Here is a 72,089-nt window from a genome sequence, read left to right on the forward strand (position 1 = left end):
AACTCTGATTCTTTAAGAGGTATATCAAAAGCAAAACCTGGCAAGGAAAGTAGAAAATATCACCTTTACAACGATGTAAAGTAGGTTGTCGTAGGTGGTAAAATAGCAGAGATATGGCAATAGCCGATAATGCATCGCATTTTCCGATTTTTTTGTAATCACGCCACAGGTCGCAATTTTGATCGGATCGTCACGAAGTTTTGGGGGTTAATGGGGGTCCCACAGAGGAAGAAGCCTACTGATTTTAATGATGGTCGGATAATATTAAGGGGTCGGAATGGGCAAAAACTTATTTGGAGAATGGTCAACGTTTTATTTCAAAGCCAATATCTCTGTTTATTTAAGAGGTGTATTAAAAGCAAAACCATTTTCCGATATTTTGTAACCACGCTACAGGTCGCAATTTTGATCGGATCGTCACGAAGTTTTTGGAATTTTATGCGGGTCCCACGGAGGAAGAAGCCTATTTATTTTGGTGATGGTCGGATAATAGTCAGGAGTCGGAATAAGCGAAAAGCTTATGTGGAGAAAAGTCAACGTTTTTTTTTCTTATGAGACTATTTCCGCTTCTAGTAGGAGTATTCCAAAAGGACAGCCCGCCAATGGAAGAAGAAAATATGTTCTTTACATTGACGCAAATTATGTTGGAGTAAGTGGGCAAACAACCGAGATATCGCAAAATATATTATAAAATATAATATATATTTGGGGGGTTGATGGGGGCCCCACAGAGGAAGATGCCTATTGATTTTGGTGATAGTCGGATAATATTTAAGGATCGGAATGGGGAAAAACTCATGTGCAGACAAATTCTAAATTGTATTCTTTGTGAATATATCGATTTCTAGTAGGGTTATTTCAACGGCAAAGCCTGTCAATGGAAGAAGAAAATATTACCTGTACATTGGTGTAAAGTAGGTTGGCGAAGGTGGCCAAACAAGGGATATACCACAATAGTCGGTAATGCATCCAATTGTTCCATTCTACAGGTCGAAATTTTGATCGGATGGTCACAAAATTTTGGTTGCTTATGTGGGTCCCAGAGAGAAAGAGGCATATTTTTTTGATTAAAAACCAAAATATGTTTGGTGGTAGTCGGATTATGTTCCCTAAAATAAATGTTTACCAGTGAAAAGCTTATGCACAGGGGTAGTGGTGTAGGGTATCACATGGTCGGCCCCGTCCCGACTATAGCCTTTGCTCACTTGTCATTTTTGCGATTTTAATTATAATGACGAACATCACAGCTTTGGCTGGGGACTTTCCAAAAGCAGAGCCTGACTATAAAAGTAGAAGATCCCATCTTTACAATGATGCAAACTAGGTTGGCGTAGGTGGTCAAATAATAAAGATATCGCAACAGTCGGTAATACATCAATTTTTTCCACTTTTTCTGCAATCACACTACAGGTCGGAATTTTGATCGGATCATCACGAAATTTTCTCATAGAGATAGAAACATATTGATGTTGGTGATGTCGATAGTAGTCAAATATAAAATTAAATATTAATTATTTTGGTTCAGTTCGCCTGAAGTCATTTGGTATAAAAGCCAGATAGGTGAAAACTTTCATATCTCCCTAAGAGAAATGTTTTCGAGTGAAAAGATTATGCACAGAGGTAGTGGTGTAGGGTATCACATAGTCGGCCCCGTACCGACTATAGCCTTTTCTCACTTGTTTATTTTTAACTTTTTAGTAAATACATTTTTTTGAAATTGGGTGGTACCGTTATATGGAGGCCGTATTAAACCTTGACCTACGTCCACAATTTTTAGTGGGGAAGTTCCTGGACCATTGAGAACTCCAAATGCAAAGTTACAGCAAATTCGGGCTAAAAATGAAGACAAAATCGTCAAATACCAGAAATCGGGTGGTGCCGTTATATGGGGGCTATAGGAAACAATGGACCCATATTGGTTTTGGTTTCATATTCATGTATTGTCATCTAAATCTGAAAAGTGTGCAAAGTTTTAGTTCGATTGGTCAACTGCAACCGTGTTAAAAATCAGTTACCAGATTTGAAAAGGAGGTCAAGTTAGACACCGTAAAAACACTGTAAGAATGGACCCATATTGGTTTTGGTTTCATATTCATGTATTGTCATCTAAATCTGAAAAGTGTGCAAAGTTTAAGTACGATTGGTCAACTGCAACTGCGTGAAAAATGAGTTACCAGATTTGAAAAGGAGGTCAAGTTAGACACCGTAAAAACACTGTAAGAATGGCCCGATATTAGTTTTAGTTTCATATTCATGTATTGTCATCCAAATGTAAAAAGTGTGCAAATTTTATGTTCGATTGGTCAACTGCAACTGTGTGAAAAAATAGTTACCAGATTTGAAAAGCAAATTAGATAAAACACTGTGTAAAAATGGACCAATATTGCTTTTGATTTCACACTCATGTATTGTCATCCAAATCTGAAAAGTGTGCAAAGTTTTAGTTCGATTGGTAAAGTGCAACTGTGTTAAAAATGAGTTACCAGATTTGAACTAAACACACACCAAAGCAAGTTAAATAAAACACTGTAATAATAATAATAATAATAATAATAATAATAATAATAATAATAACAATAATAATAATAATAATGATAATAATAATAATAATAATAATAATAATAATAATAATAATAATAATAAAATAAAAAAAAATAATAATTCCCGAAACAAAAAAAAAAAAAATAAACACACGCTTGGACTGCTTGCCCCAAAAAATTAGAATCCACGCTTGGTCTACTTGTCCAAAAAAAATTAAATAAAATCCACGATTGGTCTAGTTGTCCCAAAAAATTCTTAAAAATGCAAGCATGGTCTGCTCGTCTCAAAAAAAAATCTTAAAAATCCAGTCACAAAAATATAGATCCCAAAAATAATAAAAATCAACACACACGTCTGCTGATAAAAAAAAATCAAACCAAAGCTTGATGCCAGGTGCGATTGGGAAACCCGCTTGATACCTCTTTTCAATATAAAACTCCCAGCATACATTTTTTGGTTTTTCATTCTTTATTTCAATTTCAGTCTTTTATTTCCTTTCTTGTCTTCCACAAATATAGCATATATTCCTCCTCTGACACAAATATTAACATTCCTTTAAAAAGTTTGCATTTCATAACGCCGATTCATTTCTAATTCATCCATTTCCTGTAGAGGTGTAATATTTTGGCGACGATTTTTCAACATCTTATACGCAGCTTTTGTGCGCTTGACAGGCCTTAAGACTTTGATGCCATATAATACTGCCGTGACTAGAGTGACACCCAGCAAAATCATAATAATGCCAAAAACTAAATGTTGTGGATTGGCTGAGGAGCGGATGTAAACAACAATTTTATGTGGTTCATCTTCGTCATTGTTCTTGTTAATGGTGTCTGCAGCAGGAATACAATAGCTTTGTTCTGGTGCCAATGTTGGAGTAAAATCATCCGTATCATCCCATTTGGGGTTTAGATGGTAATTTTGTAGGCAAATACATTTTAAGTCACTGGTTTCTGTTGAATTGTCTTTTGGATTGATGCGTGTACAAAGCGAATTTGGCGGACAATCGAGTTGTGGCGTAGTATCAAGGGAGCAGCTTTTCACTGGGCGGAAGAAGAAGAATAAAAACAACAAAGAACATTTAGTAAATTAATTCAATTCACGATTTCTTGTTATTTTTTTTAGTTGACAATATCACTTACAAAGATCATCGTCGTCATCATCATCAGTGTCTGCCGCCTCTGCTGCCTCGATTACCACCACCCTCAACATTAGCACATAGCATAACACTATCAACACAAGCTTTTGTTTAACCATAGCTCTTTATTTGTTTATACTTTTTTAATTAGCACTTTTTGTTTGTTATTTTGTTATTATAATTTTTATAGAAAAGGGCATTACTGCCATGTTGTTCGGTCTCACTTACGTTACTAATATTTGAATAGCTGCGACCGTTTAGCTGTGGCATTCTACTGCCTTACATAATTTTTTTTCGCCCCTACACATAGTGGAGAGAGTGTGATTAGTTGGTTATTCTCTTTGTTGCGAAACGATTATGGGTATATGTTATTAAAGAATCTTTAAAAAAATCCACGTTTGATGTTGTGTTGGTCCCCACAAAAAATCTTTAAAAAATCCAGGCTTGATGTTGAGCTGGTCCCTACAAACATTTTTTTAAAAATTCGTCGCTTGATGTTGTGCTGGTCCCCACAAAAAATTCTTTAAAAAAATAGACGCCTGATGTTGTGTTGGTCCCACAAAAAATTCTTTAAAAAAATCCACTCATGATGTTGTGATGGTCCCCACAAAAAATTCTATATAAAATCCACGCATGATGTTGTGTTGGTCCCCACAAAAAAATCTTTAAAAAATCCACGCATGATGTGTTGGTCCCCACAAAAAATTCGTTAAAAAATCCACGCACGATGTGTTGGTCCCACAAAAAATTCTTTAAAAAAATCCACTCATGATGTTGTGAAGGTCCCCACAAAAAGTTCTTTAAAAAATCCACGCACGATGTGTTGGTCCCCACAAAAAAATCTTTAAAAAATCCACGCATGATGTTGTGTTGGTCCCCACAAAAAATTCTTTAAAAAAATCCACGCATGATGTGTTGGTCCCCACAAAAAAAAATCTTTAAAAAATCCACGCATGATGTTGTGATGGTCCCCACAAAAAATTTCTTTAAAAAATCGCCGCACGATGTGTTGGTCCCCACAAAAAAATCTTTAAAAAATCCACGCATGATGTTGTGTTGGTCCCCACAAAAAATTCTTTAAAAAAATCCACGCATGATGTGTTGGTCCCCACAAAAAAAATCTTTAAAAAATCCACGCATGATGTTGTGTTGGTCCCCACAAAAAATTCTTTAAAAAATCCACGCTTGATGTTGTGTTGGTCCCCACAAAAAATTCTTTAAAAAATCCACGCTTGATGTTGTGTTGGCCCCCACAAAAAATTCTTTAAAAAATCCACGCTTGATGTTGTGTTGGTCCCCACAAACAATTCTTTAAAAAATCCACGGTTGATGTTGTGTTGGTCCCCACAAAAAATTCTTTAAAAAATCCACGCTTACTGTTGTGTTGGTCCCCACAACAAATTCTTTAAAAACTCCACGCTTAATGGTCTGTTGGTCCCCACAAAAATTCCACGCAATTGTTCGTTGGTCCCCACAAAAAATTCTTTAAAAATCCAAGCTTAATGGTCTGTTGGTCCCCACATTTTTTTTTTAAATTCACGCTTAATGGTCTGTTGGTCCCCACAAAAAATTCTTTAAAAAATCCAAGCTTGATGGTCTATTGGTTCCCACAAAAAAAAAACTTTAAAAAAATCTGTGGACCCCAGAAAAATTCTTTAAAAAATCCACAAAATCCACGCTTCTATAGATCTTCAATATATATATATATATATATATTTTTTTTTTTTCAAATCATTGTAGGGGTTTTGAATAGTCGACTATATTTTGAAATTATAAATGTGCCTTTTGTTTGATTTTGCAAAAGCAACACAATTTAGTATTTTATTGCTTCTGTTGTATTTTTTTTCACGTATTTAGTACGCCTTCATTTGGGGTTTTATAATTTCACATTTTATCTTATCTTCTGCCGCGCAGAATTAAAAAGCCTTTACATACATATCTTTGATATTTGAAATTAACTTAAGGTATCTACTTGTCATTTTTAATATATTTTTCATTGATAGTGGGATAGGGAATTGAACTCTTCTTGTCTGTCATTGCTTCGCACTTTCCCACCTTTGATAAATACGAAAATGTATTGACTTGTGCTAAAAGCTATATGCATTCTTTTTTACCAACACATGTCATTATATTGTGTATGTGAGTAAATTTAAGTACTAATTTTGTGTGTTTTGGAATAATAACGATCACTTGTTGTGGAATTATGTTTTCATTCTCAATCACAATTAGGCCTTAAGTAAACATTCAGAGAAACTAGTATGTACATTTGTAGATAACAATGAACAAACACTGATAAGCTGCGAAGAATAATTGCTCTCTTATGTCTATTTATGGGTATTTCCCATTTAATTTAAATTTCAAAATTTTAAGTTTTTATACCCCCACACTATAGGTAATTTGCCCTGTTTTTGAGACAAAAATTAATAACAGCGGAATTAATGGATTTTTTAACTTTTTAAATTATTTATGTGTGAAAGTGAGATAAAAGAAAGATTTTTACAGATAAATTCGGATATAACGAACAACGGTTATAAGCAACTACGTATATAACGAACAAAGCTATTTTTTCCAATGCAATTTTCATAAGTTTTCTTATACATAACAAACTGTTGAAAACGATCACGGTAGTAAGTAACAAAAATTTTGTCCCCGCGAGTAGATTTTCCAATAAATTGTTACTACAGTTTTGTATATTTTTTGAATATACGCTAATAAAGACGAGTTTTAGTACTCCCTTAAACCGTATCAATGATTAATATGTAATAGAGAGATAAAATAAAGCTTACTACTGCCACACCGTTTATAGAAAACCACGGATATACTGAACAATTTGTCGCCATTACTTATTTTACTTGCAATGAAATTTTAAACAACAATATTTTTTAAATTTATTGTTTATTTCCTCAAACCAAACTTCCACAATTTTAAGACTTTTTATTGAGAAGTACCCTTATAAAATCTCATAAATATCAGAAAACGGGCAAAATCGGGTTTTGAAACCTAGTAATACCAATGCAGAAGACTTTCAGTAATGTGTTCTTGGTGGCAAAATCACGGCCAAACACGGCCAATTTAGTATAATATGCTGTTTATATTAGAGCTTTTTGCAGGGTTAACCTTCTTTGAGAAGATTTGTTTGAAATATAAGCAAAGGAATTGACATTTAAAACCCTGTCGGTTTGTTAAATCCGGTTATATATAAACGGGGTATAATATGCTGTTTATATTAGAGCTTTTTGCAGGGTTAACCTTCTTTATGAGGATTTGTTTGAAATATAAGTAATGGAATTGACATTTAAAACCCAGTTGGTTTGTTAAATCCGGTTATATATAAACGGGGTATAAGTCTATATGAAGTGAGTTTAAGAAAAATAAAATATTTATTTCTGACTTTTTGTCTTTTTTGGTCCCTATCCAAAATGTTTAAGCTTTATTATATATTAAATAAATTCCTCTCACAATTGCCAATCTATTCTATTTTACATATATTTATATTTAGTTTATTTTTCCGCGGTTTTAAATACATTGAAATATGCCTTACAATATATATTTTTTAGTTTTTCTTCGAAATTCTCTCTTTGGCTGCAATTTAAACCGCGATAATGACGCTATTTTGAAAAATATCATTCATATTAATAAATTTTGACATGTTCTTTTTTCAATGCCAACTAAAAAATTATTATTATTAAAAGTTGCAAAATCGACTTTTTGCCTCAAAAACTGGGCAAATTACCTATAGTGCAACAGTCGTTTTTGACTCGTCTTGAGCTCGAAATCGATTTTCATCACATACCTGGGGCCTAATTATCAGGTATGTGATGAAAATCGATTTCGATTTCAAAACGAGTCGAAAACGATTGTAGGTGTGATACATATACATTTTTCGATCTCGAATTGTTTTCGATATCGGTTTCATATTCCATTGTGTTCTATGGAAATTTGATCAAAAAAGGGTGTGATGCAATCCGATAATCGTTTGTTTTTCTCGTTTTGAAAACGGTCATATTTTTGTGGTCGATTTATAAACGATGTAATGAATTTTGAGAGATTTTTAGGAGAAAAGGAATGAAATGTAAGCTCGTTTAGAGAATAGATAAATTTCGATTTATTTTGTCTACTTTTGGCATATTTTGTTGAGAAAATTTTTGATATTTTGATAAAAAAGCATAGAACAAAAAATGTACTTTTAACATCTGTGTTTTCTCCAAATTGGTGAAGGCACCCGCTTAATATGTTATTGTAGTTCTCATCATGTATTAGCACAATAATTCCCTCACCAAGCTTCCATATAGGCCCATTTAAATAGGAACACACATTTATCTTATTCTTCAGTAAATTTATTTCGGTTTTTGCTTTCGCCACAACAAAACAATTGTATGCCGCTTTCAACTGAGGATTTGGGGTCACTAGTCTGTTTTTTGTTTGGGGGAATTTAATGAAATTGAAACAACGTGGAATTGAAATTCGATGCGGTTTCGTCACATCTAAATACTATTCACTCGTTTTGGGCAAATCGTTTTTATCCCAAATCGATTCGGAATTCATCACATACCTGTATGTGAGTCGATTCGATCGTGAATTTACTCGTGAATAAGTTTTCGACACGAGAAAAAAACGGCATGATAAGACTCGATCGAAATCGTTGATCGAATGTTTCGAGAGTAACCGGTAATCGAACTATGTCTTCTTCATGGAATGTTATGAAGGTAGATGTCAAAAAAATGTGTTTATTTCAAAGCAAAAACTAAAAAACAAAATTATGGATGAAAAATGTAAATATTTGTGGAATTTTTTGAACAATACATTGAATAATAATTTCGGAATGAAGTTGTGCTAAGAAAATATGAAAATTAGTAATGTTTGCAAAATTGTTTTGACATTCTTGTTACAGTTTGCTAATACATCTACCTTAATAATTCTCTCTCAAAATAAATGAGAGAATTTGGTGGGTGTTTTGACTTAGCCTCTCTGAGAGAGTATTTCCTTTGGTAAACAACGGGGGATGAACTGTTTAAAATGCACTTTATTAAAAGTTGTTCACCTATAAAGTGAAGGCTATTAATATTAAATAATTTTTTGTTTTGCAGAAATTCATATTTTTTCAACATGTATTTTAACGACTGCAAACACTAATTTTTGGTTAATGATAGCATGCATATGTATTTATTTTAATTCTAATTTTATCACAATTTCTCAAAACGACTGAAAAGGACATTTCCCAATTTCTCTTGTTATTTTGTGTAAAGAATGCTCACAATTATTTACTAATATCATTTTTCCTCTATAAACCGTCAATAAACAACAATTTTTTACATTTTAAACAAAAATACAATAAGAAATCTTCCATTTCGTTTGTTTACGATAGGCCATTTGGCTACGAGAAATTACTCGCAAATTTATGCTCAATTTCTCGATAATTTTACTCGATAACGAATGTTGTCATCCCAACTTTGAGTACTCGGGTCGAAACAACTCGATATCGAATCACGTAATTAGGCCCCTGATTGTTTCCAAATATGCTTAGAGCCCAAAATCATTACTTAGGGGTAGTTTACACTATATGTAAATGTCATATGACATGAAATTTTCCATCGTTATATATTCGCTAATATGTGCAATATTGGAGATTTTCCTTACGCCATTTACTCTGTGGGCCCACACTAGCAAAAATGTGAAAAAAAACTACGTCTCCACATTGCCTCCGTGGGTAGATATGGAATGTTTTTATTTCGTGTCATATGACATTTACATATAGTGTAAACTACCCCTTAGACACACTTCTCATCCTCATTAGGGTAAGGGCTGGGGATATACAAATCCGCATCATTGGCCTCGAGTTCGTTGTAAAATACTCTTCGTTCGTTGAAAAATATAGGGAAGATTTCGCTGCAACAACATTCTCCACAATTACTTACCTGCATTTCGCGGATCCAATATTTTTAAACATTTTTTGTTGAGCCGCTCAGCTAAAATGTTTTTCTTTAAATTGTACATTTTTTTAAATAGCCGGACTTCGGCCGGGGATTTAAAAAAGCAAATCTAGGGCACGGGAACAACATTTTTTTAATTTTTTTCTTAGTAGCTGGACTTTAATCAAGGGAATTTTTGAACTTCAAAGGACCATATCTCGGGAAGTATGGATTTCCCAAAAAGAAATTATGATCAGGAAGGTGAGATCTACATAAAAAAATGTTCATCACGATCGGAGCTGAGCGGCTCAACTCATCTTATGCCAAGAAATCCACAAGTATTTATAAGTCGGTAACAGTTTTAGTAAATTGCCGATTAAACCAAAATCCAAAACAAACATTTGGTCTGTTCCTTTACTTTTGAAAGTGGTAGAACCGGCAAAAGTAGCAAAAGTTGTAATCTGCTTCCATATGAATTGTATGGTGTCTGAAGTAAAGGAACGCTTTTCTAGTAAAAAGTTGTAAAACTTGAAGATTCTTGCACGTAAAGGAACAGAGCTATTATTTTCGCGCCGTTTTCAAACGGTAATAATGTAAATGCAACCCTGAGAGGGCATTGTTATGGCGAAAGAAAATTGTACATTCCCCTCCATCCACGCTCATTCGTAAAGAAAAAACTTTCATATTCCTCCATCCACGCCATTCGCATCGACCTAACAGCTGATTAAAAATGAAAAAGACCGGCCCTACCCCCGCCCTTCTAACTATTCATCATTGAAAACAGCAAATTCCAGATCGTGGTTTTGTTTTTGTTTTAATATTTGCCCCGTACTTGGGTTACGGGGTTAGCGAGCGATTATCAAAGAGGCCACTCAAGTCATAATACAAATTCAAGTGAAGAAGAAAGAAAAAAATTAGTATTTTTGCCAATTATAGCACAGAAAATGTCCAACAACTTATAAAGTGTAAACAATAAGAACAAGCCCTCAAAGTAATCCAATAATCCTCCATTAACAAAAGTGCAAAATGTTAAAAAGTGTAAAGATTTTCCAAAGAAAATATCATCTTGCTGAACTGTTGGCCAAAGTTACCTGCTGTATATTGTTAGTATATTCCATATTACCACATCGATTTGCTTCCCATTATGATTATTTGAGTCCTGAAGAAATACCCGAAGCTCTAGTGGCACAAGTGACCACCAACATATCGCAACAACACATGGAAGAGTGCCATTATGAAGATATTATTAATGAGAATCGTTTTATGTACACTCCCCAGTACAGTGATGAAGTACTGAAACCCGAAGAAATATTGGCAGGGGGCGAATATTTTCCAGAAGACTGTCGCGCCAAGTATAGCTCCGCAATTATAGTGCCTTATAGACAGCGAGAGCAACAATTGCACAAATTCCTCTCTTACATGCACAATTATTTACGGTTGCAAAAGGTACATTATCGTATCTTTTTGGTGGAGCAGTACGACCAGAAACCTTTTAATCGGGCGAAACTCTTTAATATTGGTTCTATGATTGCAGCGGAATTCGAATTTCCCTGCCTGATATTGCATGATGTTGATTTGATGCCATTAAATTTGGGAAGTTTGTATGCTTGTACGGAGCTCCCACGTCACATGTGTGCGGCCTTAGATATGTGGCGTTTTCATTTACCTTATCGTGGTTTATTCGGTGGAGTTGTGGCCATACGCACCCAACAGTTTCGCACCATCAACGGTATGTCCAATATGTACGAAGGATGGGGCGGTGAGGATGATGATCTCTTTGAACGTTTAAAATCACGAAATATTGATATATGCCGCTTTGCACCACATCTCAATGAGTATACAATGCTACGCCATAAACCTGAGAAGAAAAATGAAAATCGTGTAACCCTACTGCGATCGGGAGCGCTGCGTTTCAACACGGATGGTTTAAATTCATTGGTATATACCGAGAAGGATAGACGTATTCATAGTTTATTTACACATATTTTGGTGCAGACATAATGCAGAGAATGGAGTAAGTCGTAAGAAGAAGAAGTAGAAGAAAGGTAGGGCAATTAAGGATGGTTGATGACATGGGAGGAGGAGAAGCCTGTTTCGTAAGTGAGTAAACTTGGTTTTGTTGCAATTGAAGATTTTCGAGTCTAAAAGTTACTTTTTTAGTAACAACTTGTAAGTCTAACAGCAGTCCTTAATATAAGTATCCGAGTCACAATTAGATTATAGGAATTAATATTGGTATTAGGGGTTATTCTAAACGTAAAATCACCGTGAATTTTCTCTCTTCTTTAAGTTTAAACGGTGGAAAAACAAAACTCTTTAGGAATTTTTCATTCAGAATAACCACCACTAACTTTATATTGAAATTATTTTCGAAGTCTCTTTCTTTTTGATGATTAAAATTGTGCATCTATCCCCTAAAGTCCAAACATAAACTCTTTTAAAATTATCGGGTCGGAGTATAAATTAAGGGGACTCTACTGTACTAATCGACAAGATAACCTTCCAAACGTAATTACAGATAATCACTCATGTTTTTAAAAAATCACGTGAGTTGATCATCGCATACTTTGCGTTGGTTCTTCGTGTAGTTGCCTTCCAAACATGTACCAAAACTTCTGTACGTATGTATGTATGTATGTACATTAGGCCGGGGCGATTTGTATGGAAGGAAAAAAACCTTAATGGGCCCATCGCTTTTCTGATTCCTGGGATTGAACTGAGCAAAAAGTCCACTAGAGCATAGGTCTACGGTGAAAATCGAGCCTCCCGATTTTGACTTTAAGTTTTTTATCCACGTTTTTCAGACATTTTGGCATATAACAGCCAAACCATTGAGATTTTCGATCCAACACAAGGACAAAAATTGTAGCCAAGGCAGTAATTAATACATAGCAAAAGCATTGGAGCGCACCTTCATGCAGTTTTGGCCTTGAGAAGGTGCAAAATATCGATAAATGGCACTGTGGTACAAAAGTAGACCAGCAAAATATTCAAGCGTTTTGATGCAAAATTATTTATCGACATTTTTCGAAAAGTTTGCACCTTCTCAACTGCTGAAGGAGCGTTCCAATGCTTTCGCAATGTATAAGAGAGTTCTTAATTACTGTCTTGGCAACAATTTTTGTCCTTGTGTTGGATCGAAAATCTCAATAGTTTGGCTGTTATATGCCAAAATGTCTACAAAACGTGGATAAAAAAACTTAAAGTCAAAATCGGGAGGCTCGATTTTCACCGTAGACCTATGCTCTTTTTTGCTCAGTTCAATCCCAGGAATCAGAAACACGAAGGGCCCATTAAGGTTTTCAAATCGCCCTGGCCTAATGTACATACTTACATACATATACAGTGGTAATTGGCTAGGTAAGGTGGCCTAATATTCGCTTCAATAATTTTTATATGAAATAAATTTCGTAAACAACAGCCGAGAAACACTCAGCCTAGGTTGATGAGGGTATTTTCTCGTTCATACGATGATAATGTGCCTCATCGAAATAATGACTTTGGGCGCAAAGTATCTTTGGATGAAACCCACTTCAGACAATTTGAGTCGATTAAGCCCTGTCCGTGGTCTGTCTGGTTCGCATGATAACTCCAATCGGATCAACATATTTGGTATAAACTTTGCACCTCGTAATATTTCTTGAAAACTCAAATCAGGTTTTGCCACACAAAATTTTAACTTTGTAAAAGTGCAGTTCGAATTTCGGGTCGTTTTGTTTTGCGGTCTCAATTACTACGTTTGTTACGGGACCTTGTGTGCACTGAAGGACGCATCGCCGATGGTCCATAGCTAGCTCTGTCACCACTCAGGGAGGGTCCCAACCCTTTTTCCCAGCGCCAAGGCCCGTTCAATAATTTTCAAAAGTCATCATCAAAACACTACTACTCTACCAAATGCTTATCCAACAGAGTGGGAGGACTGTCCTAATGTCCTCCGAGCCGCCCTCCCAACCGTAGTCACCCGTTCATTTCACCGCCAGTGACCCCTTAAACCCGCCCTTACCACATCACCACCACATCTTACCTTCCCTTCCGTTTACTCTCTCCGATTATTCCATATCAATTAAAAACCTACTTTTCAAATCATAATAGTTTATTATCTAGTAAAAACAATGTCGAACAACGTATCTTATATTAACATAACCTAGGCATGCAATAAAATTAAACAAAGAAAAAAATAATAATACTAAACTTTTATGTCTTTCACTTATGGCCTACAGATTCCAGCTGCACACAAACTGGTATATTGAATTCCTTTTAAGGATAAAAAAAATCGAACGGTCTGGTGACCTTATGTTTCTGAACCTCTAATCGCGGGTAATAAGCTGTATTCAAAATACAAATTAAAAAAAATGATTATTCTGAAGGTTTATGTCGTTAAATTATCTTCACAAATAAACGATTTACATACATGTATATTAAAGCCTTTCCAACTTTGATTATTTTCGCATAAACTTAATTATCATCAATACTTCATTAACCTAATTACATCATAACCTAACTTCCCAAGAGGCAATCAAATATGCAAAATTGTCAATATGCGTTGGCCTGCGTCACAATGCGTTGGTATACGTTACTGATGTTCTGCTTCATAACCTATATGACTCCACGACTTCTGATGATTATCAAATTTCTCACAAATACTCTTACACAGTCCTGAAGGAGCTCCCTAAAGACACAAGTACATGCACATAAATTTCTGAATAATCACCGGGCTTAGAATATCATATAAGAATGGTCAAATCCTGCGCAGTCTAGATCAAATTATCGCCGTTAATTTTGATACCTCTAAGGATCACAAACAATTACAAAAAAAATATCCAATAAAATAAATACAAAAAAAAAAAACATACACTAACATATACTTAAAACAAAATCCTCAGCATGTACACTGGTAATAGTTAAAGGTAAGTCAATTTTTAAATTGTAATAGGATGATTGTCTTGTTCAACAAGTTTTTTTTTTTGTTGTCTTTTAAGCAAAGATTTCTCATCAAGGTACTCCAATATATGAGGCTGCCGGTTACGTTTTATTTGGCTACCATGGAATCACTTAAACTACTTGACTGACCTTTTTAAATCCTTTAGACTGTTCGGGCTTACTTTTACATCAAAAGGAATTAATAACAGGAATGGCTTGGTCCCCGTTCTGAAACGTCACGGCCACGCAGATTACGTAATCGATGGCCAGGGAATTACGCAACCTGCCCCACTGCACTTCAGTCTCTTTCTCGGTATAAAATTTGGTAGTAATATCTGACCTTTTTACTTTCGGAGCCAATCTAATTTCATTAAAAAAAATTAAAACAAACTATCACCATCAATTCACTTGGGCTTAATAGTGCTTAACTTGCCTTTTATCCTCATCTGCAGAATATATTTAATATACAACAGCCAGCCGTAGTTGATTCACTATTTCTATTGCCAATAATGAAACCGCCACCTTTAATTATAATCAACGCGTTTTATTATAGCACTTAATAAACCTTTACTAATTCTTCCACTCACTTGTTAAGGTATGTTAATTTTACTTGTGTTAAAAAAAATAACTTTGAAAAAAATTTTCTTTACATTAAGTGTTTGGAGTAACCACAAATGTCTTTGTATATTAATCTGGACTTTAACACCGAACATTAAGTTTCCAAATGACTTTATACAAGTCACGTATGCATCGATGAGCCCTAGAAAATTCTTTCTTATTTATTACATACATTCCGTAATTTATAACTTGAGCAATTTCTCATCAAAATTTAAAAAATAAGATCCTACTCTTACTTCATAATGAAGTTCATACGCATTTCCGTTTTTTCTTCTAAGAGAATTCTGGGCACTTATATGCCAAATTCCCTCTTTTAAATTTTGAGGTGATTTCTACACTAACAAACAGTGAGGCCCAACAACAACGTAGTGGCAACTACTTTTAGTACACATTTGACAACAACAGCTGACCATCTGTCAACAATAGTTTTGCCGGCTCTCGTGTATAGAGCAAAAACATTATTTATACTTTTATTTACTTTTAATTATTCTATGCTAATCAATTTTCTTTCTTTTTTCAGATCCCTCATCACTATGGTCAGCATGGACAATGGCAACCGGGGAATATACTGTGGAAACTTTCTCCAATAAATGTTTTCCACCCCACAGCACAAGGTTGTCATTGTATATGTCCACAGACGTCGAAAATTTACCAAGCTTTTCTGGGTTTGGGGAGAGTTACTGGCCACAAATATCATTAAAACTCTCCTCACCCATGGCTGTAACCACATAACACCACCCCAACGACTTGTTTGTGCCACCAACCGCACAAAATACTCTACGCCAACAGAAAAATCAAGAAAAAACATCTTTTTATTTACATGTGGATACGGCTGTTGCACCTTAGCACGTGAACAGCCGCTTCGGTGTATCCACAAGCTCCCCTAGCTTCCCCATCATGGCATTAAATTGGAAGCTAGGGTATTAAGGTGGGCTGGAGGCCGCCACGTAGGCGTTTAGGCCTCATTTCATGTTGGGGCTACGCGTAATTTTTTTTCGGCCGCAGGGGCGGACTCTGGTTTGCAAGGGCCCGCAACAAAACTCCAGCGCTGTCGAAGAATGACGACAGAGATGGTGTGCGCGGTCCTTTAGATTGCTGTAAGGGATTGTGTCCCAACGTGGGGAACTCCCACACCCTGAGATGTAGCCGGGCCTTTGCATGTCTTTAGGGAAGTAGTTGTTATCATGAATGTCGTATACTTTTGTAACAGTTTGTTTCGTTTCAGGTCGTTTGATGTAGATATGCCATTGTTCGGTTATTTACCCTTTTGGTTTGTGAGAGGATTTCCCAAACAGAGTTATAATTGGACACAGGGATATTAGTAATCCTGTACGAGAGATGTGAGTAGCAGTATAAAGGGTGTATAATTACTAATTGGTGTATAAATATGAGTAAAAAATGAGGACGTATACGAAACCGGAAAATCAGGTACATTTTATCACAGATATAATTTAGTTATATTGCACTATAAAGTTTCTTATGATCTATTAGGACAACACACACACATATGCTTAATCCTAATATATCACAGACCTTATTGCACTTAAACTTTTATATCTTTTACGTGATACGTACCTATAGGTTTTCCTTGTAAGTTTTCCAACTCATACATATTTTCACCTACTGGTTTTAATATGCGGCATTTCAAAAACTTTTTACAGAACTTTGCATTTATGTTCTTAGCAAAGTCTGATTGTACTATATTGCGTCGATATACTTCTTGGCCTGGTTTGAACTTAACCAATCGTGCTCTCTTGTTGTATCTCTCGGAACTTCTTTCATATGCTTTATGAAGGTTTTCCCTGATTTGGTTACGTAATATCTCTAGTTGCTCGGGTCTTTGTAACGATTTTATTTCGTGGTCGGACATGGACCTTAGTTTCCGCGCCAGGTTATAGTCTTGCCCGCTAGAAAACATATGGAAACCAAATAAGGCAAAGAAAGGCGTAACCCCTACAGCCGAGTGCACCGAATTTCTCAATGCACATTCAATTTCAGAGAGGTACATGTCCCAGTCTCTGTGGTCCTCTTCGAGGTAAGTCCTTATGGCTGTTATCACAGATTGATTCACCCGCTCTGAAGCATTTGATTGAGGTGAATAATATGCGGTTTTTATGTGTTTGATGTGATAAGTGTTTATCATATCTTCAAAGCTCTTAGAGGTGAATTGAGCCCCATTGTCGCTATGAATTAGTTCTGGCACCCCGAACTTATGGAATATCTCATCAGTTAGGAATTTGATCACGTTTCCCGCAGTGGCTTCACGCATAGCTTTGAGAAATGTGAATTTTGAAAAGTGATCCACAACTATGAATATATAACAATTACCTTTCCTTGATCGAGGGTACTTTCCTAGGAAGTCTACATACAACTTCTGGAAAGGCCTCTCCGTTATAACTTCATTGCCTATCGTTGGCAACATGTTTTGGTTACACGACTTTGTTTCATGGCATAATGTGCAGTTTTTGATGTATTGTTTGACTTGGCTAACCATACGTGGCCAGTAAAAGAATCTTTTTATTCTTTCTAGTGTCTTGCTGATTCCTCCATGAGATGATGTAGGGCTTTTGTGGGCTTTTTCAATGATCTCATGGGTTATGCCACTAGGTACCCAGAGTTTCCAAATGATATCATCTAGGTCATTACTGGGTAATGTCTTTTTAAATATATAACCGTCTTCAATTTTTAGGTCGGGCAAATTGTTCTGGTTCGAAGTTATGGTTTTTATTAAGTCCAAATATTCTTCACTTTCAAACTCCACTGTTTCAAAATCTAGCAGTTCATCCCTAGATATCTCTTCCACGCTTATTGGTGACCGTGATAACATGTCAGCTACGATATTTTCGGACCCTTTACGATGCTCTATGTCAAAGTCGTATGATTGGAGTTGCAACGACCAGCGTGCTAACCTCCCACTTAAATCCTTTAGGTTCATCAACCACTTCAAGGAAGCATGGTCGGTTATTACAGTAAATGGCATCATCTCCACATAGGGCCTGAATTTCTTGATTGCCATTACTGCCGCCAAACACTCCTTCTCCGTTACGCTATAATTCCTTTGACAGGCGTTAAGCTTTTGGGAGAAAAATGCTATTGGGTGTTCTTCTTTGTTATTTAGTTGATACAGAACTGCCCCAATGCCATAGTCGGATGCATCGCATTGTATGTAGAACCGTCTTGAAAAGTCCGCGTGCCGAAGCACGGGAGCCGACGTAAGGGCCTTTTTTAAATTTTCAAAGGATTCAACCGCTGAATCGTTCATTTCAAATTTCTTTGATTTCTTTAAGGTATCCGTTAATGGGGCTGATATCGACGCAAAGTCCTTTATGAACCGTCGATACCAGCCAGCGGTTCCCAAAAAGCTCCTTACTTCCCTAGGACTTTTAGGAATCTTTATGTTTTTTATGGCCATTACTTTATCGGGATCAGTTTTCAATTTTCCGTCTCCAATAATAAATCCCAAATATTTAAGTTCACGGAAACAAAACTGGGATTTCTTTAGCCCTATAGTTAGATTTGCATTCTTTAAGCAACTTGCAACTTCGGTCAGTAATCGTAAATGGTCGTCGAAGTCACTAGAGATGATCAAGAGATCATCTAAGTACACAAATACATTTTCTTTCAACCTCTGGGGAATGACGCGGTCCATCAACCTACATAAGCGCTGCGCCGCATTACAGAGCCCGAACGGCATTACCCTGAATTGGTATAGGGGCCTGCCGGGCACTGTAAATGCGGTGTAGGCTTTGCTCTGCTCATCCAGCTCGATTTGCCAGAAGGCATACTTTAAATCGACGCTGCTAATGTAATATGTTTCATCGATTCTGCTCAAGATCCCGTCAATGTTTTGAAGTGGATATGCATCCTTTATTGTAAGTTTATTTAATTTACGGGCATCTAGGCAGAATCGATTCTTTCCCGGTTTCTTCACTATTGTTGTCCGGTTACTCCACGGACTCTCGCTTTCCTCTATTACATTGAGCCTTAACATATTGTCGATTTCTGCATATACTATGGCTTGGACAGCTGGGGAGATTGGATAATAACGGTCCTTGACGGGTACTGCGCCCTCAACTAGGGTGATCGTATGTTTTTCGAGGCTAGTTCGGCCGAGACCTTTGTCTTCAAATGTGTCAAACCTTTTGATCACTATATCTAGTTGTTGCTGTTGTGTAGGTGACAATTCATGTGGCCTTAATTTACAGGGTTCCTTTTCATTTACAAGATCATTTTGAGCCTTTTCTATGTCCACTTCGTCTACCTTTATTATATCAGGAGCAAGTTTAAATAACCTCCAAAAATCTATACCGAGGTATAGCTCCTGTTCCAAGTCAGGACATAAAAAGAATTCCATCTCCTGCTGTGTATCATTGTAAAGTACCATAAGCTGTATTTTCCCTAAAATTCGGTGTTGTTGGCCTCCTGCTGTTGTTACTTTAGAAAACATCGGTTTTATCTCTACATCCAATGCCTCTATGAACTCCCTGCAATTCTTCCCCAATACACTCACAGTTGCCCCGGTATCTAGCAATCCCCGCATTCGAACCCCATTAATTTCCACATTGGCAAATACTCTTGGATCTTTACGGGCGCTTAGTCTACCGATGACCTCTATTAAGAGTTTTACCAATTTTTTCTTTTCATTAAACTTTCTCCTGACCTTCGGAATTGGCCTCTGGGGTTCGTTGGGTTGTACGCTATCATGCTCAAAAATCTCAGATCTAATCTTCTCATAATGGTCTTTCCTAACTTCTAGGGGTAAATAATGTCTATAGCTAGAATAATTGACTAAGTTATTTGCTTGAGTAAATGTTCCAATTATCGTCTTCTTTTCTTTCAGATTGTATTCTGGGGGTTTTCCGCCGGACGTGGTCCCCCCGCAGTTTCCACGCCCTTGTTCCGGTTTCCCTGTTTGCAACTCTGACAACTCGGGGTAGGTGTACCTGGATTCCCACAGCGGTAACAAAACAGTGACCTCACCGTGGATTCACAATTCCAGAACGTATGTCCAAGTTTGTGACAGTTCCAGCAGCTTGAATTAGTTTTTGGATTTCGGTCATACTGAATGGCCGCAATCTCCTCACTACTATTTTCTCCTGGTAAGTACTCTGAAGGATCTGCAAATATCTCATTTACTTGTCGATATTGTCGCGGTGGTTGAGTTAACCCATTGGCCACCCTCCGAGGAAAATTTTTTTCAGCCTCATTACATTCCACCCTTAATTGCTCTACAGAGGACACCTGAATGGGATAAACAATCTTTGCGATATGTTCCTTTACATTTTTCTTCATGATCTTGATCATATCGAATTCCATGATTGGTTGTACTAATTTTGCTCTGAGTTGCCCCATTAAATGAAAGTAAGTGTCAACCGATTCATTTTGTTGTTGTTTCCTCTGAACTAGGTCAGTTAAAATTTCAAAATTTGACCTAGATGATTTATACTGACCTAATAGACCATGTTTTAGCTCCTCCCAGTCATGGTATTTATGGGTTTTTTGGAAGAGCCAATACCAAGACTCGGCAGGGCCAGTAACTAACAATGGAAAATCTCGTATGACTTCAGACCACGGTATTTTATACTGCCACTGAAAGTATTCTAGGCGGTATACAAATTCCTCGACTCCTAAACCACGACTCCCATCAAAAACAAGACCCAATTTATTAATCCTAGTTATGTTCTGATCTCTTCTCTGTCCATCCGGGATACCCGGAAATGGATTTTGTGGTACTTGTTGTCCACCACTTGCTCCCTCTTGCCGCATTGGCACACCATTTCCGGTTGTTTCCTGACGAATATTGTTTCCATTTACAGGGACGGTCGCTGACACCTGAGGGCCTTTATTCATGGCTAAATTTTGTATTGCTTTTGTTAAGTCATTCAGAGTATTTTTAATTTGCATCACTTCATTTTCTACTGTCTCCAACTTATTTTTCAGCTTCGACTGGTTGCTCTCAGCTATAGGCGGTCGAACCGCGGTAGAACCTACATGTGCACTTTGTGGCTGCTGTGTATTTGGTACCCCCGTTGCCCCCTGCATGAAATCGGTTATTATCGTTTGAGACAAGTCTCGGAACTGGGCATCGTTAAGGACACTGTTTGTTGGCTCAGTCATGTTCACAGTGATCTTGTCCTTCTTCTTTTTTTCTTCTATGTAAGTGGATCTATTTAAGTCAAAAATTTCCGGTCTAATTCTTTTTCTATTTCCAGATTTGGACCTCGTAATCATCCCCTTTTGAATTTCTGATTGTCAACAAAGCCTTTTTGGAGTGTCAACTATTCCTAATAATCCGTCTGCAAGTTAGGTTATCTTTTTAAATTCAAATTTTATACATCTATTTGGAAGGTGTAGTAACATGGGTGGTGATGTTTGCGGTTTATGTTTTATTTTTTTTTTTTATTTTATTTTTTTGGCCTTAATATTCACTCTGCCTGAAACATAAATCAGTTCTACATATCAAGTGTATATGTCTGAATGGTGGATGGTGTAAATCGCCTCTTTACTAACACGATTTTTATTACGTTCGTCACTATAGATACTACAGTCCTCTAAACGATATTTAGAGCGGTTATCCCTTGGGAACTGAACCAGTCCCAACCACCATTCTACGCTGAAACTACTTATCTCAACTAATACCCTATATTTTAGTGCAAATACTTCAAGTTTCTCTTCTTTGAGTATGTCACCATATACAGTGTATTTTGAATTGGTCATATCTTTTGCTGATCTACGGTATCCTATACAAGACTCTCGCACAACAATTCTGCAATACAGCTAGAATGGCTACGAGCGTATTGGCATATTCACTTTCGATCATAGAGGATATGTTGGGCTATTGAGTCTCCTACTGGGCTATTTTCTCGTGTTTCGGTCTTCTACACTAATCAAACCGGGTTTAAACCCGGTTATCATTCGATTGGGCGCCATATTGTTACGGGACCTTGTGTGCACTGAAGGACGCATCGCCGATGGTCCATAGCTAGCTCTGTCACCACTCAGGGAGGGTCCCAACCCTTTTTCCCAGCGCCAAGGCCCGTTCAATAATTTTCAAAAGTCATCATCAAAACACTACTACTCTACCAAATGCTTATCCAACAGAGTGGGAGGACTGTCCTAATGTCCTCCGAGCCGCCCTCCCAACCGTAGTCACCCGTTCATTTCACCGCCAGTGACCCCTTAAACCCGCCCTTACCACATCACCACCACATCTTACCTTCCCTTCCGTTTACTCTCTCCGATTATTCCATATCAATTAAAAACCTACTTTTCAAATCATAATAGTTTATTATCTAGTAAAAACAATGTCGAACAACGTATCTTATATTAACATAACCTAGGCATGCAATAAAATTAAACAAAGAAAAAAATAATAATACTAAACTTTTATGTCTTTCACTTATGGCCTACAGATTCCAGCTGCACACAAACTGGTATATTGAATTCCTTTTAAGGATAAAAAAAATCGAACGGTCTGGTGACCTTATGTTTCTGAACCTCTAATCGCGGGTAATAAGCTGTATTCAAAATACAAATTAAAAAAAATGATTATTCTGAAGGTTTATGTCGTTAAATTATCTTCACAAATAAACGATTTACATACATGTATATTAAAGCCTTTCCAACTTTGATTATTTTCGCATAAACTTAATTATCATCAATACTTCATTAACCTAATTACATCATAACCTAACTTCCCAAGAGGCAATCAAATATGCAAAATTGTCAATATGCGTTGGCCTGCGTCACAATGCGTTGGTATACGTTACTGATGTTCTGCTTCATAACCTATATGACTCCACGACTTCTGATGATTATCAAATTTCTCACAAATACTCTTACACAGTCCTGAAGGAGCTCCCTAAAGACACAAGTACATGCACATAAATTTCTGAATAATCACCGGGCTTAGAATATCATATAAGAATGGTCAAATCCTGCGCAGTCTAGATCAAATTATCGCCGTTAATTTTGATACCTCTAAGGATCACAAACAATTACAAAAAAAATATCCAATAAAATAAATACAAAAAAAAAAAACATACACTAACATATACTTAAAACAAAATCCTCAGCATGTACACTGGTAATAGTTAAAGGTAAGTCAATTTTTAAATTGTAATAGGATGATTGTCTTGTTCAACAAGTTTTTTTTTTTGTTGTCTTTTAAGCAAAGATTTCTCATCAAGGTACTCCAATATATGAGGCTGCCGGTTACGTTTTATTTGGCTACCATGGAATCACTTAAACTACTTGACTGACCTTTTTAAATCCTTTAGACTGTTCGGGCTTACTTTTACATCAAAAGGAATTAATAACAGGAATGGCTTGGTCCCCGTTCTGAAACGTCACGGCCACGCAGATTACGTAATCGATGGCCAGGGAATTACGCAACCTGCCCCACTGCACTTCAGTCTCTTTCTCGGTATAAAATTTGGTAGTAATATCTGACCTTTTTACTTTCGGAGCCAATCTAATTTCATTAAAAAAAATTAAAACAAACTATCACCATCAATTCACTTGGGCTTAATAGTGCTTAACTTGCCTTTTATCCTCATCTGCAGAATATATTTAATATACAACAGCCAGCCGTAGTTGATTCACTATTTCTATTGCCAATAATGAAACCGCCACCTTTAATTATAATCAACGCGTTTTATTATAGCACTTAATAAACCTTTACTAATTCTTCCACTCACTTGTTAAGGTATGTTAATTTTACTTGTGTTAAAAAAAATAACTTTGAAAAAAATTTTCTTTACATTAAGTGTTTGGAGTAACCACAAATGTCTTTGTATATTAATCTGGACTTTAACACCGAACATTAAGTTTCCAAATGACTTTATACAAGTCACGTATGCATCGATGAGCCCTAGAAAATTCTTTCTTATTTATTACATACATTCCGTAATTTATAACTTGAGCAATTTCTCATCAAAATTTAAAAAATAAGATCCTACTCTTACTTCATAATGAAGTTCATACGCATTTCCGTTTTTTCTTCTAAGAGAATTCTGGGCACTTATATGCCAAATTCCCTCTTTTAAATTTTGAGGTGATTTCTACACTAACAAACAGTGAGGCCCAACAACAACGTAGTGGCAACTACTTTTAGTACACATTTGACAACAACAGCTGACCATCTGTCAACAATAGTTTTGCCGGCTCTCGTGTATAGAGCAAAAACATTATTTATACTTTTATTTACTTTTAATTATTCTATGCTAATCAATTTTCTTTCTTTTTTCAGATCCCTCATCACTATGGTCAGCATGGACAATGGCAACCGGGGAATATACTGTGGAAACTTTCTCCAATAAATGTTTTCCACCCCACAGCACAAGGTTGTCATTGTATATGTCCACAGACGTCGAAAATTTACCAAGCTTTTCTGGGTTTGGGGAGAGTTACTGGCCACAAATATCATTAAAACTCTCCTCACCCATGGCTGTAACCACATAACACCACCCCAACGACTTGTTTGTGCCACCAACCGCACAAAATACTCTACGCCAACAGAAAAATCAAGAAAAAACATCTTTTTATTTACATGTGGATACGGCTGTTGCACCTTAGCACGTGAACAGCCGCTTCGGTGTATCCACAAGCTCCCCTAGCTTCCCCATCATGGCATTAAATTGGAAGCTAGGGTATTAAGGTGGGCTGGAGGCCGCCACGTAGGCGTTTAGGCCTCATTTCATGTTGGGGCTACGCGTAATTTTTTTTCGGCCGCAGGGGCGGACTCTGGTTTGCAAGGGCCCGCAACACGTTGCAGGTTTTTCTTTTTTTTTTTGTGGGTGGAAAGTCGATACTTCCAGAGATACAAATGAACATTATTGATGAGCACCTGAATTGATTATCCGAAAATTTGCACTTCGTAAAATTTCTTCCAAATGTGCATAAAGTTTCACGAATGTCTACGTGAGATAACACGTTCGATTATATCCCCCACAAAAGTACAAAATTTTCGCATAAGTGGAGTTTAAGGACTGTCCACGATTGAGCAAGTCCATGATTCCTGACATAGTGGTTAGGTTAAAGGACGTGTAGCTCTCAAAATTGACAACAACTTCACTCGAAGACCTTATGATTTTCTGTATTTTGGTCGTTTGAAAACTGGCTACCCGATAGCTTTGTTCTAAAAGCAGCATGAAGTGGCCAAGGTTGTCTTCATCGAGTTGTCGATTGCAACATCGAAGATCCGCGATGCACCAAAAAAAATGTACCGGGGTTATCGGAACCGCTACGCAACATGTTGCCAAAAGTTAAAAAATGATCCCAGACGAGTTCTTAAACTGCACTCTTTCCAAACTTTGTGTGGGAGGTACCCGAAAGAGTGGTCCAATGTAGATAATATTTGGACATAATTCGAGTCTGTCAGAAGTAATACCATGTACACCGTTTGGACCAAATCGGTTTCTCCCTTCGGAGGATATCTTACATACTACCCAGTTTAGTTGGGGCCGGTAGGCTTTGGGCCATAATCCCAGGAAGGACTTACCCCCCAAAAATTTGCGACGCCGTAGCAGAGTCCTCAAGAAGAATTTTTTGCAGATTGCAAAACGATACGAGAAAAGCTGTTAAACTGTACTTCTTTCCAAATTTTGTGTGGGAGGTAGAGTTTGGGAATTCCTGACTTTTTTTCATTCCCGGGAAATCGGGAATACAAATTTCTCATTCCCGGGAACCCGGGAATTCCCGGGACTATGAGAAATCGAGTTTGTGGGGCATAGGCGTGACAGAGAGCAAACATAAAGGAAATAACTGCTCCTTATATGTATAGTTGTATGATTAGTTATCTCTTTGGAACAATATGGAACAATATTAACGACGATGCGCCAAAATCTTGAAAGTACCAATACATCATATATGGCTGTTGTTCAAGCCAACCAATTCTTCCTGAATAATTTGCGGAGATTATATAACTTGCTGTTTCCCACGACCATCCTCGCAAAGGCTTCGTTCATATCAAAGATTGCTGTGCGACTCTATTTTTTAGGTCAATGATATGGGGAGTTCTGTTTATGGTTCACAGAGCGTGTCGATCATAGAATAAATCCGTTGATAAAGGATTTTTACAAGGTTGACCTTTTGTGTACAAAGCTTCACAATTGCACCACAGTGACACCAAAGATATAGAGGCGAACTTATATGAAAATACATACTATAGTTATTACTGACTTCCATTCCTAATATACACGATTTGCCACTTAAGGCCTCGACACATAAGAGGCACGGCATTCTTGCTGAAGTCATATCTTATAAAAGACGAAAGACCAAGTTCGACCTAATAAACAGATTTCAGAATCACATTTGAATTAGGTCGAACTTGGTCTTTAGTCATTTACCAGATATGACTTAAACAAGAATTCCATGCTTCTTATGTGTCGAGGCCTTTACACATTATACAGTAATTTTGGAGAAAACAACAATTCGAATCGGTCACAGAGTTTATATCTTAGCAAATTAATATATATACTTCAAGAATGCCATTAATAACAAGTGAGCAAAGGTTATAGTCGGGACGGGGCCGACCATGTGATACCCTACACCACTACCCCTGTGCATAAGCTTTTCACTGGGAAACATTTCTTTTAGGGAATATAAACCGACTACCAACCAAATAATATGCCTCTTTGGGACCCCCATAAGCAACCAAAATTTCGTGACCATCCAATCAAAATTACGACCTGTAGCTTGATTGCAAAAAATGGAAGAATTGGATGCATTACCGACTATTGCGGTATCTCCCTTGTTTGACCACCTTCGCCAACCTGCTTTACACCAATGTAAAGGTAATATTTTCTTCTTCCATTGACAGGCTTTGCCGTTGGAATACCCCTACTAGAAGCCAATATATTCACAAAGAATAAAACTTTGAATTTGTCTCCAAATGAGTTTTTCCCATTCCGACCCCTAAATATTATCCGACTATCACCAAAATCAATAGGCTTCTTCCTATGTGGGACCCGCATCAACTCCCAAAAAATTCGTGACGATCCGATCAAAATTGCGACCTCTAGCGTGATTACAAACAAATCGGGAAATGGGATGCAGTGCCGACTATTGCGATATCTCTGTTGTTTGAGCAGCTAAGACAACCTCCTTTACATCGTTGTAAAGGTGATATTTTCTACTTTCCTTGCCAGGTTTCGCTTTTGGTATACCTCTTAAAAAACAGAGATATTGGCTTTGAAATAATACGTAGACCTTTTCTACAAATAAGTTTTTGCCCATTCCGACCCCTGAAATTATCCGACCATCATTAAAATCAGTATGCTTCTTCCTCTGTGGGACCCCCATTACTTACTTACTTAGCTGGCCCATTACAGAACATTTGTTCTATAGGCCGAACTAAGAAGAGATCTCCATTCCTCTCTATTTGTTGCTTTGCTCTCTGGAATACCGCGCCTTGTCATCTCATCATCCACTTGTTTGCGCCATCTATTCCTTGGCCTGCCAATTCTGCGTGCACCGCCATGTGGCATGTATTCATACGCCTTTTTAGTGGGTTCATCATCGCTCATTCTTTTGATATGGCCTAGCCAACGCAATCGCTGCATCTCGATACGTTTAACAATATTGATGTCGTTGTATAGCAGATACAGCTCGTGGTTCATGCGACGTCGATATTCACCGTCAACGCAGATTGGTCCGTAGATCTTTCGAAGAATTTTTCTCTCAAACACACCAAGCACTGCCATGTCTGCTTGCGCAAGTACCCAGGCTTCGGAGCCATACACATCACCCCCATTAACCCCCAAAATTTCGTGACCATCCGATCAAAATTGCGACCTGTAGCGTGATTACAAAAAAATCGGAAAATGGGATGCATTATCGACTATTGCGATATCTCCGTTATTTGGTTATCTACGTCGACCTAGTTTGCATCGTTGTAAAGACGGGATCTTCTACTTTCATAGTCAGGCTTTGCTTTTGGAAAATTTTCAACCAAAGCTGTGATATTTGTCAATATATTTAAAATCGCAAAAATGAAAATTGGGGTTTTATTTGCTACTACTGCGATATCTTCGTTGGTTGATCACCTACGAGCACCTACTTTACATCATTAGAAAGGTGATATTTTCTACTTTCATTGTCAGGTTTTGCTTTTGGTATACCCCATATAGAAGCTGAGATATTGGCTTTGAAAAAAAACGTTGTCTTTTTATCCACCTATGTTTTTTGCCCTTTCCGACCCCTAAATATTATCCGACCACCACCAAAATCAATAGGCTTCTTCCCCTCCGGGACCCCCATCAACATCCAAAATTTCGTGACGATCCGATCAAATTTGCGACCTGTAGCGTGATTACAAGGTTTAGATGGACAGACGGACAGACGGACGGACGGACGGACTGACGGACGGACACACATTGCCAGATCGACTCAGCTCGTCGAGACATTCATTTTGGTATATATAAGTATGGGTCTACGACCATTATTTCGATGCGTTACAAACTTTTTGGCCAAAACCAACTTATAATACCCTCCCCACATAGTGGTGTAGGGTATAAAAATATGGACAACAAGGAAATGACTCCAAAAAGTTCAGAATTATGTGAGGTTATACAGACTTCGAATTCCAGAAAAAGCAATAATTATTGAGAGGCCACATGTATGTACTTTACACGAATTATCGCGATTGTTACTATGGACCCTAAGTTTGTTACAAATGATCGGGAATTACGAATTATCGGGACATGAATAATCGCTATTCTACTATATTTTCAACATTAAATAACTATAAGACAAATAATATAAGACTTATATATGAAAAAATACAAATACCCGTATTCCCGGGAATTTCAAAAAAATTTCCTGGAAAATCCCGTCCGAAAAATAATCGAGAATCCCCGGAAATCCCGGGTCGGGAATTCCCGACCAGAAACTCTAGTGGGAGGTATACGAAGGCGTACACCGCTTTAATCCATATCGTCCATTTCGTCAAACATAATTGGGGTCTAAAACCATTATTTCGATGAGGCACAATTTTGGTGGTATCAAAGTGTTATAATAACATTTCCTCAAAATACACATCAAGTCCGAAGATTGACTTTATCGATCAAATCCATCGGGTACCTTCTCCAAAAAAGTTCAGTTTAAGAGCTGTTTAAGGTCGGAGTACCACGTTGTTGCAATGGTTAGTATGTGTCATCACAAATTTTAAACAGGGGCAAAAACCTCTACGTCTAATTTTGCCTTATATTTCCTGAGTATTTTTCATGTGGTATCGTTGTATATTTTGTCCATACTCCTTGAGATATTGACCAGATAAAACCCTACGGCCGTAAACTAAAATGCCTGGTAACCACAAAATAAAAATTGCCTGAAAGGCCCAAATTTTACGATGTTATATTTATTTTCAACATAAATTAACTTCGAAGATGGACTTGACCGGGCTACTCCACGGCTAATCCCCCTTTAAAAGTTCAAATTTTTGAGTTTAAAGGCCTGTTTATGTACACATGTCGATAAAAAAAATGAATGCGTAAGAAAAATTACCAAATTTGAGTGTGTTTTTCAAATTTGTTTTTTGTTTTGAAGCAAAAGTAAAGGAAATAATATTTCCAAAACTAAAGTTTGGATGTATTTCTTGCGCACACATTTTCGTTTCAAAATACATAAACAGGGGGTAAATGCAGTTTAAGGCCACTTTGCGAATACCTATATGTTATTTTTTACAGCAGACAGTGCTTGTGGTTCTGATTTCAATGTTATAATATAAGGAAAGACCATACTTCCCGGAAAAATGAACCTGAAAAAGTTCAATACCTTTCATCCATCACTAAAAAAGTGCTTCTCGCAACCCTCTGGAACCTCCCCTTTAAATTTGATAACAATAGTTTGTTAAGCCACTATTTCCCGAGACAGGGCTCCAAAACCTCGCAGCCAACAATTAAAATGTGTTTCTTCCAAAAATATAGGGAAATAGTTTCTAATCAAGTGGCCGGAGTTGGATTTTTTATTGAAACATATAGGACCACGCCACCTCCCCGAAACAATGTTTAGGGCACTTCTCGAAGAATTTTGAATTTTTACAGAGGGTAATCTTTGTGGTTCTGATTACAAGAATTCAATTACTTTTTGGCTGATACTTTCTTACTTGTTAAGAAAAATAAGTTTTCTCATGACTCCTAAGCAAACGCCTCAAACTTATTGTTTATGTTGAATGTTCTTCCGTTGCTTTATCTTAAAACCTTATAGTGATGACAGCAAACCCAAGTTTACCACAAGATCTCCCCCCCCCCCCCCCCCCCCCTCCTTACCACACTGTTAACTTTCAAGAAAGTATTCTATTATTAAAAAACTATACTCACATAATAATTTTTTCTACCAACTTCTTTTTTTTAAGCTAAAACCTTGCTAAGTAAAAAATGCCACAAACAAAGAAATCTTCTAGTCTGCTCTAAATACCACACGCCTACTATTGTAAATAGACTATTATATACAAAACAACATGCATATATACTCAGGGCAATCATAAATATTTCCCCCGGAATTTTCCGTACGGAAAATAATTTTAAAAAGTGATATTCCCTTAAAATCACCGAATCGATAAAAATATTCCCTTTTTGGACATAAATATGGAAATTAAAAATTATAAAATTGGGGAAAGGGAAAAAATTCCGCACGCAATTTTTATTCATGATTGCCCTGACTATGTATTTATATATGTTTTAACTTTAGATAAACTACTTAAAAGTATTTTTTTTTTCTTAAGAATCTTATTTATGAAACTCAAGCGAACACATTAAACGAATTTTTATAATAAAAAACTAATTATAAATAATATTTTGTATAAGAAAAAAAGTAAAACAACAAAAATTATAAACAAGTTTTTGTTTTTTTTTTCATTTATTGTTTTTTGCTGTTGATGTATGGATGGATCAAATACGGGTCCTCTATAAAATCCTAGTAATCTATAGAATAAATTGATAGAAAGAGCGGGAGAGTGGTAGAGAGTAGTAAATGTCGTCGTCTAGTGGAACCAATTTAGTGCTACAAAACAACAACGCTTTAATATTAAAGAATAAATAATTTATATTTAACAACAACAATATAGGCTAGTTAATTATTTTTAGATAAAGAAAATTAAATTAAAAGAGAATAAACAAACAACATCAAACACAAATATAAAACAATTTGTAGCAATGCTAAGCATGCATGCTGAAGGCTTTTTAAATTGTTTTAAATTTAGAAAGCCAACATCATTTTTAATGATAACGCAAAACATAAAGCAAATAAACAAAGAAACGTATTTTTAATAGCATACAAAAAACAATTATTAGTAATACATTTTTTTAGCCTACAGTTTTTTTCTTTTTCAATTATTTAAATACAAAGAAGACATTTTTTAAATGCAACATAAACACTCTTTAATACAACATAAACAAAAACAAAACAAAATTTGCAATAAAACACAAATACACCAAACCAAAAGAACAACAGCGCTCCAAAAAGCAAACGAAGGCAATAAATAGTAAAGAAAATTACTAAATAAATGTGTTTTACTGAATCAAGGATCGCAGGTGCCCATTGAAATGGTAGTATGACATTTGGAACAAGTTCACGCCTTTAAAAAAATCCAAGCCTTTAAATATTAATTTAAAAAACAACATTACTCTCAAAGGTAATGATGAAGTTAAGCCAATGGGGGAATACTCCAGACTTAAGCAATAATAATCCACACCTTTGGAAAAAAATTTTAAAAGAATCCACGCCTTTGAAACTGTTTTTAAAATCCCCGCCTTTGAGAAATATTTTTAAAATAATCCACGCCTTTGAAAATTATTTTTAAAAGAAAATCCAAGCCTGTAGAAATTAATTTAAAAAAACCCAAGCCTTTGCAAAAAATTATTTTTTAAATAATCCACGCCTTTGAAAAATATTTTTATAATAATCAACGCCTTTGAAAAATATTTTTAAAATAATCCATGCCTTTAAGAAATATTTTTAAAATAATACACGCCTTTGAGAAATATTTTCAAAATAATCCACGTCTTTGAGAAATATTTTTAAAATAATCCACGCCTTTGAGAAATATTTTTGAAATAATCCACGCCTTTTGAATTTTTTTTTTTTTAGATTATCCAAGTCTTTGGAATTTTTTTTTTTTAAATAATTTACTCCTTTGAGGAATATTTTTAAAATAATCCACGCCTCTGAAAAATACTTTTAAAATAATCTACGCCTTTGAAACATATTTTTTAAAATAATCCACACCTTTGGAAAATATTTCTAAAATAATCCAAGGCCTTGACAAGTATTTTTTAAATAATCCGCGCTTTTGAAAAATATTTTTAAAATAATCCAAGGTCTTGAAAAATATTATTAAAATAATCCACGCCTTTGAAAAATATTTTTAAAATACAGTAGAATCGCGATAATTCGTACCTCGATAATGCGTAATCTTCGATAATTCGTATGAGCCGTCGGTCCCTTGAAGCCATTTCCTTTGCATTTTAACCTCGCTAATTCGAAATCCTCGATAATTCGTATAAAATTGCTGGTCCCTTGAATTACGAATTATCGAGGTTCTACTGTAGTCATCGCCTTTGAAAAATATTTTTAAAATAATCCTCGCCTTTGAAAAATATTTTTAAAATAATCCTCGCCTTTGAAAAATATTTTAAAATAATCCAAGCTTTTGATATATATTTTTAAAAATAATCCAGGCCCTGGAAAATATTAAAAAAATCCACGCATTTGAAAAATATTTTTAAAATAATCCACGTCTTTGAAAAATATTTTTGAAATAATCCACGACTTACAAAATATTTTGAAAATAATCAGCGCCTTGAAAAATATTTTTAAAATTATCCACGCCTTTGAAAAACGTTTTTAAAATAATCCATGCCTTTGAAAAACGTTTTTAAAATAGTCATCGCCTTTGAAAAATATTTTTAAAATAACCCCCGTCTTTGAAAAACATGTTTAAAATAACCCACGCCTTTGAAAAATAAATTTGTTTTAAATAAGCCACGCCTTTTAAAAATATTTTTAAAATAATCCACGTCTTCGAAATATATTTTTAAAATAATCAACGTCTTTGAAAACTATTTTCAAAATAATCCACGCCTTGGAATAAAAAAATAGTTTTAAAATGATCCACGCCCATATTTTGCTTTTCAAAATAGTCAGGCTTATGTTTTAATATTTTATTAAAACAACTTTAATTTATTAGTGGGGAAAATTGGCGATGTCTACCATGGGGTAAGTCAGTTGGAAAAATATTTTTATAATAACAAAATGTTAAATAATCTACGAATTGGGAAAATAATTTTAAAAATAATCCAAACCTTTTTTTTTCGATTGTTTGAGTGGAGTATTCCCCCATTGGCTCAACTTCATTTATTACCCTCTATTACAGAGAGTAATGTTTTTCAAAACGAACTGACAGTGTTGCAAAATTTTACTGATCGCTACCAATATCATGATTTCATCCCGGCGAAGGGAATTATCAATTGGCTTCTCAGTTTTTGAAATGATGCCTTTTTAGCGAAAAAAAACCGAACTCTTTAAGTGTCTAGTATTCTCATATGAATGAGAATCACACTCACTTTTCGGCTTTTCCAAAGAAACACCAAAATCAAAATATTTTGCAACATGTCAGCACGTATCAACTAAGAATTCTTCGAATTCTGTGAGTTGAAAAGAACACCAACACAGTTGCCTGTGAGGTTGTTATTGGAATTTTGTTTTTTTTTTTTTTTTTTTTTTTTTTTTTTGTTTTTTAACAAAGCTCCATTCATTCGCCCGTGCCTCGGCTGTTTTTTGTTTGTTTTGTTTATTGTTGAAGTTCAATCTCATTTTCGATTGTTTGAGTGGAGTATTCCCCCATTGGCTCAACTTCATTTATTACCCTCTATTACAGAGAGTAATGTTTTTCAAAACGAACTGACAGTGTTGCAAAATTTTACTGATCGCTACCAATATCATGATTTCATCCCGGCGAAGGGAATTATCAATTGGCTTCTCAGTTTTTGAAATGATGCCTTTTTAGCGAAAAAAAACCGAACTCTTTAAGTGTCTAGTATTCTCATATGAATGAGAATCACACTCACTTTTCGGCTTTTCCAAAGAAACACCAAAATCAAAATATTTTGCAACATGTCAGCACGTATCAACTAAGAATTCTTCGAATTCTGTGAGTTGAAAAGAACACCAACACAGTTGCCTGTGAGGTTGTTATTGGAATTTTGTTTTTTGTTTTTTAACAAAGCTCCATTCATTCGCCCGTGCCTCGGCTGTTTTTTGTTTGTTTTGTTTATTGTTGAAGTTCAATCTCATTTTCGATTGTTTGAGTGGAGTATTCCCCCATTGGCTCAACTTCATTTATTACCCTCTATTACAGAGAGTAATGTTTTTCAAAACGAACTGACAGTGTTGCAAAATTTTACTGATCGCAAAATTTTACTGATCAGTAAAATTTTGCAACACTGTCAGTTCGTTTTGAAAAACATTACTCTCTGTAATAGAGGGTAATAAATGAAGTTGAGCCAATGGGGGAATACTCCACTCAAACAATCGAAAATGAGATTGAACTTCAACAATAAACAAAACAAACAATAATCCAAACCTTTGAAATATATTTAAAAAAATACACGCATTTAACAAATATTTTTCAAAAAAAATACATGCATTCGAAAAGCATTTAAAAAATCCACGCATTTTAAAAATAATTCTGAAAAAAATCCACCACTTTGAAAATATTTTTGAAAAAAAACCTTTTAAAAATATTTTGAAAAAGAATCGAAAAACATTTCTGAAATAATCCACGCCTTTGAAAAATATTTTTAAAATAATCCACACCTTTGAAAAATATTTCTAAAAAAATCCACGACTTTGAAAAATATTTTTAATTTGTAATTTTTAATTTGTCAAAGAGATGCGCGAGAGGAGTTCTTAAAAAGGACATTAAATAAATCTTCAACCATGTTATATGTTCCGAAAACATATATTTCCTTTATTTATTATTTATTAATTATTAAATACATGTACAGTTTTATATTAATGTATGATTAAAATATAATACATTTGTTTTTGTAATTTGTTAATTATTTTAGCTACACTACTATAAAACGCATAAAACGGTATTCTAAGTTTGTCTCCTTTTTTCATCGATAATGCATAAAGTTTTATTTGTCAATAATGATAGAGAATGTAAATGTTTTTTTTTTATTTAATTAAATAATTTTACTTTCGATCATACCGATTTTTTTTTTTGGCTGAGATCTTTTGATATATTCGAAAATAATACAATTTGATATCAAAACTGAGTAAATCGAAATCACTTTTGCTGGTCGACGAATTTCAACAACTCAAGACTTCTAAAAAAATTGTACGATGGGAAAAAAATATAGTAAGACCAAGTAAAAAAACATCGGCAAAACGACAGCAAAATACCCTCAGCCTATAACTGTTCAAAAACAAATATGAGTGGTGGACATTCCCCAATTTATAAAATATATAACATTTTCGTAGATGATAGTGAAGTTTTGGAAGTTCTAGCGAAAATTTGTAGTCGTCTAACAGACAAAGTCACCACAGCCTACAAAAAAAAAAAAAAAAAAACAATACTTATATTCCAAAAGAAATTAGAATATTGTGTATCGCTTGGATTGACCATGGGCCAAAAAAGGATTTTGGTAGTTCTTCTAAAACAAATCTAATAAAAGGAGAAAAGTTTCGGTACATGAGCCAAATAATCCACCTTGACACCTATAGCTGGAAGTGCGTTATAAAATAGTGATATAATAGTTGAAGATTTATACTCATGTGCTTCAACGAGAGCTGCAAGTGGATTAGATCTTACCACAATAACCTGCAACGACTCAAACAAAGTGAAGTGAGTTGCTTTTAAGCCCTGAAAGGGTAAAGCTGAAGGACACTGTGTCGTAACCACGTTCACAGACTAAGGAAGCTAAGGTGGCTGGACTGACAGAGAAATAATCATCTTTTGAGAAGACATACCAACGATTCAACCTATCAAATTTCCAGGCAGCCAGGCCGTCCCCAATGATGCCCGATGGCGAACTTCGTGTGAGAATCATTGTAAGGATAATGGAGGTACGGACATTAAGGTCGCTTTGAACACAGCATGGGAAGAACATGAGGAAACTCGAGGAAAAACTGAATTACGGGTTAGGAGGGATTCGTTTCCGTCTGAACCCGCCTCACACGTTTCAGCAAGAGGATGGACGCGGCAAGTGCTGCACATAGTGCAGATTAATCTGCTCCGAACTTCTGTTGTCTCTCAGACAGACATTGCTATAGTAAAGGAGACAGGTATCCAAAATAAAATGATCAACTACATCTCATCTATAATCATCACCTCATCCATATCCATAATCACCACATTTATAGTCGCTTTTCCAAACACATCTCATCTACAACCATCACAATTCATACACCTACAACCACATCTCACTTACAATCATCACCATTTACACATCACCATATAGCCGCATCTACAACCACATCTCACTTACAATCATCACCATTTACACATCACCATATAGCCGCATCTACAACCACATCTCATCTACAATCATCACCTTATCCATTACCATCATCATTACATCTACATCTCCTTCATTCCATCACCGCATCCATAGCCGCATCTACAACCATCTAACCCACAACTACATCTCATTTATAATCATCACTTCATCTATAGCCGCATCTCCAAACACATCTCATCTACAACCATCACAATTTACCCATCTACAACCACATCTCACATAACCGTGTCCATCTGACAACACCTCCAATACATAATCACCATATCTACAACCAACTGCATCGTCTATCGAAACATTTTCATCAGTGTCAATGGGAACACCTCTTCCCATAGCTCAACAACACACCACCTCCTACATCTAAAAATCAATAATCTGGATTACATACAACCCATCACAACAACAATCATCATCTATACTACTCATGCAACTTAAATATTCAGGATGATCACAATGGACCTCAAGGTCTCCGAATGGAGTGGCTGCCAACACGGCGGCTGCGGATCCTAAACTTATGGGTCTATCTTGTATTGCCACTAAACTTGAGTTGCGTTGTCAGTTGTCTGCGCGACTGAGACGAAATGTTGTACCATTAATGTCAACTCAACTGGGTGGTCGATAAACATGTTATCGATCGGTGTTTTTTCAAACTTGTGACCTCTATTCGCAAAAAAAAAAAAAAAACATTTTAAAAATAATTGCGCTTTGGAAAACTCTTTTGTGTATTCTGGACAATATTTTAATATTTTGGCTGAGTTTTCGAGCAAATTTGGAAAACAACCCAAGATTGGAATATAACCTGCCCAAAGTTTTATTTGGTCCCAAAAAATGATAAGTTAGGTGGAATTATTTTTTGATGATGAAGAAAATGTACAGGACATTGCATCTATTAGAAGAAATTTGAGGGACAAGTCGAATCCATTGGAATTGCCATCTGCACTGTAAGCTGATGATCATGTGGAAAGATCTGTATAATCAGTAAATTATTTCAGGTTTAAGGCGTATTTTCGATTGCCAAAGGATGCCGTAGTTTACGTTGTGGAAACGTTAAAGGATGACTTCAAAGTAAGTTACAGATCAACAGCAATACCCCCACTTTTAAGAGTGTGCGCAGTGTTGCGATTCTTGGAGGACGGAAGTTTCCAAAAGTCCCATGGCAATGATTTCAACAAATGCATGGCTCAATCTACATTGTCAAGAGTATTGAAGGAAGTTGTCCACTTGATAAAGGACAAATTGTGCCAAAATTGAATAGTTTCGAAGTTGACAGAGGAGGAAAAAAATCCAAAATAAAAACCATTTTTATTCAAAAACGAAATTCCCTGGTGTAGTTGGCTATATAGATGGAGGATGTTCGTCATTTGTACTTAAACTGAACTTACTGTATTTGTCACCAAATTCATTTGCAAAAGATTTGCTGCTGTCCGCTCCAAAGGCGATAAATTCACTTATTGTGATGGACCACCACCAGTGTCGTTGAAGTTTATTTTATTTTGAGGCATTTTCTTTTTCAACTTTGCTTTAAAGTGAATCCAGACTCTGCCACTCTTCGGTGTTAGTGTTGGAGGTTCATGGCTGTTTAAACTGTCCGAAATGGACCTCCACGCTTCATCCGCTGTGGCTTTGGTTTCACCAAAACTCCCGAACTCCTCGGGCTAAGTTTGAATTTTCATTCAGTTTATCAATTAATATTTCGATCTGCTGCTTTGTCGTTATTTTCACCATATTGATACACAAAATTAATTAATGATGCAAAGAATCAATAATTGTTAACAAAATGTTTATTTTTCCTTCTATTTTACTTCTTGTTTCTTCGAAAATGTTCACTGCAACTGAAAATTGGTGGTTGCTGAAAAACAGCCGCTTCGTCAACTGAGATTCGCAACTTCAGTTGAGAGTTGCCATACGTGCATCAATTTTGACAACTGGCAACGCCACTCAACGATAATTGTTATCGATGATCGACCCCTTAACCTAACCTCCTCTTGCCGGTCTGAATTTTTACAAAAGACGGTTCCAAGATGAAGGAAGGTATCGGCGCTGGCGTATGCTGTAAAAAGCTAGGTCTTGAACACTCATATACGAGATTATTCTGAACGAATATTCCCCGCAAGTTTTTTCTTTCCGCCGATTCAACTTAAGGGAGAAAGTGAAAAAACTCACGGGCAATTTTCGTTCAGAATAACCTTAATAAGCTTGGAGATCTTCGCAATCACTACTCCTACTTTTTCTTCAATGTGTTTTCTATGGTCTCTTTACAGTTACACTGTTTCATTCAAAAGTCAACCTTACTTATAATCCAAGAATACCACTTGGCCGGGATCATTTCCCTTAAGTTCATCAGTTTATACACCGATTCTAGCAGTTCTTGAGCTGAAGTGAGCCTTTTTAGACGAGCTGAAGTGAGCCTTTTTAGACGAGCTGAAGTGAGCCTTTTTAGACGGCTGAAGTGAGTCTTTATAGACTATCCCCAGTCTTACTTCTGAAAACATATATTTTGAAATCTTTCTACAATATATATTGAATTTGAAGAACTCAGCAGCACATATTGATCGAAAGTAAAAAAAAAAAAACAAATCGTGCGCCTAATTGTTTCTTTAAATATTTGTCAAGCATATCGTGATGCTTGTGGTTTCGTATATATTTTGTTGTTGCTGACAATTTCTTAATAATACATATTTAAAGTTTTAGGTTTAAATCCAAAATAAACGTAATACACATAATACATAATTTCACTCTGCATTTCAGATAACTTCTCTGCTGCTGGCACACATTATCCAAACTAACATGGATTTAATATGTGCCCAAAAATAAAACCTTATAAAGATCCAGTCATATGTTGAGATAATCTTATACAAAAAGAACAAAATAAATAATAAATATGTATACATTTTAAACAAATACAAAAACAAAATAACAAATTGGTTAAGGATTAGAGAGAAATAAATATATGTATGTATATGTTTGTTAGGAAGGAGGAGCAAGTTGTTACACAAATACAGTGGGAGGAGTAGGAATGTTTTGATTTGACACAAGATTTCTTTCATTTGAGAATTCACCTATGTTGTTTTTCATAGAGATCCATGTGCTCTACAGGTTTTGCCTTTTCTTAATTCAAAAAAACTTAAAATATCCTGCTGACTTAAGGTATTCAAATTACGACTATCTTGCGACTGATTTGTTGTATTCATTGTAGATTGTGGCATCAGGGGTGTCGTAGACATCGATGCTGATGATGCATTTATGGTCATGCTGTTCATATTCATGCCATTGTTAAGACCCATTAGTGGGGTACTGGAATTTGTTTTCATTGCATTATAACCCGGTGGGTATATATAATCCACTGTGGGTTTTTGTAAGGTAAATGAATTGGCTGTGGTTGAATTTGAAATGGCTTGTTTCTGTTGTGTTTGTTTATTACCACCAAATGGATCTAAATCATCCAATGAAGAAAAGTTGTTATTGGGTGTGGTCGATGCTGCTGTAGTAATATTCGAACTGGATGGTGGTGGTAATTGATGATTCATTACCAATGGATTGGCACTATGCCAAGAATTTTGTTGCCAATCATTGCCGCTGTTGCCATTACCAGTTGGACTATAAGGATTCGAGGAAACCATGGAATTTGTTTGGTGGTTTAACCATTGCGTTGTTGCCAATACTGCTAAGATTGGAATTCATAAGTGAGGATAATATATCCGGTTTGTTGGCTGATGTGTTGTGAGAAATTCTGAAAAAGATAAAATAGTAATTTGAAAATCGAAATACTCAAGTACGGAACACTTACTTCAATTGCTCTCTGGGTTTATTGTTTTGTTGTTGATTGTTTGTTATTGTCGACGATGTCGTATTTGTTGTTCTATTTGTCGGCTGACTAATTGAAAATCCAGAAAACATGTCATCGTCATTGGAGGGCGAAGTCACTTTGCCGGATGAGGTTTTCTCCAATTCTGTGGCCAATATTTCAGCGGCATCTTTGGGTCTGTAAAAAAAGGAATATTATAAGTTTAAAAGAACCGCAGAAGATATTCGTGGAGACGACAAAAGGCCTATATTGAAGATTATAGAAGCATCTTCCTGCACTAGCAAATGGGACGTCTTCAAGACGAGTCTGAAAAAGAGTCTTTATAAAATAGCAAAAGGGAGTCCCCATATACGAAGATTCTTTATGGGCGAACTGAAGGAAGTCTTTATAGATGAGCTGAAGGGAGACTTTATAGGCCAGCTGAAGAGGGTCTTTAAGACAGGCAGAAGGGAATTTTTATAGATGAGCAAAAGGAAGTCTTTAAAGATAAGCAAAAGGTAGTCCTTAAAGATAAGCAGAAGAGAGTCTTTATAGACGAGCTGATGGGAGTGTTTATAGACGAGCTGAAGGGAGTCTTTATAGACAAGCTGAAGGAAGTCTTTATAGACGAGCTAAAGGGAGTCTTTATAGGCGAGCTGAAGGGAGTCTTTATAGACCACCTGAAGGGAGTCTTTATAGACGATCTGAAGGGAATCTTTATAGACCATCTGAAGGGAGTCTTTATAGACCATCTGAAGGGAGTCTTTATAGACGATCTGAAGGGAATCTTTATAGACGATCTGAAGGGAATCTTTATGGACGAGCTGAAGGGAGTTTTTATAGACGAGCTGAAGGGAGTCTTTATAGACGAGCTGAAGGGAGTCTTTATAGACGAGCTGAAGGGAGTCTTTATAGACGAGCTTAAGGGTGTCCTTATTGACGAACTGAAGGAAGTCTTTATAGACGAGCTGAAGGGAGTCTTTATAGACGAGCTGAAGGGAGTTTTTATAGACGAGCTGAAGGGAGTCTTTATAGACGAGCTGAAGGGAGTCTTTATAGACTAGCTGAAGGGAGTCTTTATAGAAGAGCTGAAGGGAGTCTTTATAGAAGAGCTGAAGGGAGTCTTTATAGACGAGCTGAAGGGAGTCTTTATAGACGATCTGAAGGGAATCTTTATAGACGAGCTGAAGGGAATCTTTATGTACGAGCTGAAGAGAGTCTTTATAGACAAACTGAAGGGAGTCTTAATAGGCGAACTGAAGGGAGTCTATAGAGACGAGCTGAAGGGAGTCTTTATAGACGAGCTGAAGGTAGTCTTTATAGACGAGCTGAAGGTAGTCTTTATAGACGAGCTGAAGGTAGTCTTTACAGACGAGCTGAAGGGAGTCTTTATAGACGAGCTGAAGGGAGTCTTTACAGACGAGCTGAAGGGAGTCTTTATAGACGAGCTGAAGGGAGTCTTTATAGACGAGCTGAAGGGAGTCTTTATAGACGAGCTGAAGGGAGTCTTTATAGACGAGCTGAAGGGAGTCTTTATAGATGAACATTGAACTCATCAAATAAATCAATCCTATTTTGAATGAAGGAGCTGGTGACCATTGCGTCATCCGTAAGATTTATTCACTCCATGTTAAGAATGATGGAAGTTCAGACGGTATGGCTAAATATCTGCCACATTCATCTTGTCACAGCTTGTTAAATGAATGTGCCTCTTTTTCTATTTTGACACAATTGAACATTAAAATTTTGTTAGTCATGATCGCACACTGCTGTAATTTACTCCTTCTTATAGGATTGCCATCGATAACAAAATCATTTGAAAATATGTCGATTGTTTTAAGTGATTTAAAAGATGAGGACAGTTTCATAGGATGATTTTTTTCAAAGAAAAAACATTCTTCCGGGACCACGCAGCTTTCTATGAAAGTTCACATTACTGCCTCCTTGTTCACAAACTTTGACCCATTTCATCAACAGCAAGAACATTTTCGCCATTTGATATTCCATAACGTAGAAAATATTTCCAGTTGCAGCTGCAACTTTTCAGAATAAAAAAAACTAATGGTTTTATAGCAGTTTGCCTATGTCTGATACCAGCAACAAAATCTTTATTGCACTCCTTTTTTAATTTCCATTCGGTAAAAAGCAATGATTTTCCTAAAGTGTGGTATCAATTCCTATTTGAATACATTTTATGGTACGCCAATAGAGTAATGTGGAAGATTAAATGTAACTCGTTTCTCATAAACTCATCTCATTAGATTAGCTTGAATTGAAAGTCGTCTATTATAGAAGAGCTTTTGAAGGACTTCTTTTATACACGAGCTTTTGAAAGTCATCTTTTATATACGAGTTTGATGGTCATTATAGACGAGCTCCAAAGGCCGTATTAAGAGACGGTGTAAAGGTCGTCTTAGGAGACGATCTAACGGCCAACTTTCTGCTGAATTCTATCTCTTTAGCATCTAACAATGACCCACGCTGAATTATCAATAATCCAGCCTGGCTTCTCAAAACTGAACAAACACACATGAACCTGCAAATATTGACTTACTTGTTATCTCGTTGTATTGTTGATAATTGTTCCAATTTTTCTCTTTGTTCTTTTTCGACACGAGCAAACATTTCCTTAATCAACGCAACAATTGTATTGAATTGAGCAATAGTTAAACCATTTTCTACACTCAAGGGTATTAAGAATGGTATGCACTTGTGGGCCATGACATCTTTGGTAATACCCAGTTTGGTGTTGGTCATGGCAATTTTATATATACCTGCAAAAAGATCGGAAACCAAGCAACAAAATAGTATCTCCAATATCTACCATTAATTTTCAAATTACTTCTCCTACTCACCTATTATGGCCATAATAATAGCAGGTTCACGACTTTGTATTTGTTGTAAAAATGGCAATATCTCATCCAATACCAACCATTTATCTAAATTTTCCAATAGTTTACCAATCGATATTAGACAATTCACCTTCACCGATACATTTGTTGAGATTAAACATAGCTTTTTAATCCGAGGTATTACGGAATTTTTCATTGCATTATAATCGATGAGAGTTGAAAATGTTGGCAACACATTCAGGCATAACTCTTGTATCTGGGGCATATCACATTCCAACGAACGATAGAGTAACGGTAATACATGTAATTTCACCTCTTCTGCTGGTGTCAATTTTAAAAGTAAATCCATTTTTTGCATAAATATCAAAAGAATTTGTATGGGATCGGTGAGTTTAAATATCGGTTTCAGGTGGGGTAGGATATGGTCACAGTATTCTTTTTGGCTACTCATTTCGGCAATGAGTAAAACATTGGGTAATACAAATGGAATCATGGGTGAATTGACAAATTCTTTAACCAAATATGGTAGGATCGAATAGAGATTGACACGATGCGGTAGTGTGGGTATTATTTGGGGCAAACCTTTGTAGAATTTTGATTTTTGTAAATTATCCCATTGATAGAGGGAATCTAAATAGCTGAGGGTTTTAACGCCAACATCATGGAAATAGGTTACCTGAAAAATAAATAGGAAAAAGTGGCTTTAGAGAGAAGGTGGAAAGAATCTATATATATATATATATATATATATATATATATAAATAAAATAAATATATATATACTCCAGTATTATAAGGAAAAAACAGTCCAAAAAAAAGATAATTTGAGTCAAATAAAGTATAACAAGTCAAATTGGTCTCTTTCGGAACAGGATAGCTATGACCTGTAAAAACCTTTTTCGATATTGTTTGAAATTTTTAAAATAAAACAAAATACATATTCTTCCACTTACCTCTTTCAAATCATGCAATTTTGGCCTTAAATGAGGACTGGGATGTAGTAGAGCCTTTAAACTTTCCGTCAATTCACTTGGTACAGCATTCATGGGTGGATATTTACGTTGATTCAAATCATTGGCATGCCTTCGAAAGGCGCTATAATCGGAGCCGAACAACTTTAGAGGTTTCCCAGCATAAATGGTAAATATTAGAATACCCAAGGAAAAGAGATCACTATCTGTTGAATTGATATTATTTAAGGCAATTTCTGGGGCCGTATATTCCAAACTGGGTTGTGCCAACATATGCATCGATGTCGAATATTCCTTGCAAGGCCAATATGGCTTACCATCTGGTTGGGGTTGATTGCCAACACAAAAATCAAAGCCAAACAATTTCCAACTACGATTCTTGTTGATTACAATTGTCTCAGCACTAATATTGCGATGCACTATTTTTGCATCATTGTGCAAGAATTGCAAACCATCAAAGAGTTGTAGCAAACCATGACGTATTTCCACATCATAGAGTTTTTTCTCGGCCCTTACTTGATCCCCCACAACATTAGCCAGTGAGGCAAAAACAGGTTCCGTGGCGAAGGCCAAAGAGTCACGACTCTCCTCCAAAGGATGCTGAACGGTAAGTACATGAGGATGTCGTATCTTTGTCAATTGTTGTACACCTCTACGCAAAGTTTCCAAAATTGCCTCCCGATCTTCTTTAGACCATCTATCTAATGCTTTCTTTTCAAATACAAACACCGACACTTCCTGTTTTGTTGATTTCTTATATCCGTTGTACACTTTCCACAATAACCCCACCCCAGCAGTGCAAACTTGATCCAGCACTTCATATTCTCGGGTCACATTATTTCCTGGCAGATAATTGGTGACACCAGATAATTGTGAAACTGCAGTCGAATAGAATTTATTAATAACATCCATCCTTGTTTTTTTTTTCTTTTTCACTTCCAGCTGTTCAACTAACTTATTATTGCGTATTGTTTTTTATTTGTTGTTACTCTTTTAGATTATTGCACTTTAGTTACAGTTTTGTTACTCTTTTTTTATAAGGATATTGGCGACGAAATTTGTTATAATCCTTGCTTATTTTCCTAATTTTTCTAGTACTTTTTTCCTTTTCTTGTGTTTTTCTCTGTTCTATTTCTCTGTTGACTGCGTTCAGTGTGCTCTGAAATATGAGTTGTCAATTGTTTACTCGCCTGAGGTATGTTCAGTGAATGTTTGTCAAATTAGAATGCTAGTTGCCACTGTGATAGAGCTGGGTAATCTAGTTCCTAGTTCACTGTACTACTTTTAAAACGTCGAAACTAGGATGCACTCTATTTTGCTTCCACAGCACACAGCTAGGATGCACTCCGTTTTCGATCCAAATCACAGCTTTTGATGTAGTCGTTTGGATTGAATTTAAAGGCACTCTTAATCAGTCTAAAGATGCAATTAAAATGCAAGCTATTGCGAAATATCCCAAAATAAATTAAATACATTTATTATTTGTGTAAAACAAGAACACAAAGAACTTTATTATATAAACACAAATTTAAAAAGTTTCCATTAAATTCAATCACATTTGAGCTTACTTCCTCCGTTCTCGATTTAATCCAAGCCCATCTGATATTCTTTCATCATCCTAAAGTTGTTTTATGTTGTCTTCCCATCACTAGTTCAGCTTTCGACATGGATTCCAACTCCACTCCATTAAAAATTTTCGTCATGTGAATTACCGCAAAAATGTTCGCAACTTAAGTTGTTATTTCTTTATTTTATGACAAATTCTTCGAAATGTATACACTCTTGTTTATCTTTTGAAGAAATGTGTAGCGATCAACCAATAGTTTTTTTCTGTAGAGATCTCTACAGCAACTGCTTATAAAATGTATCGAACGGAGTGCATTTTTCATAACTCTGTTGGAGTACATCGAAAGATGTTGTGAAATCATAATTCCAATTGCACAACTTCCAAAATTTTTTGCTGGGGTATTATAACTTCATAAAATCTAAGCTTTGTTCCTTTACTTTTTTAATGGTAAAAGACCAATTATGGTATGGCGTACAGCAAATACGGCCTTTGGCCCTAAACACACAATTCCAACCGTAAAGCACAGAGTAGACTGTTGTTATGGTATGGGGTTGTATGAGTGCTTCCGGTCATGGTAGAACAAGAAAAGGTAGCAGCAATACCCAGCTGACTGAACTGGGCTGTAATGTTAGTGTCAAATTCCATACGACATTTTATATACAGTGAATCACAGTCAAAAGTATCCACATCAGTTCCTTTCATTAAAACTGCGATTGCTAAGAATTGGTTAGAGGTAGTTTACACTATCTATCAATGTCATATGACACGAAATGAAAACATTCCATATCTACCCACGCAGACAATGTGGAGACGTAATTATATTACATTTTTGCTGGTGTGGACCCGCAAATTAAATGGCGTAAGTCCCGGGCCACACTACAGTAATTTCACTGATATTTTGATATGAAATTATGCGTCTCTAGATCGACGTCCATAGTAGAGTAAAATCATAAAATTGCTGTAGTGGGGAATTCAATTTAAGAACACCTAATTTCATGAAATTTTTTAATGAAATTCACGCTAGTGTGGACCGGGACTAAGGAAAATCCCCAACATTGCACATATTAGCGACTATATAATGATGGAAAATTTCATGTCATATGTCATTTACATAGTGTAAACTACCGCTTAATGATAGCGATTTCATTCCTTTTTATATTTTTACATTAGTGTCTTAAATATAATAAAATAAAATTGACGAAATTCAGGTAAATTTAGATAAAAAAATAAAAATGGTTAAACAACATCCATTTCTACCTCACAGTGAAAAGTATGCACTCTAAAAGTTTCATGAAACAAAACGGATTTTTTAGGGTTTCAGCCCTTGGTATGACATCCTTTGTTATCCTTTACAGCTTTTTGCCAAAAATTTAACTAAATTTTCGGTGCACGATATCTGAATTTTTCCCCATCCTTCCTGCAAGGCATTTTTCAGGATTCCTATACTTTTGATGTTACGATTTTTTGTATTTGTGTCCAAAATACTCCATAAATTATCTATAGGATTCAAATCCGGGGATCGGGGAGGTGTTTGAATCACTTTTGGACAGTTACATAGCATCCATTTTTGGAAAAATATGTGAATTGTGCTCGGGCTCATATATTGATAAAATTGGAATGTTGTCCCAAATCCCATTTTTCAGCGCCTAAATTTCAAATTATCCTATCAGAATGTTTAAATAATACATCTTATCCTTAATTCCTCCGATAAAGACACGATTTCCTACACCGGAAGCACTCATACAACGCCATACCACAACAGAGTCTCCTCTGTGCTTTACTTTTGAAATTGTGTGTTTGGGGTCCAAGGCGGTATTTGCCCTATGACATACCTTAATTGGTCCATATGACCAAAACAGGTTAAAGTTATCTTCATTGCTTTCAGTGGCAGCCTGTTTTGGTCATATGGACCAATTAAGGAATGTCATAGGACAAATACCCCCTTGGACCCTAAACACACAATTTCAACAGTAAAGCACAGAGGAGCCTCTTTATCGAAGGAATTAAGGAGAAGATTTATTATTTAAACATTCTGAAAGGATAATTAGAAATTTAGGCGCTGAAAAAAAGGGATTTTGCATGGTATACGTAAAGAGGTAGATTTAAATGAAAAAAATCTATAGAACCCTTGTTTTTCCTGAATTCATAAAACTTCAAAATTTGTAAACAAAAAGGCAACAAGTGGGTTTGTTTACAAAATACCAATTTTGAGCATTTTATAAAAAACGCGAAAAATGAATGAAGAGCCAAGGTTTCTCCACATAATCGAGTTGTGGATATGATAAAATGTTTGTTTCAATAATAAGCTGAAGGATTTCTTCCATACAAATGCTTTAAAAACAATTTTGAAAATCATTGAATCCGATTGTTTTTAAAATTTTTGGTAAACATCACACACACAAATAAAGATTGTGTATATTGTTTTGACGTTTTAGGAACAGTCGAAAGTAAAAAATTTAAATTGACTGGAAGCTTTAGCTAACCTTTATTATTAAACCATGGGATTTTGGACAACTTTCCAATTTTATCAATATACAGTCAACCAAAAAAGTCTACATACACCCTATAAATCTCGGGTTTTAAGGGTAAGGAAGCATTTTTATGAAAATCCAAGTACATAGTTCTATCTCATATCCCTAATAAACAATATTACATAGATACAACAAAAATATATTCCATAATGCAAATAACGGTAAAAAGTGTACATACACCCAATGAAATATTAATACTACCGTAAAATTTATGGAATAAGCAATACACATTTTACATTTTATTGCTTTATCGAATGTCTCTGGTTGTCTATGATATATTTCAGACAAACATAGGAACATATTTGTGCTTTAATTGGCGTTATTTAAGGTCAGACTTCGCGTATAGCTCGTTAAGGCGGACCCTTGCAGATTTCTTTGAGTTTTTCAGTCTGGTAGTTTATGAAAACCCAGGAAATACAGTGGGAATAATTATTTTGAGATCATAGAGCGCTTTGAAGTTGTTGAGCTTCGCTAAATATGCGAATTCCTGAGTTTTTCATAAATTTTATAGTTTTCACAGCATTCCAAGGGTCAAATTACAAGCAAGAACCTTGGAGTTACCTTGTAATAAACTTTGGGACCTTAACTCAATCAGAAATGTACAACATTATTATACAATCCCGCTCCTAAAGTTTCCAAAGCATCAAAATAAAACCACCACCAAAGAATACATGAAATTTGTATGAAATTTACACTGTTAGCTAGTATGCTCTCGTAATATGATCGTTAGGGTCACTTGAAGCGCTATAAATGTCGGATACTTTTGCATTGCTGATTCAAGGGATGCTCGAAGATTGTACCAGACCTTATTACAAGGTAATTCGAAGGCTTCTGCATGTAATTTGCCCCTTGAAATGTTGTGAAAACTATAAAATTTATGAGAAAACTCAGGAATTCGTATATTTAGCGAAGCTCAGGAGGAGCATATGTATATTATCCACAAGAAAAACTTCATAGCCCTCTTGGATCCCAAAATTATTAGTCCCACTGTGTTTCCTGGGGTTTCATAAACTACCAGACTGAAAAACTCCAAGAAATATGTAGACTTTTTTGGTTACATACAGTTAGGCAAGAAATGTATTGCAAAAACCAAAATTGTAGAAAATTTCATATTAATTGTTCGTTTATGGCAACAAATTATGTAAAAACTACACGGTTTTTTGTGCAAATCTCTTGCTATAGGTCCTTCCACAATATTCCGTCAACATATGCAAAGGTTATTTGCGATTTATAACAAATACGGTCAAAAATAATAATTAACTACTACTTGGGGGTGACAATAAAAGTATTGCAACGGGAAAATCAGTACTATAAAACTATAAAATTTTTGCAAATTTTTACGGTCATTATGTATTTTTATGACTTTTGCGGCTAATAATACACTAACAGTATTGAATGTAATAAAGTTCAGTGATAAAAATTACGTCATGGAGGGTCTTCAGACAGGTAAAAAACGCATGGGACCATATTAACAATAAACAATGACGAAAAGGCCACAGACAAGTAGGCAAAGAATGAATATTTGACTCAATATGTATTGTAGGAAAATGGAACAATGCAAAACAGTCCGATTTTGGCTTTGAGAACTTCGAAATACCTCTGGAAATTATATGGAAAAAACTGACACCAGTGTAGTATTTTGGAACGACCTACGACAGAGCACTATTTCGTCTCTCAATGGTATTGATATGATTTAATTTTTACTAAGTGGATAGATATTATCCTCTGCTATCATAATAAATCCAAAAAATTGCGCCAAATCCAATAAAAACCATCAAATATGGAAATTAAACCGCTACTGGAGAAGCTGGAATACCGAATGTTTTGGTACTATATTCTTTACCATGGAAAATAGTATGCGAAATTGGGTTCACGGATATAATAATGATTGGGAAGACATCCCCACTGACATCATTAAGAAATATTTAATAGTCATTAGTCTGAAAGTCAGAAAAATCGATCCCAAAAGCTCAAACAAAGTCAACTACCACAATTCCAAAGACCAGATAATGACATGTTAATCTTATTTGTGTAAATTGCTGATGTAATATAACAACACAAAACTCTTAAATACATCGGGTCAACATCCTGATATCAACCCTCATAAAATGTTTGGGTCCAATTTAACAAAAAAATCCAAAAACATCCTCCAACGTAGGATCAAGATTTACTAAAAATCGGGGAACCAGTATCCTTAGAGTGTAACATACCGAGCCTTAATTTTTGGTTTAACTAAGCTCATTAATGCTCCAATAACTGTCCAAAGTGGATAGACAACTCATTAAGGAACACACCTTTGGTAATTCTCGAAGAAACCATCGATTTGGTAATTTTTGCAATACTTTTATTTTCACCCCAAGTAGTAGTTAATTCTTATTTTTGAGCGTATTTTTTATAAATCGCAAATAACCTTTGCATATTTTGACGGAATATTGTTGTAAGGACCTATAGCAAGAGATTTGCAAAAAAACCGTATAGTTTTTACATAATTTGTTGCCATAAACTAACAATTAATATGAAATTTTCTACAATTTTGGTTTTTGCAATACATTTCTTGCCTAACTGTATATATTTCTAACTACGTTATTTCTTTTTTGAAATTTTCTTCTAGCCAATACAAATCTTGATTTACATACATATATATTTCTTAAGTATTAATATCATATCCTGCCTTGCTTTTATGTAGAGCAAATTGTTAAAGGTTGGAGAACCGTAAATTCTCTTTCTACATTGCGTGAAAAATTCCTCTATCACGAAATTATGTATAGATAAATTCCCATGGTCTTCTAAATATTCATACATTCTAGTTAGAGATTTACTAAATTGAAATGGTTGGCTAAGTAATGGGCATTTCTTATACTCTAATTGTTGTACAAATGCAATAGCATTATTAAGAATTCTTTTTTGCTTTGCAGATCATAATTTGCTTCGTTCGCAAATAATTCTTTTGTGGCATTGAATTCCACAGTTGGCTCTATTAAGGCAATAGTTTCATCACTAAATAAAGTTAAGTAATGGTCGAATTTGAAATTCTCATGATCATAACGATTAAAGTTCTTAAACATATCAACAGTAATTAAAGAAGCGTTTCCAATTTGAAGGGGGCGGTAGTACCGCGCAATTTGATTTTAGAAATAACCAAAAAATTTGATAGTTTCGTAATCCAATGAATTGGATTTAATACGAAGCCTGCTATACACTCAGGAGCAAACTCATAGAATTTGCAATAAGGTTTGTGCATTTGACACAAAGACATCTGCCTAGTATCCGAATCTAATGCAATTATATTTATTTCTGCGCCAAGGTCATTGGCGACATTAAGGGGTCAATTTTCGATAGCAATTATCGTTGAGTGGAGTTGTCAGTTGTCAAAATTACTTTATGTATGGCAACCTTCAACTGAAGTTGCGAATCTCAGTTGACGAACCGGCTACTTTTCAGCAACCAGTTATTTTCAGTTGCAGTGAATATCTTCGAAGAAACGAGAAGTAAAATTGAAAGGAAAAAAACATTTTCTTAACAATTGTTGATTAATTGCATGATTAATTAATTTTGTGTATCAAAAATATGGTGAAAATAACAATAAAACAACATTTTGAAATATTAATTGATAAATTGAGTGGAAATCCAATGTGCACATGGGTTCCATCTATACAGCGGACAACACCAAGGAATTTCTTTTTTGAATAAAAATGATTTTTGTATTGTCTTTTTTCCACCTCCGACAATTTCGAAACGATCCAATTCGATTTTAGCACAATTTGTCCCTCTATCAAGTGGACAACTTCCTTCACTAAGTTCGACAATATAGATTGAGTAATGCAATTGTTGTAATCCTTGTCATGGGAATTTTGGAAACTTCCCTCCGCAAAAAATCTCAAGGCAGCGCACACTTTTAAAAGTGGGGGTAGGTATTGCTGTTGATCTGTAACTTACTTTGAAGTCATCCTTTAACGTTTCCACAATGTAAACTACAGCATACTTTTCAATCAAAAATACTATAGATGTCATGTCCTGTAGATTTTCTTCATCATCAAAAAAATAATTCCACTGAACTTATCATTTTAAAATAGTTTTTTGCGAATTGTGCCTTTTGGATTAATATAGAGTTCACAAGTTTGAAAAAAAACACTGATCGATAACACGTTTATCGACAACCCAGTTGGGTTGACATCAATAATACAACATTTCATCTCAGTTGTGCTGACAACTCAACTCAAGTGTAGTGGCAATGCATAATCGACCCCTAAAACATTGTTGTAACATATTTCTTATGAATGTGTAATAATCCTTTTTTTCTGGTGTTACTGTTTCTGCAACAATAATTATAATTGGCGGATCATCTGTGAAAATTGTTTTCAATAGGCAAACATAAGCCTTAGGTTTATGTTTTGAATGAGGTATTCTTGTATGTGCTACATATAGCTCATCTATATGTAATACACACTTTTGCCGAAGTCTTTAATAATTGTTTCTATTTTAGGGTCGAAGCCCAAATGGAAATATATTATTAAGTACTTCAGATGCTGTTGCTAAGTTCCAATTATAAATTTTGTTGTAATGATCATACGTAGGTAAGGAATTAAGCACCAATTCTATTTGTTTATCCATAGTTTCTGGAGCTTCACAAAGATTCTCTTTCCCATTAACTTCAACTGAAGCTACTGGTTGTGGAGAATTTTCAATAATGTTTCTTTCACCTTCATCTTGTAATAGATTAGGTCATCCTATTGCTACTTCCATAGAAGTAGAATCGAAGTTATCTATTATCGATGAGTATCCTGCAGCTTCAACTGAAGCTGAAGATGCAGGTTGCGATCCATTAAAATCGAAAACTTCTGGTGCTTCCATTGAAGCAGAATCAAGATTATTTATTAGGGACTCCCTGCTGCAGCTTCAATTGAAGCTGAAGATGCAGGTGGCGATCCAGTAAAATCGAAATCTTCTGGTGCTTCCATTGAAGCAGAATCAAGATTATTTATTAGGGCCCCCTGCTGCAGCTTCAGCTGAAGATGCAGGTGGTGATGCATTATCTTCTGGGAATATTGGCATTATATTCTTAGATAATGTAACGCGGTGTCCTGTGTTCTTAACGCAAAGATATGAGGACCGAAATGAATCAAATCAAAAAAAGAACAAAAACCTCCAAGGTAATGAGGAGGGAGGTGATGCAAATACAAGCGTAAATGCTACAAACGGCACCGAAGCCGGCGGATGTAAACAAAAAACAGCCAACAACACCAAGAAATAATAATTTTAATTAAACATTACATTATTTCTTAAGAAACAAATGTTTCATTTATTTTTAAAAATAAATATGTTAAAAACCGTTTAAAAATGTGTTGTTCCTAACCAAAGATAGAGAGAATTTCTCTCCAGGAAATTCCTGGAAAAGTAAACAACGATGGGGAGAAAAATTTCTAATTGAAAAAAAATTAGTATAAGTTAATATATTATTAAATTTCTAATTGGAAAATGGAAAATAAAAATGAAATAAACATTTTTGACGGAACTAACCAAGAAAGTTGTTGTAACAACATACAACATTCATACAATAAAGCTGAAAACAGATACAACGTTTGATTAAAGTTTTGCGTTGGGCGTCGAGAAAAAAACAACAACAACAGGGCGACGACGATACCAAAGTCCAGCGTTTATCTGTTTGCCGGCATATATTTCAAATGAATTTGAATTTTTCGGCATCATGCCCAACAGTGTAAAAACGGCCAAAACGACACAAAACTTTAATCAAACGTTGTATCTGTTTTGAGCTTAATTCGTACAAAATCATAACAAATTTGACGTTTAAAGTGTTGTTGTCTGCGCTAACCGAGCTCTGTCAAAATTGTTATTTCAGTCAAAAATATTTGCAGGGTTTAAAAATGTTGGGCAAACTAAAAGACTGGAAAACATGAATGAAACGATTAGTATACATTAGGGCTATAACCAAAAAAATACCACCACATAGCCGTGTAGAGCATGGAAAACTATTATGAAATGCGGTGTCAATTTTTCTCTATCGCGAAAAAAGTTTCCGCACCAAATGCATGCAAGTTCAGAAATGCATTTTTTAATTTTATCTGTTATAACAACATATTTGTTTTTCATTAAAATTTTTATTTTTTTGTAGTCTAATTTAAAATCATTATCAAAGCGTTCTGGACCAATTTGATCTCAAATCGCGCCATTTCGGAGCATATTAGGAATTTTTGACACTATTGCAATTTTTGGGTTTTCTTTATAAATTCGTGAATTTTATGTTTATATTTTTTGTACCTATCGGACAAGAGAATTTGGGGTCATTTACAACAAATTCGCGAAAGTTATAGGCTGTTTTTGTTGACCTTGCCTGTGAGAATTGTATTCGTTTTCTAAAAAATACAACACCAGTACCATGTGGGGAATTTTGTCCTAATAATGAAACCGCGTTTCTAAGATCGATTCGATGAAAAAAGTTTCAGCACCGACCGCAATTACTAAAACCCTTTTGGTATTTTTTCTACTTATAATTTTAAATTTGCTTTGTTCGAATAAATATTTATAGACAAAAATACATTTCTCACAGGCAAAGCCATTAAAAACGGTCTGTAACTTTCGCGAATTTGTTCCAAATGACACCATATTCTCTTGTCCGATAGGTACAAAAAATATAAACATAAAATTCACGAGTTTATAAAGAAAAACCAAAAATTGCAATAGTGTCAAAAGTTCCTAATATGCTCCGAAATGGCGAAATTTGAGAACAAATTGGTCCAGAACGCTTTGATAATGATTTTAAATTAGATTACAAAAAAATAAAAATTTTAATGAAAAGCAAACATGTTGTTATAACAGATAAAATTAAAAAATGCATTACTGAACTTCAATGCATTTGGTGCGGAAACTTTTTCGCGATAGAGAAAAAATTACACCTTATTTCATAATAGTTTTTCATGCTCTACACGGCTATGTGGTGGTATTTTCGATATCTTCAAAAAAGTGCAAAAAGTTATATTTCTAGTATACATACAGTATGCAAAGTTCATATTCGTACACCCCTAAAAAATGAATAAAATCGTTATCAATTCCATATTTTATGTGCAAATTTGAAATAAATGATATGAATTACCATAAAGAAGAGATATTTAAGAATAACAAAACAAATTTTTAATTTATTCCGTCATTTAGGTATAGATGGCGCCTGTGTGGTTGGCAAATTTCGTATTCGTACACCTATAAGCATTATATATTTGGAGTTTTTAAGGATTTTCAAAGCAAAATACCGCAAATTTTTGTTCTTTTCTTCTTTTGGAATGCCTCTGCTATAGAAATATGTAAAAATAACGGTAATTTTATTAAAATTTTTGCATGAATAAAAAGTCGGAAGAATATTTTAAATACTTAAGAAAAATGTGCTAAATATGATTATCTATTGCAATTTATTCCCGAATTTGGGATGAAAATAGCTAATAGCAGTCCTTCTGTAACAATATTCTAATATGAAAATAAATGTTGTCAGCGTTTGGAAATGCAAAGAAACGTAATCCGGGCTTAGGTAAAGTAAACACATTTTTGGTTTTTACTTGGTAAAAATCGCAAGTTTCGTTTTATATGTGACATAAAATGAATTAAAGTTTTAGAATATGGTTTCGAAAATCATTTGATGTCAAGACATATCGGAAATAACGAGGAATAATCAATTTTTAAGGAAGAAAATTTCCCCGAAAATAATACATTTCTTCAAAAGGTTACCCCACGTTCTTTCCTGGACAATTTACTTCATTCTTTTGACATTTTTTAACTCATTTTGGATCCTTCGGTAAAGAAATATAAATTTCAAGAAGTAAAAACCATTATTTTCACAATTTTGGCAGTCATTACCCTCGTTCGTAGTAAGCGTAGAATTTCAGTCGTACGCAGACAGTATCAAAACTTGCACAGTTTCATTTTTCTTCATAATTTCTCTCAGTTTTCGACATAAAATGATTTTCGAAACCGTATTCTAAAACTTCAATACAATTAATGTCAAGTATAAAACGACACTTGCGATTTTTACCAAGTAAAAACAAAAAATGTGTTTATTTTACCTAAGCCCGGATTACTTTCTTTTGCATTTCCAAACGCTGACAACATTAATTTCCATATTAGACCTCGAATATTGTTACAGAAGGATTGCTATTAGCTATTTTTGTCCCAAATTCGGGAATAAATTGCAATAGTTAATCAGATCTAGCACATTTTTCTTAAGTATTTCAAATATTCTTCCGACTTTTTATTCATGCAAAAATTTTAATAAAATTACCGTTATTTTTACATATTTCTATAGCAGAGGCATTCCAAAAGAAGAAAAGAACAAAAATTTGCGGTATTTTGCTTTGAAAATCCTTAAAAACTCCAAATATATAATGCTTATAGGTGTACGAATACGAACTTTGCCAACCACACAGGCGCCATCTATACCTAAATGACGGAATAAATGAACAATTTGTTTTGTTATTCTTAAATCTCTCTTCTTTATGGTAATTCATATCATTTATTTCACACTTGGAATTAATAAAGATTTTATTAATTTTCTAGCGGTGTACGAATATGAACTTTGCATACTGTACATTCAAAGCATAGCAAATTTTCTATTCTCTTTCATTGCAGTTTAATTTTTAACCATTGTTTTAAATTCGCTTACAAATCTAGAAATAAAAGTCAAATACCTGCGGAAATTTTGTTAACACAAAAAGAAGAGAGTAGAGTGTGTGATTTTTGACAGAACTATCTGAGAAGAGGTTTCTTTTTTGACGGAACTAACTGAGTTCTATCAATATTCTTTATTTCTGATAATAATAAACAATAATTGATTTTTTCTTCTTTTTATTATTCGTATATATGTGCTATTTTACATTTACGCGATTTGCGCGAAATCTTTGTGTTTGTTCTTATTAAGCATATAGATGTTTAAAAATATGGATGCAAACTATTTATGGGTACTTAATTAGTCTATGATGGCAATACCCCAATATTGTATCTATGGACATGAACTATTTGAGTGAATAGATGTTAAAAATATGACAAATAGATGGCGTTGTATGATTTTAAAAATTAACCCTTTGAATTGTTCACATATATATTTGTGAACTATACTTCACAAATTTTGAGTTATGGTGGTGTTCATATAATTTGAAATGCCCATATTGACATTTTTCAGAGTAGAAGCATAAGAAAAATATTTTCTATTTTGTATGTAGAGCATAAACCTGTAATATTGTCCTTCATTCGAAAAATAATATTATCATAATCGATATTTGAACAGATATCAGTTTGATATCTTACAAATCCCTAATATGTATATTTTACCAAAATAAATACAACATTTTTCACAAACCCGAATGTTCCAATGACCCTTTGTATTTCATTGAATACCACTAGCCAGCATTTTCGACATCCACTAATGTAACCACTTCATTACAATGGCCCAATGTTGCCCACAGGCAACTTTAAAATTAGAAAAAATTATAACAACTGATTGGAACTGTAAATTGAATGTTTTTTTTTTTTATTATTTTATTAGATCAACATCTCAATAAGATTTTCAAAAAATTTTGGCTGCAATTATTTAATTCGTTTGACATTTAACGGCATTTTATAAAATCACTGAAATATTTCATTTCCGAATTTTTATACGACTACCTATTCTTAAACAAGCATAATTCCGCCAATCTAGCTATTTATTTAAAATTAATTTCCATTTTTTTATTCTGCTGAAATCAACCTACCGACACTCACTTAGTTCATATAAATATCTCAAACGGTGCACGATGGGGCCGATGATATGTTTTTGAGGCAAAAAAATCACAGGGGCAAGCTGGACCTTTAAAATTTCGTGCAGATGTTTATAATCGGCTAGATTTGGATATAGCTCCCTTATATATTTTCGCCCTATTTGAGGTATTTGGTGCAACAAACACGGAAATTCTGTCCAATTTCGAAGAAATTTAAAATGTGTGACGAAATTACGTCTAGAAAAAAAAGTATGCCAAATTATATCGAAATCGGTTCAGATTTGGATATAGCTCCCATATATATTTTCACCCGATTTTAGGTATTTCGTGCAGCAATCACGCTATATATGTCCAATTGTGATGAAATTTAAAGTGTGTGACGGAATTTTGTCATGGTAGAACAAATACAAGGTAAAGTTAATACTACAACAAATACAACTCGAACAACAACCACAAAGGAATTTGTTTTTGTTTGTAAACCTTAGTGTCAACGTAAATGTAAACAAAACAAGGAAATGTCTATAAATTATTGGAATTTAAAAAACTAATAATTTTTCACATTTGATTGAATATTTTGGAAAACATGAATGAAAACTCGTTAGATTTTCAATTTGAATGTTTCCATATCATTCCACTAAATGCATAAATTCTCGCAGAAAGTAGAATACTTGCAAAAATGTTTCGGGTCGCTGGTAATTCATTGAAAAAAGAGAAGATGTTTCAATCATTTGCTTTTGAAAACAAAAAAGCACATGTTTATTAGGGCTTTATTCTTTTCAAGTTTAAGAAAATACCACACATATTAACAAATATTGTACCGCCTCTATAAGCGGTGTTTTAGTGTGCGGCATGTCGTGTTACATGCGCTGTTGTAGGGGGATCATTTCCTTATGGGGCCCTGGCTAGCCATGTCGCCTCTCTGGGTGTGGTCCCAACCCTTCACCCCTACCCCTGACATGTAGCAATTAATATAAGGACACTATACAAACAATACTAAACTAACACAACGATGCATCACTCCCTATACTAAACCTCTAACTGATGACCTATATTCTGCCCACCCAACCATGATCACTACCTCCTCTTCTTCGGCTTAGTGACCCCACAAACCGCCCACATCCATCACTTACCTCGTCCTTTAGTCCTCTTTAATACAATCTAACACAACATTATTACTTTTGTCTTACACATATCAAGAAATCATATTTATTTATAAAAAAAACTAATGCTAACAAAATTATTATTAAAAAAATATTAAAAGTCTTTTTATGATTTTTAACTTAGAAACAAAAAAAATAATCAAATAAATATTAAAAATTATGAAATAAAAATTAAAAATGTTCGTTTTACTTGATCATATATCCTTGTTAGGAAAATTAAAATTTTAACGGCTTTTGCCAATTGAATTTAAATTCGACAGGTCTTTTGACCAAAAATACTAATACCCAATTGGGTTAATTTTCGTCCTGTTAAAAAATGGACATTAACAAAAAAAACATAGACATCAACATCCGCAAAGCGAAAACAATGAATCCTTTTAAAAAGGTATTTCTAAACAAAAATGCAAAAATCAGATCATGAAAATCACCCTACTGTCCTAAACAAAAGAGCTCTTTTATAAAGTGACCTAAGGGGAAAAAGTAACGAAATTTTAAAAGCAATTCACGGCTTTGAGAATGCTGAAAAAGAGAGTAAAACATGTAACAAACAATTACTTAAACACTAATAATAAAATAAGTTAATACAAATAACTAAGAATAATATTTAATAAGATAAAAAAAATAAAAATAATAAGTCAATAAAAATATTATAATAAAAAAAATATGATTTATGTGTAGTGACGTCTGGTTAATTTAAGAATTTTCGTCTTCTCATAACTCTGCACATCGTTTCAGATCTTCTCTCTTTCCTCATCAATCGCTGTTTCCAATTTTTACTTGTTATAGTTAAAATGCTTCAATGTTCTATCATGGAAACATCAACGTGCACTAGGTGCGTATTTCGGTCTGCCAGACACGGTAAAATTAGAACAGTTTGTTCCCTTTATGTGTGGATCGTGTTCTGTGTCTGGGATTATTAGCACAGTTAATTTTGATGTGTGGGAGTTGTGTTCACTGTCTTGGCTACTGGTATATTGTAGCAAAGTTAACTTGGTGCTGAACCGAGATCAGTGGAGTGACGTTCTAACCACTGTCTCATAGATGGCGGTCGGCAAGAGATTCTTCTCTAGATACAATTGGGAAAATATCGTTTTCCTACCTTGACAAATTATAGGGTTACGGTCTTTTACCGGGTTGACTTTCCTATTCCCCAAGAGAGATCGCTGTTAGCCACTTTTATATATTACCTCTGTGGCTTTTGCCTAATGCTTATTTCTTTGTTAGAACACTGGGGTAAGAGCACAAAAAAAGAAAGAAACACTCCACTGCAAACCTAATTTGTAAAGAATATTTTTAACTCCTTTTGTACGAATTTCCAATTATTTCAAAATATCACCTTCTATTTCACCTTTTTTTGTTTTATTTAAAGTTCAATTTCTTTATAATTATAAAGATTAACACTTAAACTTCACTGTTCTCGTCTATAAAGGTTTTTTCCCGATCAGCACCAATTAATTAACTATTAACCTCTCTTTACAGATCACTCTCTTTTATAACCTTTTCAGTGCGCAAATGCAGCTTTCCACTGATCGACATTTTGCTAATCAGACACCATTTATCCTCCTCTAAATTAACATATATGGTCCCTTTCTAGTGCAATTTTCATATATAAATTCACTCAGAAAATAAGAGCCATAAATTTTCTCACAACTGCTATTTAAGAGTACCCAACTCTATGTCGGTAGCACCGTATCCCTGATTTGCTTAGTTCCAATGTGGCACAAGTTCCATTTGGGGCTATCCCTCCCTAGTGAATGTCATTCATAGCCATCTGACAACTGTCATTGTTTTTGGCATTTTATTCGCTTGGTGGTATAATTTTGTATCGTTCTGATTTATTTTTATGTTTTCATAAAAATAAATTAATTTACCATTACTAATCTCGTTTCTTTTTCTTTTCAGGTGTTTTTCTTGTGAAGGAGTGCATGAATTGGCCATCATTCCCAGTGAACACACATTACTTTCCCTGGAATGGAATATGGACTCACTGGTAGAGTTGTGGCTGTTCCTGCACTTTTTCACATGTGATATTGTTGCTGAGATAAGTCCTGGCCACCATACCCAGGCAAAAAGGGTGTAATATCCACAATCGACGACACCCCAACGATTGGCCTCACACAAAAGCCATCTTTGCCACAACAAATTGGTGGGAAAACAAATATGCCACCCACCAAATACCAGGCAACAAAACATTTGCCTCATCAACAACAACTAACCTTACTAACAAGGCATGGCTAACCAAAACAAAAAAAAAAAAAACATACGGTTACCCCCAGCAAGTGCCTAAAAAAACCATAGATACTAATTCCCTACTAACAATTAGCTCTTCCTAGCTTCCCCATCTTTATCGGCACATCGGGAGCTAGGAATATTTTTATTTGGCCGTGGATTTGAGACCGCCACGAAGGCAAAAATGGTCTCCCCTAAAAAACCCTCCACGCAAAATTTTTTTTGGGCATCCAGGCACGGACTTAGGCGTTCGAGGGCCTCGCAACAAAACTCCATCACTGGCAAAGTATGCCGGCAGTGATGGTGTGCGATGGGCCTACAGTTTTGTGCTGAATAATGCGGATCAAACCCAACGTGGGGAATTCTCACGCCCTGAGATAAGCCGGGCAAATTATTAGGGAAGTATTATCATAAATTTGTCTCAAATGTTCCGATACTTGGTGACTGGTTTGTTTCTTTCCAGGGCTGAACCACAGGAATAACTACGAAGGAGGTTGGGATTCATATCGGACCGTGAGTTCGGTAAGTTTTATCTATGAAATATCAAAATAGGCTGTATAAATAAATAGGATGTATAATAGGGATATAATTAGTCTAGATGTATAAATGAGAGAGGTGTATAATCAGGGGAAAGGTGTATAAATAGGAAAGGTGTATAAATAGGAGAGGTGTATAATTAGGCTAGGTGTAAAATAGGGACATTGACGAACATTAAAATCTCAGGTACTAGTTTATCACAGGTGTTATTAAATCTCTATATTGCACTATTAAATCGAACCTAAAGCTATTAGGACAACACAAACATACATGCTTAGTTCTAATAGTATCACAGGTTCGTTTCAATATTGCACATTAGGATTTAATATCCTTTACGTGATAAATGCCAATAGGCTGTCCTTGAAGATTCTCTAGCTCGTACATATTGCCTCCTACAGGTTTCACAATCCGACATTTCAGGAATTTCTTGCAAAATTTTGCATTCACATTCCTTGCAAAATCGGATTGGACAATATTCCGTCTATATACCTCCTGGCCTGGTCTAAATTTTACGACTCGGGCCCTCCTATTATATCGTTCGGAGCTTCTCTCATAGGCTTTATGAAGATTTTGTTTTACCTTTTCTCTAATCATTTCAAGTTTTTCGTGCCTCTGCAAATCTGTCAATTCGTGGTCTGACATAGACATCAATTTCCGGGCCAGGTTATAATCGTGACCACTGGAAAACATGTGGAACCCATATATCGCGAAGAATGGTGTTACTCCTGTAGCCGAATGTATCGAGTTCCGCAATGCGCATTCGATTTCATTCAGATACAGGTCCCAGTCTCTGTGATCTTCTTCTAAATAAGTCCTTATCGCAGTGATTACAGACTGGTTAACCCGCTCAGAAGCGTTCGACTGAGGGGAATAGTAGGCAGTCTTTAAATGTTTAATTTTATAAGAATCTATCATTGTTTGGAAAGTTTTGGAGACAAATTGGGCCCCGTTGTCACTATGGATCAACTCGGGGACCCCAAATTTATGAAATATCTCTTCTGTCAGAAATTGCACAACATTAGCCGCAGTGGCTTCTTTCATGGCCTTTAGAAAGGTAAATTTCGAGAAGTGGTCGACAACAATAAAAACATACACATTACCTTTCTTAGATCTGGGATACTTTCCCAGAAAATCAATGTATAATTTTTGAAAGGGTCTGTCGGTAACCACTTCTTTTCCTATATCCGGCATTAGATGCTGGTTGCTGGCCTTAGATTCTTGACATTTCTGGCAATTCTTTACATATTGTCTGACCTGAATTGACATATTTGGCCAATAGAAAAATCTTTTGATTTTTTCTAGGGTTTTGACTATCCCTCCATGACAAGCAGTGAGAGATGTATGTGCCTTCTCAATAATTGCATGGGTTATAGCTGTCGGTAGCCAAAGCTTCCATTGAAATTCATCCCCAATTACCTGGTCTGGGAGACATTTCTTATAGACCATCCCATTATCTACTTTCAGATCCGGCAATCGTTGGCTGTTTTCATTAATGGTTTTAATTAAATCAAGGTACTCCTCGCTCTCAAATTCTGTTGTTTCGAAGTCTAAGAATTCTTCCATATTTAGTTCCTCGATCTCCTTAACTACAGGTGCTCGAGACAACATATCGGCCACGACGTTCTCCGATCCTTTTCTATGTTGAATATCAAAATTGTATGCCTGTAGTTGAAGAGACCACCGTGCTAATCGACCACTCAAGTCCTTTAAGGACATTAGCCACTTTAAGGATGCGTGGTCGGTTATCACGGTGAAAGGCATCATTTCTACATAGGGCCTAAATTTCCGAATCGCCATCACCGCTGCCAAACACTCCTTCTCGGTCACGCTATAGTTTCTTTGACACGAGTTTAGCTTCTGTGAGTAGAAGGCTATAGGGTGTTCTTCCTTACTGTCATTTAATTGGTATAAAACGGCCCCTATACCATACTCTGAAGCGTCGCATCGTATGTAGAAGTGTTTGGTGAAGTCGGGATGGCGTAGTACGGGAGCTGAGGTGAGGGCCTTTTTTAGATTTTCAAACGCCTTAATACCTGCCTCACTAATTTCGAACCTTTTGGACTTTTTGAGACTATCGGTCAACGGGGCAGATATTGTGGCAAAGTCCTTAATGAACCTGCGGTACCAGCCCGCGGTTCCGAGGAAGCTCCTAACTTCGCGTGGGCTCCTTGGTACTTTTATGTTTCTAATCGCCTTAATCTTATCCGGATCTGTCTTTAATTTTCCTTGGCCAATAATGAAACCTAAATACTTCAGTTCCTGGAAACAAAATTGGGATTTCTTCATTCCTATTGTTAAATTTGCTTTTTTAAGGCACATTGCCACTTCATTTAGCAGTCGAAGATGTTCTTCAAACTCACTCGAGATAACTAAGAGGTCGTCAAGATAGATGAAAACGTTCTCTTTTAGGCGCTGAGGAATAACTTTATCCATAAGTCGGCAAAGGCGCTGCGCTGCGTTACAGAGCCCGAAAGGCATTACCCTAAATTGGTATAATGGCCTCCCGGGGACTGTAAACGCAGTGCAGGCCTTGCTTTCCTCGTCAAGTTCGATTTGCCAAAAGGCATATTTTAAATCGACACTGCTTATGAAGTACGTTTCATCTATCCTGCTCAAAATCCCATCAATATTTTGGAGTGGGTATGCGTCTTTTACTGTCAATTTATTTAATTTTCGAGCGTCGAGACAGAACCTGTTTTTCCCCGGCTTCCGAACTACAGTGGTACGGTTACTCCATGGGCTCTCGCTCTCTTCTATCACATTGAGCCGGAGCATGTTATCAATTTCTTCGTACACTATAGCTTGGACAGCTGGGGATAACGGGTAATGACGATCTTTAACCGGTTCTGCTCCTTCCACTAACTTTATACTATGTTTCTCTAGAGTGGTTTTACCTAAACCCTTATCTTCAAAGGTGTCAAAGTTCTTTATGACCTCATTTAGTTGTTGTTGTTGTTGGGGTGACAGATTGTGCGGATTCAGTTTGTAGGCTTCATCCTCCAAAATGTCATTTTGAATTTTCTCGATATCTATTTCATTCGCCTCAAGAACTGTGGGCACTAAGTTATACAACTTCCAAAAATCTATTCCCAAATACAATTCTTGCTCCAGGTCGGGGCATAGATATAGCTCTAATTCTCTAATTGTGTCATTATATTTTATTTCCAGTTTCACTTTTCCCACTATTCGGTGTTGTTGACCAGAAGCAGTCTTCACGTTGGTAAATATAGGGGTTATAAAGACGTCTAGAGGTTCCAAAAATTCTCGGCACCCTTTTCCAAGGATACTGACGGTAGCCCCGGTGTCTAACAGACCCCTAATTTTGGCGCCTTGAACCTCTACCTCGGCAAATAATCTTGGGTCAAGTTTACCGTCATATCTCTTAACTGACTCTATCACTAAGTTTATCTCCTTACGTTTATTTCTAAATTTTTTACGGACATTTCTAATTTTAGAATTATCGCCATTTTGGAAATCGCTATCACCCATAATTCTGGCTCTAACCTTCTCATAATTTTTTTTCCGAATCTCTAGCGGTGTATAATGCCTCATCTCAGGTTTAAAGGACACTTCATTGGCTTTTGAGATATGGTCCAATATGGATTTGGCATGTGTAACTGGTCGATTTTGAAAACTGTGTAAAACTCTTAGGGGTTTGCAGTTGGACGTGGCCCCCCCATAGTGTCCACGCCCCTGGTCCGGTTTCCCTGCTGGCAGACATCACACTGAGGTGTTTTAGTGCCAGGCTTTCCACATTTATAACAAAATAATGTCCTGATCGTGGCCTCACATTCTCTGAAGGTATGGCCAGGTTTCTGACAATTCCAACAACCGATATTTGGATTACGTTGCCTGATTGTTTGCAATGCATCAACTCCTTCAAATCCCTCTCTATTGTGATCATAATCTTCTGGATAATATCTCCCCTCATATTCAACCTCATTGACCTGTCTTTGTGGACGAGATGGTGGTGGAACATAAGGCCTATTTTCTCTCCTGAGAAAGTTCTTTTCCTTAGATCGAGTATTCATTCCCAACGAGACGGTTATACTTTAAAAATCTTGCAATTGTACCACAGGAAACGGATATAACTTCTTAATTCACACGGTATTTACTAACGTCACTTTTTTCTTAACATATGAGGACTTCCGGACGAGATGTGATGTGTGCGGTTCTATTGGTCTTTCAAAAAGGTCTATCTAGGTGGTGATGCATAGGACAACATTAAAACAAAAATCTAACAAAAAAATCAAATTTGTACTGTGACATGATGCCCCGTGTATACGGGTACATACCTACTGTTCAACATGGACAGATACAACAGATCCTAGCAGATTACTAGGACGGATACCTTACATTTAAACAGGCTCACAAAACAAATTAAACCTAACAATATAAACTAACATTTATCCCAGGAAATTATTTGCAAACTACCCTGTGCAAACTTATACACTGTAGGCCAAATCCTTCCCTGTTTTGTGTATGCCATTTCACCTCTCTTGCCACAGTATTCCACGATGTATCACTACATACAACACTCTGGCTCATGTCCAGACTGGCTATGCAGTGAAACACCTTGGAATACAGAAGCTTGAGTGGGAAATGTTGGGCTATTTCAAAAAAAAAATCTAATGGGCTATTGCCAAGTGTTTTGCTGACATACACTTCAATAAAAACATCCGGATTTATATCCGGATTACATTATTTTTGGGCGCCATACTGTTACATGCGCTGTTGTAGGGGGATCATTTCCTTATGGGGCCCTGGCTAGCCATGTCGCCTCTCTGGGTGTGGTCCCAACCCTTCACCCCTACCCCTGACATGTAGCAATTAATATAAGGACACTATACAAACAATACTAAACTAACACAACGATGCATCACTCCCTATACTAAACCTCTAACTGATGACCTATATTCTGCCCACCCAACCATGATCACTACCTCCTCTTCTTCGGCTTAGTGACCCCACAAACCGCCCACATCCATCACTTACCTCGTCCTTTAGTCCTCTTTAATACAATCTAACACAACATTATTACTTTTGTCTTACACATATCAAGAAATCATATTTATTTATAAAAAAAACTAATGCTAACAAAATTATTATTAAAAAAATATTAAAAGTCTTTTTATGATTTTTAACTTAGAAACAAAAAAAATAATCAAATAAATATTAAAAATTATGAAATAAAAATTAAAAATGTTCGTTTTACTTGATCATATATCCTTGTTAGGAAAATTAAAATTTTAACGGCTTTTGCCAATTGAATTTAAATTCGACAGGTCTTTTGACCAAAAATACTAATACCCAATTGGGTTAATTTTCGTCCTGTTAAAAAATGGACATTAACAAAAAAAACATAGACATCAACATCCGCAAAGCGAAAACAATGAATCCTTTTAAAAAGGTATTTCTAAACAAAAATGCAAAAATCAGATCATGAAAATCACCCTACTGTCCTAAACAAAAGAGCTCTTTTATAAAGTGACCTAAGGGGAAAAAGTAACGAAATTTTAAAAGCAATTCACGGCTTTGAGAATGCTGAAAAAGAGAGTAAAACATGTAACAAACAATTACTTAAACACTAATAATAAAATAAGTTAATACAAATAACTAAGAATAATATTAAATAAGATAAAAAAAATAAAAATAATAAGTCAATAAAAATATTATAATAAAAAAAATATGATTTATGTGTAGTGACGTCTGGTTAATTTAAGAATTTTCGTCTTCTCATAACTCTGCACATCGTTTCAGATCTTCTCTCTTTCCTCATCAATCGCTGTTTCCAATTTTTACTTGTTATAGTTAAAATGCTTCAATGTTCTATCATGGAAACATCAACGTGCACTAGGTGCGTATTTCGGTCTGCCAGACACGGTAAAATTAGAACAGTTTGTTCCCTTTATGTGTGGATCGTGTTCTGTGTCTGGGATTATTAGCACAGTTAATTTTGATGTGTGGGAGTTGTGTTCACTGTCTTGGCTACTGGTATATTGTAGCAAAGTTAACTTGGTGCTGAACCGAGATCAGTGGAGTGACGTTCTAACCACTGTCTCATAGATGGCGGTCGGCAAGAGATTCTTCTCTAGATACAATTGGGAAAATATCGTTTTCCTACCTTGACAAATTATAGGGTTACGGTCTTTTACCGGGTTGACTTTCCTATTCCCCAAGAGAGATCGCTGTTAGCCACTTTTATATATTACCTCTGTGGCTTTTGCCTAATGCTTATTTCTTTGTTAGAACACTGGGGTAAGAGCACAAAAAAAGAAAGAAACACTCCACTGCAAACCTAATTTGTAAAGAATATTTTTAACTCCTTTTGTACGAATTTCCAATTATTTCAAAATATCACCTTCTATTTCACCTTTTTTTGTTTTATTTAAAGTTCAATTTCTTTATAATTATAAAGATTAACACTTAAACTTCACTGTTCTCGTCTATAAAGGTTTTTTCCCGATCAGCACCAATTAATTAACTATTAACCTCTCTTTACAGATCACTCTCTTTTATAACCTTTTCAGTGCGCAAATGCAGCTTTCCACTGATCGACATTTTGCTAATCAGACACCATTTATCCTCCTCTAAATTAACATATATGGTCCCTTTCTAGTGCAATTTTCATATATAAATTCACTCAGAAAATAAGAGCCATAAATTTTCTCACAACTGCTATTTAAGAGTACCCAACTCTATGTCGGTAGCACCGTATCCCTGATTTGCTTAGTTCCAATGTGGCACAAGTTCCATTTGGGGCTATCCCTCCCTAGTGAATGTCATTCATAGCCATCTGACAACTGTCATTGTTTTTGGCATTTTATTCGCTTGGTGGTATAATTTTGTATCGTTCTGATTTATTTTTATGTTTTCATAAAAATAAATTAATTTACCATTACTAATCTCGTTTCTTTTTCTTTTCAGGTGTTTTTCTTGTGAAGGAGTGCATGAATTGGCCATCATTCCCAGTGAACACACATTACTTTCCCTGGAATGGAATATGGACTCACTGGTAGAGTTGTGGCTGTTCCTGCACTTTTTCACATGTGATATTGTTGCTGAGATAAGTCCTGGCCACCATACCCAGGCAAAAAGGGTGTAATATCCACAATCGACGACACCCCAACGATTGGCCTCACACAAAAGCCATCTTTGCCACAACAAATTGGTGGGAAAACAAATATGCCACCCACCAAATACCAGGCAACAAAACATTTGCCTCATCAACAACAACTAACCTTACTAACAAGGCATGGCTAACCAAAACAAAAAAAAAAAAAACATACGGTTACCCCCAGCAAGTGCCTAAAAAAACCATAGATACTAATTCCCTACTAACAATTAGCTCTTCCTAGCTTCCCCATCTTTATCGGCACATCGGGAGCTAGGAATATTTTTATTTGGCCGTGGATTTGAGACCGCCACGAAGGCAAAAATGGTCTCCCCTAAAAAACCCTCCACGCAAAATTTTTTTTGGGCATCCAGGCACGGACTTAGGCGTTCGAGGGCCTCGCAACAGTCGTTCGGACCTGGAGGAGGTTACATGTCAATGATATGAAGCCGTCTTTATGGGAAATAGTTTTTTTTTCTGATGAATAAATTTGTTCTTCAAAAATATATATCCCTAATATACATCGAACATAGAAATAAATACATAAAATGTCGAATGGAATTTGACACTAACACTACAACCCAGTTCAGTCAGCTGGGTATTGCTGCTACCTTTTCTTGTTCTACCATGGAATTTGGTCTAGAAAACATTATTGAAACATCATATTGAAATCGGTTCAGATTTGGATATATCGTTCATAAATTTTCTCTGTCGAAGTTAATTGTTTTCTAAATTTAGTTGGTTGTATTAGGGTAACCCTAGTACTACCACATAAAATGCAACAATCTGGCAGCATCATAGCAGTGTTCCATGCATCAGTAGTTTTAAGTTATTATCTCTCTCTACTCATTGTCAGTACACAGTCAGTTAGTTACTTTGGAACCACCAATTAATAGACATCTCATCTGTACATATTTCGTCATATTTCATTGTTCTTCATAATTAACACTTTATTTCAACTCATAAAACAACTTAAAGTTTTATTCAATAAATGAATTGATTGTTATGTTTAAACATCGTCTTTCATTCAATCGACCACCTCCGTAAGAACATAACAATTTGGCGACGAGGATTTTGGAACAAAGATGTATCATTCTCGCTAACAATTTGGCGACGAGGATTGTGAATTGAATACAGTACTCAGTAACAAAAGGAATTTCATCAGAACTTTCAACAAGGGTGCGTAATAACATCAAGACATCGCACACAATAAAAGTTGTGGCAGGAAGATTTTCAAGGAAAACATCAAAAGGCACAGGCGCAAGTTCATCAGGAATATTCTAACAAGAATTTTCAAGAAATCTTCAGCGATCAACACTCACACAAACAACAGGTTGCAGTCTCACATATACATAAATTTTTTTCAGCTCAACACACACACCACTACAACGTTGGGAATTTCATCATTTTTGCTGTACACACATACAGATATACAATTGCAGCGTCTCAAAAAAAAAAAATTGTAACGGCTGAAAACACACAGACTCTAGAACATGTCGGAACAAGCGAATATTTTACAAATACTTGCGAATCAACAGGATTTGCTCAACAAACTCACACAAATCATCGCTGGACAACAAGGTGCAAACACAGTTTCATCATCAATTCCAGGTGAATCATCAGTGGCAAAAGCCCACCTCATGGAATCTTTAGCTAATTCCATGACGGATTTTCACTATGAGCCTGACAGTGGTTTATTATTTGAATCGTGGTACAATCGTTTCAAACACATCTTCGAAAGGGAAGCAAATGCACTGGACGATGCAGACAAAGTAGGACTTTTGTGGAGAAAAATGTCCAATCACATTCATGAACGATTCAAGAATTTCGTGTTACCAAAACAACCTCAAGAACTTTCATTGGCAGACACAATCAAGTATCTTACAAGACTATTTGGCAGAACAGAAACACAAGTAAGTCTACGATACAAGTGTCTCCAAATCACAAAGATGGAAAATGAAGATTTTAAAGAATACGCTAGTCGTGTCAATCTTCAGTGTGAACTTTTTAAACTGGATGACTTAACTACAGACCAGTTCAAGTGTTTAATTTTCATACTTGGTCTTAAATCATCACAAGACAGTGACATCAGAATCCGTTTATTAAGGCATCTCAATGAAAGTAAGGAAGTAGTCAACCTAGAAAAGCTAGTTGATGAAACACAAAGCATTTTGGATTTGAAAAGTGACACAGCACTAATTGAGGGAAGTCAAAAACAGTGCAACAAAATTGGTAAGCCTCAACAAAAACAAAAGATACCAAAAACAGCATGTTGGTATTGTGGAGATATGCATTATGCTAAGTATTGCCCCTACTCCAAGCATAAGTGTATGAAATGTCAACAGATTAGTCACAAAGAAGGATTTTGCAACAGCATGCACAGGCAGAGCAAATCAAAACACAACAACGACAAACATCAACAGAGCAAAACCAATCATGATCAAAACTCAGAACAGAACAATGTGAGTCATCGGAATTTTAACACCAACAAAACAAAATTCAGCACAAAAACAGTATCTACAACAGATCCAGTCAAAATCAAGCAGACAAGAAAATATGCTACAGTGAGTATTAATTCAAAGCAAGTGAAACTACAGTTGGACACGGCATCAGACATTACCATAATTTCTAAATCAACGTGGAAAAGAATCGGAGAGCCGTATGCATTTGAAACCACAGACACCGCCGAAGATGCAGGTGGCAATAAACTCACATTTTTTGCAAAACTTTTTCCAATAGAAGTGTCAGTTGCAGGAAAATCAAAAATTGTGGATTGTTACATTTCAAATTTGGAATCATTAAATGTCCTAGGCATAGATTGGATTGAGAAATTTAATCTATGGGATATTCCAATAGCAAAATGGTGTCATCAGATCAAGTTCACAGGAACTAAGTCATTGAACAATGTTTATCAAGTACTCAATGCTCACTTTCATCCCAGCC

General features: G+C 35.5%; 4 protein-coding genes and 1 long non-coding RNA gene across 5 annotated transcripts; 1 reads left to right on the plus strand and 4 right to left on the minus strand.

Moving 5' to 3' along the window:
* Window positions 1-2,990: 2,990 nt before the first annotated feature.
* Window positions 2,991-3,919, minus strand: LOC141402497 (uncharacterized). The gene is made up of 2 exons (XM_073983965.1): window positions 3,684-3,919; window positions 2,991-3,584 (listed from the first exon to the last, which is right to left on the minus strand). The coding sequence occupies exons 1-2, from the start codon at window positions 3,796-3,798 to the stop codon at window positions 3,097-3,099; spliced, it is 603 nt and encodes a 200-aa protein (XP_073840066.1). The 5' UTR covers window positions 3,799-3,919; the 3' UTR covers window positions 2,991-3,096.
* Window positions 3,920-10,358: 6,439 nt separating this feature from the next.
* Window positions 10,359-31,631, plus strand: beta4GalNAcTB (beta1,4-N-acetylgalactosaminyltransferase B). Its single transcript, XM_073983990.1, has 2 exons — window positions 10,359-11,633; window positions 30,482-31,631. Exon 1 carries the CDS (start codon window positions 10,615-10,617, stop codon window positions 11,587-11,589), a length of 975 nt encoding a protein of 324 aa, XP_073840091.1. The 5' UTR covers window positions 10,359-10,614; the 3' UTR covers window positions 11,590-11,633; window positions 30,482-31,631.
* LOC141402517 (uncharacterized) lies at window positions 13,670-16,165 on the minus strand. The gene is made up of 3 exons (XR_012412645.1): window positions 15,096-16,165; window positions 14,942-15,030; window positions 13,670-14,869 (listed from the first exon to the last, which is right to left on the minus strand). It is a non-coding gene; the product is annotated as an uncharacterized lncRNA (long non-coding RNA).
* LOC141402506 (uncharacterized) lies at window positions 17,225-24,086 on the minus strand. The gene is made up of 3 exons (XM_073983976.1): window positions 23,826-24,086; window positions 23,672-23,760; window positions 17,225-23,599 (listed from the first exon to the last, which is right to left on the minus strand). The coding sequence occupies exon 3, from the start codon at window positions 21,355-21,357 to the stop codon at window positions 19,963-19,965; it is 1,395 nt and encodes a 464-aa protein (XP_073840077.1). The 5' UTR covers window positions 21,358-23,599; window positions 23,672-23,760; window positions 23,826-24,086; the 3' UTR covers window positions 17,225-19,962.
* Window positions 31,632-39,242: 7,611 nt separating the features above from the next.
* On the minus strand, window positions 39,243-45,455 carry LOC141402524 (SCY1-like protein 2). Its single transcript, XM_073984008.1, is given in 6 exon segments — window positions 39,243-40,277; window positions 40,279-40,380; window positions 40,438-40,632; window positions 42,989-43,208; window positions 43,290-43,962; window positions 44,239-45,455. Coding segments are annotated over 6 exon segments (2,676 nt in total). The 5' UTR covers window positions 45,169-45,455; the 3' UTR covers window positions 39,243-39,721.
* Window positions 45,456-72,089: the final 26,634 nt, after the last annotated feature.

This window comes from Musca autumnalis, unplaced genomic scaffold (assembly GCF_047663935.1).
Source record: "Musca autumnalis isolate F117 unplaced genomic scaffold, ASM4766393v1 scaffold_1, whole genome shotgun sequence".
Lineage (NCBI taxonomy): Eukaryota > Metazoa > Arthropoda > Insecta > Diptera > Muscidae > Musca > Musca autumnalis.

Coding starts and splice junctions, on each gene's coding strand:
- beta4GalNAcTB (XM_073983990.1), top strand. CDS start 10,615: ATGTTAAAAAGTGTAAAGATTTTCCAAAGAAAATATCATCTTGCTGAA.
- LOC141402506 (XM_073983976.1), bottom strand. CDS start 21,357: ATGATTACGAGGTCCAAATCTGGAAATAGAAAAAGAATTAGACCGGAA.
- LOC141402497 (XM_073983965.1), bottom strand. CDS start 3,798: ATGGTTAAACAAAAGCTTGTGTTGATAGTGTTATGCTATGTGCTAATG. Junction 3,585..3,683: donor TGATGACGACGATGATCTTT/GTAAGTGATATT, acceptor TCTTCCGCCCAG/TGAAAAGCTGCTCCCTTGAT.